Below are 72,089 nucleotides of genomic sequence, written 5' to 3' on the forward strand. Positions count from 1 at the left end.
AAGGAGTGACCCTCCAAAACGTCCTCCAGTGAGACTATTCACAAGGTTCCTAGGGTTGTTCTGAAACATGACTGGGCCGCGGGTTGTAGCAGCCATAGGGGGAGCTGTGGTCATTGGAGGAAAGGTTGGGGCATTCGTAGGTGCAGCTGCAGCTGCAGTCATACCGGAGGGATGGTACTCGCAGATGAGGGCATGTCGGTCGTTTATGGCCTGTTCCGGAACCCATTGCGGGGTGATCTCCACCTGGTTGTTAAACATCTGAGCGATTATGTCAGCATCAAAGATCATGGCTCCAAGCCCTGGCTCAGCAATGGGGGGCGTCATCCTTTCCCAGTTGGTGTAGGTGACTGGTTCTCCGCTATACCACTGCCATTGTCCCGTTGGGCCAGCGTGAAGACCGATCCAAACTGGCTCAGGCTCAATCATCATCCTGACAGCCCACTCGTACAAGAAGTTGTTTTCTTCCAGGCTGTTGACTGTGACAAGGGAGGCATTGGGGTGCATCTGGCCACAGTACATATTGGCAGCGGCCTGGAAAAGTCCATCTTGGTTGTTGACGACAACGGGACGAGAAGCGGCAACTTGTCTTAGGAAAGCACCACTGTCGAACCTGGGATTGGCATATAAAAATGACATTACATCAATCATAGGGAAATGCTGTGAAACATGGATATTAGTCGTTGAGTAATATGTTAATAAACCAAATATAAGGAAAGAAAAGCGAACGAAATATGATTTTAATAAAAATCAAAGCAACACCTACAACCCTCTTCGACTGACTAAGGCATAGCAGACTCGTGGCCTTTAACAGGATCCCCAATCTCGTACATAGAAATCTTCAAAGTTCGACATATTAGCCACTTTTCATGTTCTATGTCTCTAAGAATCTTCTCCTTGGCCTAGAACTTTATTGCCTACAGATCTACTGGTACGCAAGCTTTCGAGGCTTGGATCATTACTTAAATTTGTGGGGCTTTCCACTGCCATAGGTCTCTCACTTTTTGAACTTCACTGCCTAACATACAGGATTGAATACTTTGACGAAAGAAATAATGAATTGATAATTGATTTGTATAACATCGTCGCGCTTAAAATACCGATTTCAGACTGCCAACAGACCGAACGACAAATAACTTTAACTGTTCTGCTATAGAGTCGGTCTAAGCCAGGTAAAAGAAATATTCTGTATTAGAAAATAGGCATTATTCATGAGATGCTTACATCTCTTTAAGCTTACATCTTTCAAATCGTTGCTGTAAAAAATAAACTGTCTACGATGGGGGTCCAAAAGAGATATTGGAGAAAATATCATCACAGCGATACCCAAAGATCATGAAACTAAAAAACTCTTCAAACGGGCTAAAAGATCAACATAATCATCAAAGAAAATTAAAGTATGATATGTCTGGTTTTCAACAGCCGCTATTAATGCTGGTCATGTTATTTTAATTGAGACAGGTATATATTAAATCACGTTTCGCTGCTCTTTCGGTATGAGATTTAGCACGTCATTCCATATCACAGGAGGAAGATCACACGAAGCAAGGACAGCGAACTGAGATCATTTCGCTGTCCCGATGTTGCAGGATGTCTCAATATGATGAGGAATATTGTGTATACTGGTGCTGCGTAGCAGCGAAACAAAACTAATTAAAAACTAGAAAATTTAATTCGTCATGGGGACGAATTAGGTGGTCTGTCTTCACTTCTTATGATAGATTTGAGAATGGTAGAAGTTATATAGACATGTAAACAGTGATGATCATGATGACCATGGTGATGATCATGATAGTAAAGGTGATGATGATGATAATGATAATGTTATATGATGATAAAAACGATAGTGTTAATGATGATGATGAGCATGAGCATGATCCTGACATCAGATTGAAAAAAAAAGAGAAATGACTTAGATAACATATAGTCTCAGCTACAACATACTAACATTTGGGAGAAAACATTTGAATAACAACCGAGATACTGGTCAAAACACATTGTCATGCAGATTCATGTTTTGAAAAAAAGTGACCTCCCGTAGACATAACACGCAAATATGACAAATTATGCATTGCCGCCTTTAATCGAATATTTCTCTATGATGACGTCATCTAAATGAAAAATAAATGCAATAATCCTGGTAGAGAATTATCTCAGCTACAACATATCAAAATCTGGGAGAAAATCGATCCCCGATAAGCGAGATAAACTCAATTAAACACAGACAAAAATGACGTCATCAACAAAATACATTTGTTTGAGTTTAGATGCCAATTCGACGACTTTGTTTCACTTTGTACGAGTCAAGGTGGTATGAAATCAGATCTCCAACTCATGCTTTTTCAAACCATGATATGAAAATTTGGGGTCGATGGACTATCTGAAGAGCTATTTCGATTTTTAAAATGGCATGTTTTTGATCAAATTTGCATTATATTGCCCATAGCAGCACGCGCGGATTTTGAACTTTGACGCGCGCTCACGGCCTTATGAAAGGTTAAGAGTGACTGAAATTAATGTTAATTGTCAATTACGGTAAGAGAAATCCAAATCATGTAAACATTTTGAATTTGACCTTTTCCGCGCGCTGTGAGCGCGCACAACGCGCGCGGGGACACGTACGGACGGAAAATTTTGAAATGCTTAAAATGACCTGATTCGTACTCTCGTTTAATAAATAAGTAATTTTGAGCATTCTTAAATTTTGACGCACGCATACGCGCGCGTCATGACCTTTATGTGATCTTTGATGACATGACCTGTTGACCCTTGACCTGAAATATATGTGATATGAATATGAATGAACTTTGCGAATGCATCGTGAAGACATGATGGATAATGTGATTTCACAAAATGGTGCCTGCATGACGTCACGATGACCTCATGACCTTGAAAATATTACTGGAACGTTTTATGGCAATGACCTATAACTGTGCCAAAATTGAACGAAATTGACTGAACTGATCTTGAGTTATCTTTTTAACAAAAAGAAATAAATAAAAACTAGAAATTTAATTCGTCATGGGGACGAATTAGGTGGTCTGTCTTCACTTCTTATGATAGATTTGAATATTTACTATAAAGAGAAAGGGAAAAGTTATATAGACATGTAAACAATGATGATCATGATGATCATGATCATGATGAACGTGATGATGTTCATGATAGTAATGGTGATGATGATGATAATGATAATGATGATAATAACGATAATGTTAATAATGATGATAATGTTAGATGATGATAATAACGATAATGTTAATGATGTTGATGATAATGATGATGATGTTGATGATTGGTCGCAAAAGACTGGAATGTAGAATCCAGTTTTGAGACAAAGTCATGTCCCATAGAGAATACACGCAAAATGTGAAAATTGACATGCCTCCTTTAATCGCAGAAATACGCCATGATGCCTTTGTCTAAATGAAAAACCGTCGTGACAGTATTTGTAGAGAATTGTCTCAGCTAGAACATACCAACATTTGGAAGAAAATTGATCAATATTTACAGATATACAATCAATTTCCCCAAAATAAGCTGACGTCATAATATGCAAATTTAAATTTTGAGTTTAGAGGCCATTATGATGACGTCATGAGTTCCTTGAGGGTCAAATGAGACATGAAATCATATCTCCAATTCATATTCTATCCAAATATGAAAAGAAAATTAGGGGTCAACGGGCATTTTAAAGAGCTACAATGGATTTTGTATAGGCATGTTTTTACCCGTATATGCTATGTATTTAAAGAGCTCGTACGCACGGAAATGTATCTTAAACGGACGCTCATTCCATTATTAATGGTCAGAAAAAGGTGAACAAGGTATCAAAATGCTTGGAAAAATGTGCCAAATATGATTACAGAGAAAACTTGGCAATTCTATTTTGAAAAATGCTAGGACGCGCGAAAACGCGCGCCCAAGCCGAAGTGCGCGTTTTTTTGCAAAAAGCTTAAAATTGCCCGAAACGTATGCAAAATGAATTTGTGACGATTTTGAGCTTTTTTATTTTTTGGGGACGTACGCATACGCGCGCGTTTTTTGACCTGAAATTGACCGGACGGATATTGACCTTAATCATGATAACTATGACTAAGAAGATACGATCATGAGTTGAAAGTACAAAAAAAAAAAAAAAAAATGGCGCCTGAATGACGTCAAGAAGACTTGATGACCTTGAAAATGTTACTGTCACGTCTCATGACAATGACCTATGACTGTGCCAAAATTGAACGAAATTGACTAAACTGATCTTGAGTTATCCTAGGCACAAAAAAGTGGGGAGAAATAAATAAAAATAAATAATAAAGAAAGAAAAATCCTGACGAAAACAATAGGTGATCTGTCAATATCGACAGACCACCTAATGATTGGAATCGGGTTTCGGATGCCTGTAAAACCCACATTGGACGCTCATCTAGAGTCACAGAAAAGACTAAAAGTAGCCCCAATTGTATTAATTTTTCGAACATCTTTCGAACAAGCATATAGGCCATATTTCGTGATAAAAAAAAAAACAAATTTGTTTACAGTGTAGGAATCGTGCTATATTATATAAGCTGTAAAATGTTAAAAAAAGACAATCGTTAGAAATTTCTGGTAGAAAATGATAGTGTTTTATAATTTATCGAAACCATTAACTCCGGCTCGCAGGCGTTTCAAATTCTAGCCAACGGTTGCATAGTGTAATGGAATATATTTGTTAATGATCTTCTTTCATTCCCTTAAAATAAATAATCCTGATATCAATTGAAACTTCGAATGTTTGGGACGAATGAACGATGGAAAAATAAAACATACTACAAAAGATGAAACCCATTTAACAACGAAATTATCACTAATTGAACAGCATTATGTACATGTACATGTTATTCGCTTACACATTTGACAACACGATTATTTTGTTCATGTACAGCTGTACCATAAACATGTTCTAAAGCTAAAAAGCAAGTAAAGTTTAAAACAAGTGGTGACATTGGTATAGGTCCCCCCTCCCACTCAGTGTTATTTATGGTACGCATATGCGTGTTCCCTTCTTTTGAAAACACCCCCTATTGTGCGGTGTGTAAAGTGAAAAGTACCCCTTTACCGGACATTTTGGGAACACGCATGCGGTACTTCCGACCCCGGAGTAGGGGGGGGGGGGGCCGGGGCATAGGTAAAATGGAAAGGAATGGACTGATATGCAAGTAATGGAATGGAATTAATTTGTGAAACTTACAGGTAGCAGCTGTTTCCTTCTTGTACCCAGAACTTGGCGCATACTTCTGTCCTGGTCGGGTCTGGGTTCACTGGTCCTATGGTTGGTCCTCCACCCGGTAAAACGGGACCGCCAGCACCGGGCAACTGGGCTCGGGAGAAAGAGGCCAAAGCCAATACGCACACCAACACATAGACGAAACCCCTCATCTTCTTGGACAACGTGCGAGACTTCTAGATGAAGGAAGATTCCGTGGAGTGGTTTAACTGAAGCTTGAAGGAGAGACCTGAAGGTGGATTCTGAGCTGACCAACTCGAGTCGATGACGATGGTATTATCCTATCTGGTCAGGTGTGACAGTCCTATTTATACGATACATTTTGGATCGGACAGACTTTTGTCAATCAGTGTCCCCTACCTTGAAGCGCTATGTAGAGTTGACAACGCACACTTATTACATTAGCTTCCGGTCTCCACTGTAACGTCCTTGGGCAAACAAAAAGTGGGAGGGGCGATGGATGATGACGTTATTGAAGTGTGAATGAGAGAGAGAGAGAGAGGCGCTGGTGCTGGAGACAGTGAGGTTAGGTAACAATGGATGACTAATCCTCATTTATTTGTCACAGATCTTTAATCTTTATTTAGCTAATCGAATGATTGACAAATAACAGCCTTTCCTATCTTGTTGAAGAAATCTTATGACAGTACGCGTTGGGTACAGTAGCTACCATTCACGTCCAAAGAAATACTATTTTGATATATTCACATTTAGCTCTAAACTCTTGAATCAAACATTAAGGTGACGTCTGCTCAATATTCCTGCATATTAACAAAAAATGATTGTAGCTTATCAATTAGCATATTTATTATCCCCTCTGGGCAAGACGGAAAAATTGGATTGCTTGCACGGTTCTATTTCACTTTCACTTTCAATTTTTGTTGTTGTCCTCTTCTTCCTTTTTATATTTCGTCATTCAATTAGGGGAGGGGTATTTGTCCCCTATCTCAATATAGCTAAACCATTGCTGTACAAGATTGCTTGTTATATACCTCATGATACTAAGAGTTTACCACATCGCAGCAGGACACTAACCCCGTACAGACAGTGGCGTAATGAGCAAAAACTTTTGAGGGGTCAAAACAAAATCCTTATCACCACCAAGTAGCATAATGCAGGGACGGCGGAGCGTCTTCCAAAATAGGTAGGGGGCACCAACTAAAAAGGTCACTTTCTGGGAAAAGGGGGCACCTACAAAGGGAAACATGAAGAAAACCTACACCATTTTAAGACATTGGTATATACCCCTACATCGTCATGATTGTGATTACACAACCAGGGATGATATCAATATTTGTTTCTTTCTTTAAGGGGTTCAAGATACTGCTTACTTAAGCAACATACTTTGCAGTTAGGTGTAACGGTGATGGTCTGAATATTAATTTTCGAACGAGCGAAGCGTGCGAGAAAAACATTAAGATTTGTGAGGTCCCATTGCCAAAAATTATATCTTATTAAGAAAACCAAATCACCTCACGAGTATTAAGCCCAATCTAATGAAGAAAGACTGAGAAGTTCTTTTCATATTAGTAACATAATTATAACATCTATAAATGCGAGCGAGCTCTAGGTAAAATGAAAGAAAAAGGAGCTCTAAGTCGCCTCTGATTAGGGAGTGCATGTTATGGAGAAAGGAAAAGTAGGCAGTTATCAAAAAAGAAAAGACAGTTTTCAGAAAAGAAAAGGTGTTCGTGTCAAAGTAAAAAAGGGCAATTATCAGAGCCTTCGGAGGTAATTGAACTTCTTGCACCTGAAAAGGGACACTCAACAGAAATGAAATGAGGCATTTGTGAGAATGGAAATGTGGAATCTGTTGGAGGAGAAGGGCACCTATCAGAATTTGATAGGGGCATTTATCAGATGTTAAAAGGGGCATTTTGAAAAGGGGGAGGGGCACATATAAAAAAGGAAAAGGGGCACTTATCAGAGGTGAAAAGTGGCATTTCAGAGAAAGTGAAGGGGGTTCTTATTAAGAAGGAAAAAGTATACTTATTGAAAGTAAAAGGGGCACGAGTCAAAGTAAAAAAAAAAGGGCAAAAATATCAGAGGTGAAAAGAAGAATTTCTCGCACCTAAAAGGCATACTTACCAGAGATGAAAAGAGAGGTTAGAGAGACAGTTATTAGAAAAAAAAAGGGGCACTTGTTCGATGTAAAAATGGGCTGTTTGTGGGTACCTGGAAAAGTGAGTGGCACAGTGCCACCCACCCCACCGGTAGTGCCGCCTCTGGCATAATGGGCAAAAATTAGAGAAAAAACGGAAAATCATGTCATTTCAGCAACATTTGTAAATCACTGGTATCGAATTAGAAATAAACCACGTTTTATTTTTTATTTTTGCCTTATTACCAAATACCCTGTGCAAACATCGTTTGATTACTGGCACACTGGCTATCACCTATCAGAAACCGTCTAGTATTAGAATAGCGCTGGTGATGACATAACCAATCTTTGTGTGCAATGTGTAGTTTAAGAATAACACACTGTTTACCACATTCTTCCACCGGAACTCTCACAAACTATTTGCGCTGCACTACTCAAGAAATATCCACTTCCTAGATTATAATAAGCATTCTTGTTAACTTTATCCACTTTAAATAAATGAATAATAAGTTTCTTCTAAAGATTACATGACAGTTAGTTTACATACAGATTTATATTTGACATTGACTTTGCAGATACTGCCATTGTTAGTTTCATTTCCTTGTTTTAAAATATCAATTTTATAGCTCTTTTGAGTGTTGTAATGTGTGTAAGTTGAAATGGCTGGTTTGATACTTTTCTTTCTCTATCGTGATTTTTACAAAAACTCCGGAAGTCATCCGTTGTTATCATGCGCGAAATGAGACATGATTAATCACTTCAATAATAATCATAGTCACTACATTGTTATTATAACTATTATTATGTTCCTCAATATATTCATCTCCTGTAGTGCATTGTTATTTTTTTGGTCGTTATTATTGTCGTTGAAATTCTTATAAATAATTTTAGTATTACTAGCATTTTTATCAATATCGTTATTATCATTATCACCATCATCACCATCATCATCATCATCACAATTACCTTTATCATCATCATCATCATCATCATCATCATCATCACAATCACCTTCATAATTATGATCATCATCATCATTATCACCATCAACATTATCACCATAATCATCGTCATCAATATAATTAAAATTGATATAATCTATTCTACTCGTAAAAATGTATATTCCCTGTAATTCAATTATGATACGACCATGTCGACAATTGCTATCGATGAATTCAAGGATTTAAAGTCCAAGATTTCAGGAAAACTTGTATTGACACGTTGCGCACTAATCTGTTAGCTGTTTGGCTGGCTTGCAGCCACCAGTCCCATTTTCCCTTCAGTAGTGTTCTCGTTGCATGCATACAAGTAATACGTTATTACACTGTAACAAAAGTTGGGCAGATGTTACTGGGCAAATTTTGTCCCATAATTTGGTTATTTTAAACCAACCATGTAGTAACCGATGATATGATTGGGTAATTTTATTGGGCAAATTAAAGTTGGGCCATTTTTGTCAAACACTTGGGTTATTTTCTCCCAACCATTTACTACATGTACATTGTATTTACCCAATTGAATGTTCAAGATATGTTGGGCAGATCTAACGAGGCAAACATAAGTCGGGCAGCAATATTATGGAACAATTAGGAGTTATTCCTTATATTAAAGGTGACGTAAAGGTGTCGAGATAAATATTTTGCCCAACATTTTTTAGAGTGTACTTGGAAGTCGCTGGTGGAGGGGTGACCCCTTAATAAATTCAGTAGACGATATTGCTGGGATCCAGACGTCAGTGCAAAATGCTAACGTTCATACGTGCGCGTGGGGTGTTTTTCGAGCACTTCTACAAATTATTTGGCAAATTAGCTAGGCCGTTGTGTAACACAAAAGGAGAATACCAAAAAGTGCATGCTGCCTATTGCAAATCTTTGTAGATACACCCTTCTTTGATAGTTGAACTGTAACGTAATTTTGTCATTTGTCCACATAACTCAGGGCACTAATTATGAACTCGACTAGTGATTATACGCATGTGCCTGAAAGAAAAAAGAAAACACTGCAGTATATTCAAAATGTAAAATAAAAATCTCATTTATTCATGAACGTAATGTACAAAGAATCAATGTGTACAAGTGAATCCCGAAATGTAAATGACTAACATCGTTTCTCATGAACATGACAAAACTCACGGAATATTTTACAAAGATTCTCTTTGAAATAAACTGTACAAGAACAAATAATAAAATATTATCGATTCTATATGTAGTTACTTTTATGTCACACACATTTTGGGGCAAATGAAACTATAAGACGCTAACTCTCTAGACAGATTTTAAACACGAAATGAATGAAACGGAGCGGAATTGGAACACAAACAAGTTCTTTTAAAATTAAACACATGCATTCTTTTTATCAATGCACATTTAAAACAGACAAGTTGTTTGAAGGCTGATCGGAATGTTTTGTTTGCCTACCGGAGAAACATCAACAGAAGAATGACTTTGATACGACGCCCTCTACCGCGGAAACTGTTCAGGGGTGCTGAAGAAGAGTACCTTTGTGACTGTCCAGTGGATATTTGATAATGAATCTTTCGGATTTCATTCATCATGTCTAAGTGGGTTGTATGGGAAGTGTTTCACCCCTGTCATACCATCAAACCGACTCCCGACCGACTCCAAACCGACAGATTATTTACGATTATCAACAACATTTGAGGTAATGTACTTTTCTGTTCGGTCTGTTGTTCGTCGGGTATCGGGGTAGGTGGTGTGATTGGGGTTTTAGAATGGAGAGCTCGATTAAACCCAAACTCAAGGCTGGATGCCGAAGTAAGGATTCTTCCTGTAGTTGGAGGGCCTCATTCGTTGTCTTCGTGGTATCTCGTGAAGGAGTGACCCTCCAAAACGTCCTCCAGTGAGACTATTCACAAGGTTCCTAGGGTTGTTCTGAAACATGACTGGGCCGCGGGTGGTAGCTGCCATAGGGGGAGCTGTGGCCATTGGAGGAAAGGTTGGGGCATTCGTAGCTGCAGCTGCAGTCATACCGGAGGGATGGTACTCGCAGATGAGGGCATGTCGGTCGTTTATGGCCTGTTCCGGAACCCACTGCGGGGTGATCTCCACCTGGTTGTTGAACATCTGAGCGATGATATCAGCATCAAAGATCATGGCTCCAAGACCTGGCTCAGCCATGGGGGCCGTCATCCTTTCCCAGTTGGTGTAGGTGACTGGTTCTCCGCTATACCACTGCCATTGTCCCATTGGGCCAGCGTGTAGACCAATCCAAACTGGCTCAGGCTCAACCATCATTCTGACAGCCCACTCGTACAAGAAGTTGTTTTCTGCCAGGCTGTTGACTGTGACAAGGGAGGCATTGGGGTGCATCTGGCCACAGTACATATTGGCAGCGGCCTGGAAAAGGCCGTTCTCGTTGTTGACGACAACGGGACGAGAAGCGGCAACTTGTCTCAAGAAAGCACCACTGTCGAACCTGGGATAGGCATATAAAAATGACATTACATCAATCATAATACTGTGAAACGTGGATATTAGTCGTTGAACGAAATATGATTTTAATAAAAATCAAATTAACACCTAAAACCCTCTTCGACTGACTAAGGCATAGCAGACTCGTGGCCTTTAACAGGATTCCCAATCTCGTTTCCTAAAAAGGAATCTTCAAAGTTCGACAAATTATCCTCTTTTCATGTTCTATGCCTCTAAGAATCTTCTCCTTGGCTATTAAAGAACTTTTTTGCCTACAGGGCTACTGGTACGCAAGCTTTCGAGGCTTGGATCATTACTTAAATTTGGGGGTCTTTCCACTGACATAGGTCTCTCACTTTTTGAACTACACTGCCTAACATACAGGATTGAATACTCTGACGAAATAAATAATGAATTGATAATTGATTGTATAACATCATCGCGCTTAAAATATCGATTTCAGACTGCCAACAGACCGAACGACAAACAACGTTAACTGTTCTGCTATAGAGTCGGTCTAAGCCAGGTAAAAGAAATATTCTGTATTAGAAAATAGGCATTATTCATGAGATGCTTACATCTCTTTAAGCTTACATCTTTCAAATCGTTGCTGTAAAAAATAAACTGTCTACGATGGGGATCCAAAAGATATATTGGAGAAAATATCATCACAGCGATACCCAAAGATCATGAAACTAAAAAAACTCTTCAAACGGGCTAAAAGATCAACATAATCTCAAAGAAAATTAAAGTATGATATTTCTGGTTTTCAACAGCCGCTATTAATGCTGGTCATGTTATTTTAATTGAGACAGGTATATATTAAATCACGTTTCGCTGCTCTTTCGGTATGAGATTTAGCACGTCATTCCATATCACAGGAGGAAGATCACACGAAGCAAGGACAGCGAACTGAGATCATTTCGCTGTCCCGATGTTGCAGGATGTCTCAATATGATGAGGAATATTGTGTATACTGGTGCTGCGTAGCAGCGAAACAAAACCAATTAAAACTAGAAATTTAATTCGTCATGGGGACGAATTAGGTGGTCTGTCTTCAATTCTTATGATTATGCTCATCTTCAATTTAATTACCCCATGAAATTATGTTAATGTAAAATGATGTATTCATTGTATTAAGATATGAATTGATGAATGAAGTACTGATAAACTGATGAACTGATAAATTGAACTGATGTAAAATGAACTGAATTGATGAGCTAAACGGATGAACTGAACTAAACTGATGAGCTGAACTGATGAACGAAATATTGAGCAATTATCATGATGATGCATAATTAAGTAATATTGACTGCCTTCTGGGCAATACGACGTATATCGCCCGAACCTAAGGTGAGGATGATATATGGCAAGTCGTATTGCCCTGAATTAGGCAGTAAATATTACTATTATTAACCACATCAGATATCTAGAGCAAACAAGAAACTCTTACTATCTTATACTATCTTATCAATTATAAATTACTATCTTATAAATTATGTAGCCTACACTCCACAGGATTTCCTAGCATTAGAAGTTGCAAAAACATCGTCAAACAAGCACTGTGCATCCAGTGCTTGACGAATTTTCGATACACTGCAAACAGTGTGCCAAGGGTCTGATTGTGACATCACAATAGAGTTCGTGCATGGTTCGCATTTTGTTATACGCGTAATATACATTGTCATTGTCACCAGCAGCTGGTGCGCGATGTTATTTACAACTGGCTCGATTATTTCTCACGAGTTTGACACGCAAAAAAATGTGGGGTCAACTTGCATCCTAAAGAGCTATAATGTATTTCGTATAGGCATGTTTTTGACCATATATGCTATGTATTACAAGAGCTCGCACGCACGGACATTTACCTTAAACTTACGCTCATTTCCTTATTAATGGTCATAAAGAGATAAACATGGTATCAAATTGTTCGGAAAAAAATGGGAAATACTATGATAGACAAAAAATTATGATTTAAGGTTGCGTTTGACCATTACGAACAAATACGTGCGCGCAAATTTATGCGCGCGGAAAGGTGTGCGCACGCAAAATTCTCGAAATGCTTGAAATGGCCTAAAACGTACTCTAATTTGATCAAAAAGTGATTATGAGCATTTTTTATTTTTGCGCGCACCGACGCGCGGACGGACGCGTACGCGCGCGTTAATTGACCTTAAGTTGACCGGACGGATATTGACCATAATCGTTATAAATATGAATGAGAAATGATTTACGGTTATGAAGATATGATCATGAGTTGATTCTCAGAGCACTTCACAAAATGGCGCCTGGATGACGTCACGATATATTGATGAACTTGAAAATGTTCCTGTCACGTCTTAAGATGATGACCTATGACTGTGTTAAATTTGAAAGAAATTGGACGGTTCAATTTTGAGTAATCGTGCACACAAAAGAGTGGTCACAAATTTATTTTAATTGAATTGTGTTTTTGTACAAATTCAATTAAAATACTAGAATTTAAATCGTCACGAAGACGATTAAGGTGGTCTGTCTAAGTCTTATGGTAGATTTGAGAATGGGAGAAGTTATATAGACATGTAAACAATGATGATCATGATAAACATGATGATGATCATGATAGTAAAGGTGATGATGATGATGATAATGATCATGATCATGATGATGTTGATGATGGTGACATTGATGATGATGATGATGATGATGATATTGATGATGATGATGATGATGATGATGAGCATGAGCATGATCCTGACATCTGATTGAAAAAATAAGGAAATATTTAGATAGCAAATAGTCTCAGCTACAACATACTAAAATTTGGGAGAAAACTGTTGTATAATAACTGAGATACTGGTCAAAACACATTGTCATGCAGATTCATGTTTTGAAAAAAGTGACCTCCCATAGACATAACACGCAAATATAACAAATTATGCATTGTCGCCTTTAATCGAATATTTAACTATGATGACGTCATTAAAATGAAAAATAAATGGCATAATTCTGATAGAGAATTATCTCAGCTACAACATATCAAAATGTGGGAGAAAATCGATCACCGATAAGTGAGATAATCTCAATTAAACAAAGACAAAAATGACGTCATCAACAAAATACATTTGTTTGAGTTTAGATGCAAATATGATGACTTTGTTTCACTTTGTACGAGTCAGGGTGGTATGAAATCATATCTCCAACTCATGCTTTCTCCAACCATGATATAAAAATTGGGGGTCGATGGACTATCTGAAGAGCTATTTCGATTTTTAAAATGGCATGTTTTTGATGAAATTTGCATTATATTACCCATAGCAGCACGCGCGGATTTTGAACTTTGACGCGCGCTCACGGCCTTATGAAAAGTCAAGAGTGACTGAAATTAATGTAAATTGTCAATTACGTTAAGAGGAATCCAAATCATGTAAACATTTTGAATTTAACCTTTTCCGCGCGCTGTGAGCGCGCACACCGCGCGCGGGGACACGAACGGACGGAAAATGTTGAAATGCTTAAAATGACCTGATTCGTACTCTCGTTTAATAGTTAAGTGATTTTGAGCAATTTTAAATTTTGACGCGCACATACGCGCGCGTCATGACCTTTATGTGACCTTTGATGACATGACCTGTTGACCCTTGACCTGAAGTATATGTTATATTAATATGAATGACCTTTGATGACGCGTCTTGAAGATATGATTGATAATGTGATTTCACAAAATGGCGCCTGGATGACGTCACGATAATTTGATGACCTTGAAAATGTTCCTGTCACGTCTCATAATGATGACCTATGACTGTGTCAAAATTGAGAGAAATTGGGTGGATGGATATTGAGAAATCGGATACACAAAAAAGTGGAGAAATAAATAAAAATAAATAAATAATAAATAAAGAAAGAAAATTCTGACGAAATCAATAGGTGGTCTGTTGTTAACAGACCACCTAACTAGATTTTAATTCGTCACGAGGACGAATAAGGTGGTCTGCCTTCAAGTTATATAGACATGTAAACAATGATGATCATGATGATGATCATGATGATGATGATCTTGATAGTAATGGTGATGACGATGATGATGATCATCACGATCATGATGATGTTGATGATCATCATCAACAGACCATGATGACATCAGACTGAACAAAATGAGAGAACTTTGAGCTAGTATATAGTCTCAGCTACAACATACTCAAAAATCAACAAAAATCAAGCCGAAATAACGGCGATATTGCTCGCAAAAGACAAGAATGTAGAATCCAGATTTGAGAAAAAGTCATCTCCCATAAGGATTACACGCAAAAAGTAATGGATCAAGTGATAATAGGGTAATAATAAAGTAAATATGGTTGTTTATTACATTATTTGCGATTCTACGTGTTTTAATATTCAAAGGAGATGGTACAGTGAAAGGTCAAAAAGAAAAAAAAGTGAAGAAAACAAATTGTTGGAGACGCCCGGACTCGAACCAGGGACCTCGAGGTCGGAAGTCAAGTGCGTTACCGATATACCAAAACATTTCACATAGAGATTACACGTAAACGGAAAATGGAATTCTCTAATGCCACTTTGTAAGTGAAATATGAGCATGATCCCGGCATCTGATCGAAAAATAAAGGGCACACTTGTGATAGCTTATTGTCTCAGCTACAACATACTCAAAGCTCAGCCTTAACAAAAAAAAAACGACGGAGATATTGCTCGCGAAAGACGAGAATGTAGAATCCAGTTTTGAGAAAAAGTCATGTCCCATAGAGAATCCACGCAAAATGTGAAAAATTGACATGCCTCCTTTAATCGCAAAAATACGCCATGATGCCTTTGTCAAAATGAAATATCGTGGTGACTGCATTTGTAGAGAATATTCTAAGGTAGAACATATCAAAATTTGGAAGAAAATTGATCAACATTTACAAAGATACAATCAATTTTCCAAAAATATTCTGACGGCATAATATGCAAATTGAAATTATGAGTTTGGAGGCCATTATGATGACGTCATGAGTTAATTGAGGGTCAAATGACACATGAAATCATATCTCCAACTCATGCTTTTTCCAACCATGATATAAAAGTTGGGGTCAATTGACTTTCTGAAGAGCTATTTTGATTTTTAAAATGGGATGTTTTTGATCAAATTTGCATTATATTGCCCATAGCAGCCCGCGCGGATTTTGAACTTTGACGCGCGCTCACGGCCTTATAAAAGGTCAAGAGTGACTGAAATTAATGTAAATTGTCATTTACGGTAAGAGGAATCTAAATCATGTAAAAAAAAATGAATTTGACCTTTTCCGCGCGTTGTGAGCGCGCGCAACGCGCGCGTGGACACATACGGACGGAAAATTTTGAAATGCTTAAAATGACCTAATTCGTACTCTCCTTTAATAGTAAAGTGATTTTGAGCATTTTTAAATTTTGACGCGCACGTACGCGCGCGTCATGACCTTTATGTGACCTATGATGACATGACCTTTTGACCCTTGACCTGAAATATATGTGATATGGATATGAATGACCTTTGCTTATGCATCATGAAGATATGATGGATAACGTGATTTCACAAAATGGCGCCTGGATGACGTCACGATGACGTGATGACCTTGAAAAGGTTCCTGCCACGTCTCATGACAATGACCTATGACTGTGCCAAAATTGAATGAAATTGACGAAACCGAACTTGAGTTATCCTAGGCACAAAAAAGTGTAGGAAATAAATAAAAATAAAGAATAATAATAAAGAAAGAAAATTCTGACGAAAACAATAGGTGATCTGTCGTTGACAGACCACCTAATGAGAATTGTTGGAGTTGTAATCAGTGAAGCACAAATTGGAAACTTTGTGACATCACATGCGAGCTCATATCTCATTTGCTTTGTACACAAATTGTTAATTTTTTTTAATTTCCTCAGTCATTGATTAAATGAATACGATTATATTAGCGTTAAACCAGTGATCAGTAATAACATCTATCTGAAAGATGAACAAGGGTAATGCTTTTCACCTACTAACAGTAATACTGGTGAAGGTGATAGCAGTAGTAAAGGTAACGGAGACACTGATTATATTTAATATTAGCAGTGACAATGGAAATGTTTGATTTATATGACCTTTTTTTTTATCACCATGTGTAGGTATTGAATATCTTCAAAATTTCTACCATTTCAGAGAACTTGGTTTAGTGAAGACTGGGTCTTGGCGAGTGTCTTTGATATGTTAAGGGAATTGAGGACAAATGATGATGTAATACCGGAGTTGAAAGATGAGTATGAATATGACATAGTGCTCCGTGAGAAGTTGGTGAAGTCATGGGAGTTAGCCCAGGAAGCCTTAAAAGGTGCTGCAGGAAAATACAAGAAGTGTTAGGATATGAATGCTAGAAAAAGGAAATTTAATATCGGAGATCAGGTGTTGATCTTGCTTCCCACTGATCAGAACAAGTTGTTGCTGAAATGGAAGGGTCCATTCCCTGTGCTGGCGTAAAGTAGACTATACATTGGCAGTGGTGTTCTTAAGACATATCACATTAATCTTCTCAACAAATTTCCCAGGCAGAAGGTTAACATGTCAGTGGCTGGCTGCTTTGATTTGTGTACAGAGAGTATGAAAGTGTGTCAGGATTCTGTGGAAAATGCCGAGGATCAGTTGTTTGTATTGAAGGTAAATGTGGGTGCTGGGCTTATGCAGTAACATTCAGGAGAAGAATTCCTGATTGCTTATGCGAGTAAGAAGTCATTACCACGGGAAAAAAATTACACAACAATAGAGAAAAAGTGCTGAGCAATATTATAGTACGAGCAATCAAAAAGTTCAAATATTATTTGTATTGAAGTGCACACAGACCACAAACCTTTGGTCTATATTCAAGCGAAGAGGTTTGACAATAAGATAATCATGAGATGGAGCATGATGCTCCAAGATTACAGGTTTAGGCTTGTATCGATGAAGGTTCAGTATAATGTTACAGCAGATTATATGAGCAGAATGTAAAATGCACTATACTCATGGATTTCTTTTGTCTGTCTACCATTGTAAATTATTGGATGTGTATCACGGTTTAACATATTTTGTTAATGTCATTTGTTGAATACATATTGCATTTACCAGGATTATGTAATGTTGAGATTTATTTTATATTGATCTTGCCAGCCACAAATGTATACACATCAAACTTTCTGTGATAGCACATACAAAATTATTATCCTGAGCATATGTTTTGTAGAAATGCATGAAATCCACTACTGAAGTTTGATATGAAGAAGAAAATATTACAGCAATATATACGCATTGTAGTTTATGCAAGTGCAGGAATATTAGTCACTACATTTTGAACAGAAAAGACAGAAAGAGATGATAATTAGACAGCCACCTTATGTATCTAAATATATCAGAGAGGGCTTAATGATGCTGAACACAATGGCCCGAATTCACAAAGGAGGTTTGTCAACCTCCTTTTGTTTCGACAAACCTCCTTTTGTTATTTACAAACCAGGTTTGTAAAAAAAACGCGTCAAAACGCGTCATAGGACGTACATAAACCTCGGTTTGTCGACAAACCTCCTTTGTGAATTCGGGCCATTGGATTGTGCTCTTTAATGCCGGATAATTGTTTAATTTTGAGTCAAAGACATTGTCTTCAGGTGATGATGTGAACATTTGATAATCTCTACTTTGTATTAACAGGTTATAAAAAAATTCTATGGACATTAACGTATAGCCATGTTATAGGTTTTAAACTTTGTGCAGAATATGTCAAACATATTTATACATGGATTGTTTTTATGCTAATTATCCCACAGCATGATATTGTTGTGCTATGTTGGCATTGTTTTTAGCAAAGGTTTTATTCAAAGGTGTTTGTAGACTTATAACCATGCTTAACCTTTTCCATGATATTAACGTTCTGAGGTACGGGAGCTATATAATATCATTTAAAAAAAGAAAAATCCGATTATTGGAAACACGTTTTAGTAATTGCATGTGCAAATTTTCAACTCAAATACAAGGGAAATTTAATGTATCTAAGCCTTATGACTTGATAAAAGTAAGAATGTCATATTATTTATTGTACATTATAAAACTTGGTTGATTAAACCATAGGTTGAGAACTGAGATTTCTGGATATACAACTTTGGCAAGACATTGATCTACATTTGCCACACTACACCCAGGTGAAGTAAATGGGTACCTGGTAGGAATTTATTCTTTGAAATGCTAGAGCGCCGTATGGCAGCCGTGCTAAACCCAGGGTAATAATCGGGAGCGCCAGGAGGGTCAAATCTGACTGACATGAGCGCTATACAAGAACCCACTATTATTATTATTATTATATTGACTAGGATTGGTATTTAGTGATATGAGCTATGTAGTGTCATGATCTCCTGATATCATGTAATGGTTGATAAGATGAAGAATATTATGTTTGACTTTAAAGTTTTACCTTGATAAAGCTTAACTGATAATTTATGTGCAGTAAAAATTGAAACAGTTTGTTCCAAACATTTTCATGAGATATGTAGTAATTGTATTGATTTGTGTATGTTGTACTGTTTTATAAGTATATATCTAGGAATGTGAGAAGGAAGCTCAGTACCTAGGAATTATTTTTGAAAAGAATATTTGTGTTTATGGTAAAAGTTTTCATGATGACTTTCAATAAGATGATGACTTTAAATATTAAGAAGAAGGCTGGAAAGGGGGAGGGTAAAAGAGTAGAGAAAAGGATCGGGAGACAGAGCAAGAGAAAAAGAGGGAGGCAGAGCAAGAGAGGGAGAGGCTGAAAGAGTGGGGAGAAAAAAAGCGAGATGTGAGTAGATAGATATATAGAAAGAGAAATTTATTGACATGTAAACAATTCTTTGTCCTAGGGAGCTAGAGACGTAAACATTGCGTATACGTGGGCTGAATAACTGAAAATAACTCATCGTAGATAAAATTGTCATTTTATGTATTAATGCTTTTATAATTAGCACAGTCATGACAGGGAACATGGAAATTGTGAGTATTTTGAGAGCTGTTCTAAAGAATAAAGCTGATATTCTTTGCAACGAGAATATATTTTTGACGAGCCGAAGGCGTACAATCGCCGGGTTAGAGTTATGGTTAGGTTAGGGTTGGGTGTTTATAAAAGCATAATTAATACATCAAATGACAATTTTATCTGAGATGAGAGATATTAGATCATGAAATCATGAGGAGAAAAAAAGTTGGTCGAGCTGTCCCCCGAAGCATCCCACCCTAGACAAGTCGACCTGGTCTGGTCGAGTTGTCCACGGGCTTTGAGTCGGGTTGTTTAGAATTCCAAAATACATAGACATTACACTTTAACGAAAAATAGGATTCTCAAATCACATCTTGTAGTCAGAATATCGACATGATCCCAACATCTGATTTTAAAAAAAAAATTGTGACCTTAAGTGTAGAGAATTTTCAGCGACAAAATATTCGAAGCTGGCAGAAAATCGAGAAAAAAATAATCCAGATATTGCTCAAACAAGACTGGAATGTACAATGCAGATTTCAGAAAAAGTCACCTCCCATAGGCATATGACACGCAAATTACGAAAATTCTGACATGTCGCATTTAATCGAAATTTTCACTACGATGACGTCATCAAAATGAAAATGTTGAGATAGAAATATAGAGAAGGAGATCGAGAGGAAGACGGTTATACGAGGGATGAAAGAGAAATAAGAATGCATACCGTTGGAAGGAGAGAGGATAGTATAACGAAACATGGTAGGGGTGAAATAAGAATACAAAGGGAAAAAGAAAGAGCTAGAGGAAATTAAGGAACATCCTATAAGACATAAAAGAGGGACTGGAGCCAAAGGCGGGAAAAGTAGAGAGTGAGAGAGTAGAGAAAGAGAGAGGCACTGAGACAGAGGGAGACATGCAGAGCAGAAAGAAGAGGGAGGCAGAGCAAGAGAGGGAGAGGGTGAAATAGTGGAGAGAGAGAGAGAGAGGTATAGTAGTCGAAGAAGATGATAAAATCAAATAAGAAACGAAAGCAAATTTAAAAAAAATTGACCCACCAGGAATCGAACCTGGCTCACCGGAATGGAAGCTTGTTCTTTAACCAATAGTGGAAATAGAAATAGTGGAGAGAGAGAGAGAGAGAGGTAGTAGTCGAAGAAAATGATAAAATCAAATAAACGAAAGCAAATTTTTAAAAAATTGACCCACCAGAAATCGAACCTGGCTCACCGGAATGGAAGCTTGTTCTTTAACCAATATACCAAAATATGTCCCATAGACAATACATGCAAAGCTGACAAACGGCCTAGGCATAGTCGCTATTTCAACTTTCAATTGAAAATTTCGACATGATTTCAACATCTGATCAAAAAACGGAGGGCACACTATAGCTCATAGTATCAGCTATAACATACTTCAATTTGGGGGGAAATAGAGCAAAAATAAGCGAGATACTGCTAAAAAAAAACAATGACATGTAGATGCATGACGTGAACGAAATTCACCTTCCGTACAAGGCATAACACGCAAATTAAAAAAATTCTGACATGTCGCCATTAATCGAAATTTTCACTATGATGACTTCATCAAAATGAAAATTGTAGACAATCATCTAAGCTACAAATTTGGATGAAAATTGATCAATATTTACAGAGATACAATTAATTTTCCAGAAATATGCTGACGTCGAAATATGCAAATTCGTATTTTAGGTTCCAAGGGCATGATGACCTCAAAACATTTGTAATGGCCAAATGAGACATGAAATCATATCTCGATTCATACTCTATCAAAAAATGAGAAAAAATTGGGGTCACCTTGCATCCTAAAGAGATATACAATTGATTTTGTATAGACATGTTTTTACCACTTTTAACATTATATTACCCTTTGACAAGCGCACAAATTTTAAAGTGACGCACGCGTGTGGCATTATGGAAGGTCGAGAATGACTGAAAATAGTTGAAAATTGTCAAAAATAGTGTCAGGAATACAAACCATGCGAAAAAACGGCGTTTTTACGCTTTGAACGCGCCGCGCGCACGGACGGACATTTTTGAAATGCTTAAAATGACCTGATTCGTATTCGTACTTTAATATTTAAGTGATATTGAGCATTTTGAAATTTTGATGAGCGCGTACGCGCGCGTCATGACCTTTATACGACCTTTGATGGCATGACCTATTGACCCTTGACCTGAAGTATATGTGATATGAATATGAATGACCTTTGATGACGCATCATGAAGATATGATTGATAATGTGATTTCACAAAATGGCGCCTGGATGACGTAACGATGACCTGATGACCTTAAAAAAAAATGCCTGCACTTGACCTTGATAAGCCTGATGACTGACAACAAATTGATGAAAATTGATCAACCCAAATTTGAGCAATCACGCTCACAAGAAAGTGGTGGAAAAATAAAAATGAACAATTGAGTGCGTTACCGATATACCAAAACATTTCCCTTATTAGCGATTACACGTAAACGGAAAATGGAATTCTCAAATCCCACTTTGCAAGTGAAATATGAGCATGATCCCGGCATCTGATCGAAAAATAAAGGGCATTTTGTGAAAGCTTATTGTCTCAGCTACAACATACTCAAAGCTCAGCATAAACAAAGATAAAACGACGGAGATATTGCTCGCGAAAGACGAGAATGTAGAATCCAGTTTTGAGAAAAAGTCATGTCCTATAGAGAATACACGCAAAATGTGAAAAATTGACATGCCTCCTTTAATCGCAAAATTACGCCATGATGCCTTTGTCAAAATGAAATATCGTGATGACTACATTTGTAGAGAATATTCTCAGGTAGAACATATCAAAATTCGAAAGAAAATTGATCAATATTTACAGAGATACAATCAATTTTCCAAAAATCTGCTGACGTCATAATATGCAAATTGAAATTATGAGTTTGGAGGCCATTATGATGACGTCATGAGTTAATTGAGGGTCAAATGAGACATGAAATCATATCTCCAACTCATGCTTTTTCCAACCATGATATAAAAGTTGGGGTCAATTGACTATCTGAAGAGCTATTTTGATTTTTAAAATGGAATGTTTTTGATCAAATTTGCATTATATTGCCCATAGCAGTACGCGCGGATTTTGAACTTTGACGCGCGCTCACGGCCTTATGAAAGGTCAAGAGTGACTGAAATTAATGTAAGTTGTCATTTACGGTAAGAGGAATCTAAATCATGTAAAAAAAAAGGAATTTGACCTTTTCCGCGCGTTGTGAGCGCGCGCAACGCGCGCGTGGACACTTACGGACGGAAAATTTTGAAATGCTTAAAATGACCTGATTCGTACTCTACTTTGATAGTTAAGTGATTTTGAGCATTTTTAAATTTTGACGCGCACGTACGCGCGCGTCGTGACCTTTATGTGACCTTTGATGACATGACCTTTAGACCCTTGACCTGAAATATATGTGATATGGATATGAATGACCTTTGCCTATGCATCATGAAGATATGATGGATAATGGGATTTCACAAAATGGCGCCTGGATGACGTCACGATGACTTGATGACCTTGAAAATGTTCCTGTCACGTCTCATGACAATGACCTATGACTGTGCCAAAATTGAATGAAATTGACGAAACCGAACTTGAGTTATCCTAGGCACAAAAAAGTGTAGGAAATAAATAAAAATAAAGAATAATAATAATAATAAAGAAAATTCTGACGAAAACAATAGGTGATCTGTTTTCAACAGACCACCTAATGATTGGAATCTGGTTTCGGAGGCCTGTAAAACCTACATTGGACGCCCATCTAGAGTCAAAGAAAGGACTAAAAGTAGCCTCAATTATATATTTTTTTCGAACAGCTTTTGAACAAGCATAGGCCATATTTCGTGATAAAAAACAAATTTGTTTACAGTGTAGGAATCGTGCTATATTATATAAGCTGTAAAATGTAATAAAAAATACAATCGTTTGCAATTTTTGATAGAAAAATGATAGTGTTTTAAACTTATCGAAACAATTAACTCCAGCTCGCAGGCGTTTCGAATTCTATCCAATAGTGTAATAGAATATATTTCTTAATGATCTTCTTTCATTTCCTTAAAATAAATAATCCTAAATTAAATTGAAACTTTGAATGTTTGGGACGAATGAACAAATGGAAAAATACAACATACTACAAAAGATGAAACCCATTTAACAACGAAATTATCACTAATTGAGAGCATTATGTACATGTAATACGCTTACAATTATGACAACAAGATTATTTTGTTCATGTACAGCTGTAACATGAACATGTTCTAAAGCTAAAAAACAAGTAAAGATTAAAACAAGTGGAGACATTGGCATAGGTAAAATGGAATGGAATGGACTGATATGCAAGTGATGGAATGGAATTAATTTGTGAAACTTACAGGTAGCAGCTGTTTCCTTCTTGTACCCAGAACTTGGCACATGCTTCTGTCCTGGTCGGGTCTGGATTCACTGGTCCTATGGTTGGTCCTCCACCCGGTAAAACGGGACCGCCAGCACCGGGCAACTGGGCTCGGGAGAAAGAGGCCAAAGCCAATACGCACACCAACACATAGACGAAACCCCGCATCTTCCTGGACAACGTGCGAGACTTCTGGATGTAGGAAGATTCCGTGGAGTGGTTTAACTGAAGCTTGGAGGAGAGACCTAAAGGTGGATTCTGAGCTGACCAACTCGAGTCGATGACGATGGTATTATCCTATTTGGCCAGGTGTGACAGTCCTATTTATACGATACATTTTGGATCGGACAGACTTTTGTCAATCAGTATCCCCCCATCTCGAAGCGCTATGCAGAGTTGACAACGCACACTTATTACGTTAGCTTCCGGTCACCACTGTAATGTCCGTGGTTAAAGTAGGAGGGGCGATGGATGATGACGATATTGAAGTGTGAATGAGAGAGAGGCGCTGGTGCAGGAGACAGTGAGGTTAGGTAACAATGGATGACTAATCCTCATTTATTTGTCACAGATCTTGAATCTTTATTTAGCAATTCGAATGATTGACAAAATAATAACAGCCTTTATCTTTTTCCTTTTTATATTTCGTCATTCAATTAGGGAGGAGTATTTGTCCCCTATCTCAATCTAGCTAAGCCATTGCTGTACACGATTGCTTGATATATACCTCATGATACTAAGAGTTAACCACATCGCAGCAGGACACTAACCCCGTACAGACAGTGGCGTAATGACCAACAACTTTTGAGGCGTCAAAACAAAATCCTTATCACCACCAAGTAGCCTAATGCAGGGGCGGCGGAGCGTCTTCCAAAGTAGGTAGGGGGCACCAACCAAAAAGGGCACTTTCTCGAAAAAGGGGGCACTTACAAAGGGAAACATGAAGAAAACCTACACCATTTTAAGACATTGGTATATACCCCTACATCGTCATGATTGTGATTACACAGCCAGGGATGATATCAATATTTGTTTCTTTCTTTAAGGGGTACAAGATACTGCTTACTTAATAATAATAATAATAATAATAATAGCCTAATAGTCCACTCCAAATTTTATTAAACCGAAACGGAAATTCTTAAGCAACATACTTTGCAGTTAGGTGTAACAGTGATGGTCTGAATATTAATGTTCGAACGAGCGAAGCGTGCGAGCAAAAACATTAAGATTTGTGAGGTCCCATTGCCAAAAATTATATCTTATTAAGAAAACCAAATCCCCTGATGAGTATTAAGCCCAATCTAATGAAGAAAGACTGAGAAGTTCTTTTTATATTAGTAACATAATTTCAACATCTATAAACGCGAGCGAGGGTAGCGAGCAAGCTCTAGGAAAAATGAAAAAAAAAGGAGCTCTAAGTCGCCTTGGATTAGGGAGTGCATGTTATGGAGAAAGGAAAAGTAGGCACTTTTTCAGAAAAGAAAAGGTGTTCGTGTCAAAGTAAAAAGGGCAATTATCAGATCCTTAAGAGGTGATGGAACTTCTTGCTCCTGAAAAGGGACACTCAACAGTAATGAAATGAGGCACTTGTGAGAATGGAAGTGTGGAATCTGTTGGAGGAGAAGGGCACCTATCAGAATTTGATAGGGGCATTTATCAGATGTTAAAAGGGGTTTTTTGAAAAGGGGGAGGGGCACATATAAAAAATGACAAGGGGCACTTATCAGAGGAGAAAAGTGGCATTTCAGAGGAAGTGAAGGGGGTTGTTATTAAGTAGGAAAAAGTATACTTATTAAAAAGTAAAAGGGGCACGAGTCAAAGTAAAAACAAAAAAGGGCAAAAATATCAGAGGTGAAAAAAGGAATTTCTCGCACCTAAAAAAACGCATACTCACCAGAGATGAAAAGAGAGGAAAAGGACAGTTATTATAAAAGAAAAGGGGCAATTGTTCTATGTAGAAATGGGTTGTTTGTGGGTACCTGGAAAAGTGGGTGGCACAGTGCCACCCACCCCACCGGTAGTGCCGCCTCTGGCATAATGGGCAAAAATTAGAGAAAAAACGGAAAATCATGTCATTTCAGCAACATTTGTAAATCACTGGTATCGAATTAGAAATAAACCACGTATTATTTTTTTTATTTTTGCCTTATTACCAAATACCCTGTGCAAACATCGTTTGATTACTGGCGCACTGGCTATCACCTATCAGAAACCGTCTAGTGTTAGAATAGCGCTGGTGATGACATAACCAATCTTTGTGTGCAATGTGTAGTTTAAGAATAACACACTCTTTACCACATTCTTCCATCGAAACTCTCACAAACTATTTGCGCTACACTACTCAAGAAATATCCACTTCCTAGATTATAATAAGCATTATATACCTCACTTAAGTAATCCAGCCATCTGATTGGTCGAAATTGCATTCATAAACTTCAACTGTTCCTGTAAAATTCCCGGTAACCATGCATAAAACATTTAATATTTTTAATAACCATGGTTATTAAAAAAATAGGTCAGCCTCCATGGTTACCCCATAGGTTTACATGTTAAAAAAATGGTTTGAGCGATCGAGGATACCGTATGTGTGCGAAGGATTGGTCGGTAATTTCAATACAATTGAATCTCGATCGATCTTACCGACAATTTTATCTTGCATTGTTGACATGAAGACGAAAATAAACTTCCAAAAACAAAAAAACAACATCTGCCGATAGATCTTGATCTAAGTTCGTGCCAATATGCATTGCAAAAGTAAAAGAAGGGTCCGTTTAATGGAGCTTTTGCGAAGCATTCATCACGCCGAAGCCGGTTTCAATCCATTTTAATGTATATATTGTACAAAACTGCCTAGCACGTGAACAGCGCGCGATGGACGAGTGGTGTAAGGCGTTGGTGTAAGATTCATCACTCATTGTACGCAAGAGTTCGACTCTCACCTTCGACAAAAAAAAAAAGTATTTTTTATTTTTTATTTTTTAGTCTATTTTTTTTCGGCATATAAAAGTATTAATGACTGCTTTAATATTCGAGAAATAGTTGTTTTTATACGCTCTCGGGAAGGTTACAATTGGGCTATTCCCCTCGGCACGCCTCGGGTAATAGCACAATTCTAACCTTCCCTTGAGCGTATAAAAACAACTATTTCTCTCAAAGCAGTCATTAATACTATATTCTTGTTTATCCACTTTAAATAAATGAATAATAAGTTTCTTCTAAAGATTACATGACAGTTAGTTTACATTTAGAGTTATATTTGACATTGACTTTGCAGATACTGACATTGTTAGTTTCATTTCTTTGTTTTAAAATATCAATTTTATAGCTCTTTTGAGTGTTGTAATGTGTGTAAGTTGAAATTGCTGGTTTGATACTTTTCGTTCTCTATCGTGACTTTTACAAAAACTTCGGAAGTCATCCCTTGTTACCTTGCGCGACATGATATATACATGATTAATCACTTCAATAATGATCATAGTCCCTACATCGTTATTATAAATATTATTATGTTCCTCAATATATTCATCTCCTGTAAGTGAATTTTCTTTTTTTGGTCGTTATTATTGTCGTTGAAATTGTTATAAATATTTTAAGTATTACTAGCATTTTCATCAATATCGTTATTATCATTATCACCATCATCATCATCATAAACATCATTATCATCATCATCATCACCATCATAATCATCCTCATCATCATCATCATCGTCATCATTATCGCCATCAACATCATCACCATAATCCTCGTCATCATTACAATTAAAATTATGATACGACTATGTCGACATTTTCTATCGATGAATTCAAGGATTTAAAGTCCAAGATTTCAGGAAAACTTTTATTGACACGTTGCGCACTAATCTGTTAGCTGTTTGGCTGGCTTGCAGCCACCAGTCCCATTTCCCCTTTAGTAGTGTTCTCGTTGCATGCATACAAGTAATACGTTATTACACTGTAATTTTGTTTTACTACATGTACATTGTATTTACCCAATTGAATGTTCAAGATATGTTGGGCAGATCTAACGAGGCAAACATAAGTCGGGCAGCAATATTATGGAACAATTAGGAGTTATTCCTTATATTAAAGGTGACGTAAAGGTGTCGAGAGCAATATTTTGCCCAACATTTTTTTAGAGTGTACTTGGAAGTTGCTGGGGGTGGGGTGACCCCTTAATAAATTCAGTAGACGATATTGCTGGGATCCAGACGTCAGTGCAAAATGCTAACGTTCATACGTGCGCGTGGGGTCTTTTTCGAGCACTTCTACAAATTATTTGGCAAATTAGCTAGGCCGTTGTGTAACACAAAAGGAGAATACCAAAAAGTGCATGCTGCCTATTGCAAATCTTTGTAGATACACCCTTCTTTGATAGTTGAACTGTAACGTAATTTTGTCATTTGTCCACATAACTCAGGGCACTAATTATGAACTCGACTAGTGATTATACGCATGTGCCTGAAAGAAAAAAGAAAACACTGCAGTATATTCAAAATGTAAAATAAAAATCTCATTTATTCATGAACGTAATGTACAAAGAATCAATGTGTACAAGTGAATCCCGAAATGTAATTGACTAACATCGTTTCTCATGAACATGACAAAACTCACGGAATATTTTACAAAGATTCTCTTTGAAATAAACTGTACAAGAACAAATAATAAAATATTATCGATTCTATATGTAGTTACTTTTATGTCACACACATTTTGGGGCAAATGAAACTATAAGACGCTAACTCTCTAAACAGATTTTAAACACGAAATGAATGAAACGGAGCGGAATTGGAACACAAACAAGTTCTTTTAAAATGAAACACATGCATTCTTTTTATCAATGCACATTTAAAACAGACAAGTTGTTTGAAGGCTGATCGGAATGTTTTGTTGGCCTATCGGAGAAACATCAACAGAAGAATGACTTTGATATGACGCCCTCTGCCGCGGAAACTGTTCAGGGGTGCTGAAGAAGAGTACCTTTGTGACTGTCCAGTGGATATTTGATGATGAATCTTTCGGATTTCATTCATCATGTCTAAGTGGGTTGTATGGGAAGTGTTTCACCCCTGTCATACCATCAAACCGACTCCCGACCGACTCCAAACCGACAGATTATTTACGATTATCAACAACATTTGAGGTAATGTACTTTTCTGTTCGGTCTGTTGTTCGTCGGGTATCGGGGTAGGTGGTGTGATTGGGGTTTTAGAATGGAGAGCTCGATTAAACCCAAACTCAAGGCTGGATGCCGAAGTAAGGATTCTTTCTGTAATTGGAAGGCCTCATTCGTTGTCTTCGTGGTATCTCGTGAAGGAGTGACCCTCCAAAACGTCCTCCAGTGAGACTATTCACAAGGTTCCTAGGGTTGTTCTGAAACATGACTGGGCCGCGGGTGGTAGCTGCCATAGGGGGAGCTGTGGCCATTGGAGGAAAGGTTGGGGCATTCGTAGCTGCAGCTGCAGTCATACCGGAGGGATGGTACTCGCAGATGAGGGCATGTCGGTCGTTTATGGCCTGTTCCGGAACCCACTGCGGGGTGATCTCCACCTGGTTGTTGAACATCTGAGCGATGATATCAGCATCAAAGATCATGGCTCCAAGACCTGGCTCAGCCATGGGGGCCGTCATCCTTTCCCAGTTGGTGTAGGTGACTGGTTCTCCGCTATACCACTGCCATTGTCCCATTGGGCCAGCGTGAAGACCAATCCAAACTGGCTCAGGCTCAACCATCATTCTGACAGCCCACTCGTACAAGAAGTTGTTTTCTGCCAGGCTGTTGACTGTGACAAGGGAGGCATTGGGGTGCATCTGGCCACAGTACATATTGGCAGCGGCCTGGAAAAGGCCGTTCTCGTTGTTGACGACAACGGGACGAGAAGCGGCAACTTGTCTCAAGAAAGCACCACTGTCGAACCTGGGATAGGCATATAAAAATGACATTACATCAATCATAAAACTGTGAAACGTGGATATTAGTCGTTGAACGAAATATGATTTTAATAAAAATCAAATTAACACCTAAAACCCTCTTCGACTGACTAAGGCATAGCAGACTCGTGGCCTTTAACAGGATTCCCAATCTCGTTTCCTAAAAAGGAATCTTCAAAGTTCGACAAATTATCCTCTTTTCATGTTCTATGCCTCTAAGAATCTTCTCCTTGGCTATTCAAGAACTTTATTGCCCACAGGGCTACTGGTACGCAAGCTTTCGAGGCTTGGATCATTACTTAAATTTGGGGGTCTTTCCACTGACATAGGTCTCTCACTTTTTGAACTTCACTGCCTAACATACAGGATTGAATACTCTGACGAAATAAATAATGAATTGATAATTGATTGTATAACATCATCGCGCTTAAAATATCGATTTCAGACTGCCAACAGACCGAACGACAAACAACGTTAACCGTTCTGCTATAGAGTCGGTCTAAGGCAGGTAAAAGAAATATTCTGTATTAGAAAATAGGCATTATTCATGAGATGCTTACATCTCTTTAAGCTTACATCTTTCAAATCGTTGCTGTAAAAAATAAACTGTCTACGATGGGGGTCCAAAAGATATATTGGAGAAAATATCATCACAGCGATACCCAAAGATCATGAAACTAAAAAAACTCTTCAAACGGGCTAAAAGATCAACATAATCATCAAAGAAAATTAAAGTATGATATTTCTGGTTTTGAACAGCCGCTATTAATGCTGGTCATGTTATTTTAATTGAGACAGGTATATATTAAATCACGTTTCGCTGCTCTTTCGGTATGAGATTTAGCACGTCATTCCATATCACAGGAGGAAAATCACACAAAGCAAGGACAGCGAACTGAGATCATTTCGCTGTCGCGATTTTGCAGGATGTCTCAATATGATGAGGAATATTGTGTATATTGGTGCTGCGTAGCAGCGAAACAAAACTAATTAAAAATGATTGGAATCGGGTTTCGGAGGCCTGTAAAAAGCTACATTGGACGCCCATCTAGAGTCACAGAAAGGACTAAAAGTAGCCTCAATTATATATTTTTTTCGAACAGCTTTTGAACAAGCATAGGCCATATTTCGTGATAAAAAACAAATTTGTTTACAGTGTAGGAATCGTGCTATATTATATAAGCTGTAAAATGTAATAAAAATACAATCGTAAGCAATTTCTGATAGAAAAATGATAGTGTTTTATAACTTATCGAAACAATTAACTCCGGCTCGCAGGCGTTTCGAATTCTATCCAATAGTGTAATAGAATATATTTGTTAATGATCTTCTTTCATTTCCTTAAAATAAATAATCCTAAATTAAATTGAAACTTTGAATGTTTGGGACGAATGAACGAATGGAAAAATACAACATACTACAAAAGATGAAACCCATTTAACAACGAAATTATCATTAATTGGGAGCATTATGTACATGTAATACGCTTACAATTATGACAACAAGATTATTTTGTTCATGTACAGCTGTAACATAAACATGTTCTAAAGCTAAAAAGCAAGTAAAGATTAAAACAAGTGGAGACATTGGCACAGGTAAAATGGAATGGAATGGACTGATATGCAAGTAATGGAATGGAATTAATTTGTGAAACTTACAGGTAGCAGCTGTTTCCTTCTTGTACCCAGAACTTGGCGCATGCTTCTGTCCTGGTCGGGTCTGGATTCACTGGTCCTATGGTTGGTCCTCCACCCGGTAAAACGGGACCGCCAGCACCGGGCAACTGGGCTCGGGAGAAAGAGGCCAAAGCCAATACGCACACCAACACATAGACGAAACCCCGCATCTTCCTGGACAACGTGCGAGACTTCTGGATGTAGGAAGATTCCGTGGAGTGGTTTAACTGAAGCTTGGAGGAGAGACCTAAAGGTGGATTCTGAGCTGACCAACTCGAGTCGATGACGATGGTATTATCCTATTTGGCCAGGTGTGACAGTCCTATTTATACGATACATTTTGGATCGGACAGACTTTTGTCAATCAGTATCCCCCATCTCGAAGCGCTATGCATAGTTGACAACGCACACTTATTACGTTAGCTTCCGGTCACCACTGTAATGTCCGTGGTCAAACAAAAAGTAGGAGGGGCGATGGATGATGACGATATTGAAGTGTGAATGAGAGAGAGGCGCTGGTGCAGGAGACAGTGAGGTTAGGTAACAATGGATGACTAATCCTCATTTATTTGTCACAGATCTTGAATCTTTATTTAGCAATTCGAATGATTGACAAAATAATAACAGCCTTTATCTTCTTCCTTTTTATATTTCGTCATTCAATTAGGGAGGGGTATTTGTCCCCTATCTCAATCTAGCTAAGCCATTGCTGTACACGATTGCTTGCTACATACCTCATGATACTAAGAGTTAACCACATCGCAGCAGGACACTAACCCCGTACAGACAGTGGCGTAATGACCAACAACTTTTGAGGGGTCAAAACAAAATCCTTATCACCACCAAGTAGCATAATGCAGGGGCGGCGGAGCGTCTTCCAAAGTAGGTAGGGGGCACCAACCAAAAAGGGCACTTTCTCGAAAAAGGGGGCACTTACAAAGGGAAACATGAAGAAAACCTACACCATTTTAACACATTGGTATATACCCCTACATCGTCATGATTGTGATTACACAGCCAGGGATGATATCAATATTTGTTTCTTTCTTTAAGGGGTATAAGATACTGCTTACTTAAGCAACATACTTTGCAGTTAGGTGTAACGGTGATGGTCTGAATATTAATGTTCGAACGAGCGAAGCGTGCGAGCAAAAACATTAAGATTTGTGAGGTCCCATTGCCCAAAATTATATCTTATTAAGAAAACCAAATCACCTGATGAGTATTAAGCCCAATCTAATGAAGAAAGACTGAGAAGTTCTTTTCATATTAGTAACATAATTTTAACATCTATAAATGCGAGCGAGCGTAGCGAGCAAGCTCTAGGAAAAATGAAAGAAAAAGGAGCTCTAAGTCGCCTTGGATTAGGGAGTGCATGTTATGGAGAAAGGAAAAGTAGGCACTTATCAAAAGAGAAAAGACAGTTTTCAGAAAAGAAAAGGTGTTCGTGTCAAAGTAAAAAGGGCAATTATCAGATCTTTAAGAGGTGATGGAACTTCTTGCTCCTGAAAAGGGACACTCAACAGTAATGAAATGAGACACTTGTGAGAATGGAAGTGTGGAATCTATTGGAGGAGAAGGGCACCTATCAGAATTTGATAGGGGCATTTATCAGATGTTAAAAGGGGTTTTTTGAAAAGGGGGAGGGGCACATATAAAAAAGGAAAAGGGGCACTTATCAGAGGTGAAAAGTGGCATTTCAGAGAAAGTGAAGGGGGTTCTTATTAAAAAGTAAAAGGGGCACGAGTCAAAGTAAAAAAAAGGGCAAAAATATCAGAGGTGAAAAAAAGAATTTCTCGCACCTGAAAAGGCCTACTCACCAGAGATGAAAAGAGAGGAAAAGGACAGTTATTATAAAAAAAGGGGCACTTGTTCTATGTAGAAATGGGTTGTTTGTGGGTACCTGGAAAAGTGGGTGGCACAGTGCCACCCACCCCACCGGTAGTGCCGCCTCTGGCATAATGGGCAAAAATTAGAGAAAAAACGGAAAATCATGTCATTTCAGCAACATTTGTAAATCACTGGTATCGAATTAGAAATAAACCACGTTTTATTTTTTTAAATTTTGCCTTATTACCAAATACCCTGTGCAAACATCGTTTGATTACTGGCGCACTGGCTATCACCTATCAGAAACCGTCTAGTGTTAGAATAGCGCTGGTGATGACATAACCAATCTTTGTGTGCAATGTTTAGTTTAAGAATAACACACTCTTTACCACATTCTTCCACCGAAACTCTCACAAACTATTTGCGCTGCACTACTTAAGAAAATATCGACTTCCTAGATTATAATAAGCATTCTTGTTAACTTTATCCACTTTAAATAAATGAATAATAAGTATCTTCTAAAGATTACATGACAGTTAGTTTACATTCAGAGTTATATTTGACATTGACTTTGCAGATACTGACATTGTTAATTTCATTTCTTTGTTTTAAAATATCAATTTTATAGCTTTTTTGAGTGTTGTAATGTGTAAGTTGAAATTGCTGGTTTGATACTTTTCGTTCTCTATCGTGACTTTTACAAAAACTTCGGAAGTCATCCCTTGTTACCTTGCGCGAAATGATATATACATGATTAATCACTTCCATAATGATCATAGTCCCTACATCGTTATTATAAATATTATTATGTTCCTCAATATATTCATCTCCTGTAGTGCATTTTCTTTTTTTTTGGTCGTTATTATTGTCGTTGAAATCGTTATAAATATTTTAAGTATTACTAGTATTTTCATCAATATCGTTATTATCATTATCATCATCATCATTATCATCATCATCATCATCATCATCACCATCATAATCATCATCATCATCATCATCATCATCATCATCATCATTATCGCCATCAACATCATCACCATAATCATCGTCATCATTACAATTAAAATTATGATACGACTATGTCGACATTTTCTATCGATGAATTCAAGAATTCAAAGTCCAAGATGCGAGGAAAACTTTTATTGACACGTTGCGCACTAATCTGTTAGTTGTTTGACTGGCTCGCAACCACCAGTCAAATTTTCCCTATGGTAGTGTTCTCGTTGCATGCATACAAGTAATACGTTATTACACTGTAAAAAAAGTTGGGCAGATGTTACTGGGCAAATTTTGTCCCATAATTTGGTTATTTTAAACCAACCATGTAGTAACCGATGGTATGATTGGGTAATTTTATTGGGCAAATTAAAGTTGGGCCATTTTTGTCGAACATTTGGTTTTTTTTCTCCCAACCATTTACTACTTGTACATTGTATTTAACCTGCCAATTGAATGTTCAAGATATGTTTGGCAAATGTTTCTAGGCAAACGTAAGTCGGGCAACAATATTATGGAACAATTAGGAGTTATTCCTTATATTAAAGGTGACGTAGAGGTGTCGAGAGCAATATTTTGCCCAACATTTTTTTAGAGTGTACTTGGAAGTTGCTGGTGGAGGGGTGACCCCTTAATAAATTCAGTAGACAATATTGCTGGGACCCAGACGTCAGTGCAAAATGCTAACGTTCATACGTGCGCGTGGGGTCTTTTTCGAGCACTTTTACAAATTATTTGGCAAATTAGCTAGGCCGTTGTGTAACACAAAAGGAGAATACCAAAAAGTGCATGCTGCCTATTGCAAAATTTTGTAGATAAACCCTTCTTTGATAGTTGAACTGTAACATAATTTTGTCATTCGACCACATAATTCAGGGTACTAATTATGAATAGTGATTTTAAGGATACGCCCTCAAGGAGAATAAAACGCTACAGTACATTCAAGATGTAAAATAAAAATCTCATTTATTCATGAACGTAATGTACAAAGAATCAATGTGTACAAGTGAATCCCCGAAATGTAAATGACTAACATCGTTTCTCATGAACATGACAAAACTCACGGAATATTTTACAAAGATTCTCTTTGAAATAAACTGTACAAGAACAAATAATAAAATATTATCGATTCTATATGTAGTTACTTTTATGTCACACACATTTTGGGGCAAATGAAACTATAAGATGCTAACTCTCTAAACAGATTTTAAACACGAAATGAATGAAACGGAGCGGAATTGGAACACAAACAAGTTCTTTTAAAATGGATCACATGCATTCTTTTATCAATGCACATTTAAAACAGACAAGTTGTTTGAAGGCTGATCGGAATGTTTTGTTTGCCTACCGGAGAAACATCAACAGAAGAATGACTTTGATACGACGCCCTCTGCCGCGGAAACTGTTCAGGGGTGCAGAAGAAGAGTACCTTTGTGACTGTCCAGTGGATATTTGATGATGAATCTTTCGGATTTCATTCATCATGTTTAAGTGGGTTGTATGGGAAGTGTTTCACCCCTGTCATACCATCAAATCGACTCCCGACCGACTCCAAACCGACAGATTATTTACGATTATCAACAACATTTGAGGAAATGTACTTTTCTGTTCGGTCTGTTGTTCGTCGGGTATCGGGGTAGGTGGTGTGATTGGGGTTTTAGAATGGAGAGCTCGATTAAACCCAAACTCAAGGCTGGATGCCGAAGTAAGGATTCTTTCTGTAATTGGAAGGCCTCATTCGTTGTCTTCGTGGTATCTCGTGAAGGAGTGACCCTCCAAAACGTCCTCCAGTGAGAGTATCCACAAGGTTCCTAGGGTTGTTCTGAAACATCACTGGGCCGCGGGTGGTAGCTGCCATAGGGGGAGCTGTGGCCATTGGAGGAAAGGTTGGGGCATTCGTAGCTGCAGCTGCAGTCATACCGGAGGGATGGTACTCGCAGATGAGGGCATGTCGGTCGTTTATGGCCTGTTCCGGAACCCACTGCGGGGTGATCTCCACCTGGTTGTTGAACATCTGAGCGATTATGTCAGCATCAAAGATCATGGCTCCAAGACCTGGCTCAGCCATGGGGGCCGTCATCCTTTCCCAGTTGGTGTAGGTGACTGGTTCTCCGCTATACCACTGCCATTGTCCCATTGGGCCAGCGTGAAGACCAATCCAAACTGGCTCAGGCTCAACCATCATTCTGACAGCCCACTCGTACAAGAAGTTGTTTTCTGCCAGGCTGTTGACTGTGACAAGGGAGGCATTGGGGTGCATCTGGCCACAGTACATATTGGCAGCGGCCTGGAAAAGGCCGTTCTCGTTGTTGACGACAACGGGACGAGAAGCGGCAACTTGTCTCAAGAAAGCACCACTGTCGAACCTGGGATTGGCATATAAAAATGACATTACATCAATCATAATACTGTGAAACGTGGATATTAGTCGTTGAACGAAATATGACTTTAATAAAAATCAAATTAACACCTAAAACCCTCTTCGACTGACTAAGGCATAGCAGACTCGTGGCCTTTAACATGATTCCCAATCTCGTTTCCTTACAAGGAATCTTCAAAGTTTGACAAATTATCCTCTTTTCATGTTCTATGCCTCTAAGAATCGTCTCCTTGGCTATTAAAGAACTTTATTGCCCACAGGGCTACTGGTACGCAAGCTTTCGAGGCTTGGATCATTACTTAAATTTGGGGGTCTTTCCACTGACATAGGTCTCTCACTTTTTGAACTTCACTGCCTAACATACAGGATTGAATACGCTGACGAAAGAAATAATGAATTGATAATTGATTGTATAACATCATCGCGCTTAAAATATCGATTTCAGACTGCCAACAGACCGAACGACAAACAACGTTAACTGTTCTGCTATAGAGTCGGTCTAAGCCAGGTAAAAGAAATATTCTGTATTAGAAAATAGGCATTATTCATGAGATGCTTACATCTCTTTAAGCTTACATCTTTCAAATCGTTGCTGTAAAAAATAAACTGTCTACGATGGGGGTCCAAAAGATATATTGGAGAAAATATCATCACAGCGATACTCAAAGATCATGAAACTAAAAAAACTCTTCAAACGGGCTAAAAGATCCACATAATCATCAAAGAAAATTAAAGTATGATATTTCTGGTTTTCAAAAGCCGCTATTAATGCTGGTCATGTTATTTTAATTGAGACAGGTATATATTAAATCACGTTTCGCTGCTCTTTCGGTATGAGATTTAGCACGTCATTCCATATCACAGGAGGAAGATCACACAAAGCAAGGACAGCGAACTGAGATCATTTCGCTGTCTCGATGTTGCAGGATGTCTCAATATGATGAGGAATATTGTGTATACTGGTGCTGCGTAGCAGCGAAACAAAACTAATTAAAAATGATTGGAATCGGGTTTCGGAGGCCTGTAAAAAGCTACATTGGACGCCCATCTAGAGTCACAGAAAGGACTAAAAGTAGCCTCAATTATATACTTTTTTCGAACAGCTTTTGAACAAGCATAGGCCATATTTCGTGATAAAAAACAAATTTGTGCTATATTATATAAGCTGTAAAATGTAATAAAAATACAATCGTAAGCAATTTCTGATAGAAAAATGATAGTGTTTTATAACTTATCGAAACAATTAACTCCGGCTCGCAGGCGTTTCGAATTCTATCCAACGGTTGCATAGTGTAATGGAATATATTTGTTAATGATCTTCTTTCATTCCCTTAAAATAAATAATCCTGATATCAATTGAAACTTCGAATGTTTGGGACGAATGAACGATGGAAAAATAAAACATACTACAAAAGATGAAACCCATTTAACAACGAAATTATCACTAATTGAGAGCATTATGTACATGTAATACGCTTAAAATTATGACAACAAGATTATTTTGTTCATGTACAGCTGTAACATGAACATGTTCTAAAGCTAAAAAAACAAGTAAAGATTAAAACAAGTGGAGACATTGGCATAGGTAAAATGGAATGGAATGGACTGATATGCAAGTGATGGAATGGAATTAATTTGTGAAACTTACAGGTAGCAGCTGTTTCCTTCTTGTACCCAGAACTTGGCACATGCTTCTGTCCTGGTCGGGTCTGGATTCACTGGTCCTATGGTTGGTCCTCCACCCGGTAAAACGGGACCGCCAGCACCGGGCAACTGGGCTCGGGAGAAAGAGGCCAAAGCCAATACGCACACCAACACATAGACGAAACCCCGCATCTTCCTGGACAACGTGCGAGACTTCTGGATGTAGGAAGATTCCGTGGAGTGGTTTAACTGAAGCTTGGAGGAGAGACCTAAAGGTTGATTCTGAGCTGACCAACTCGAGTCGATGACGATGGTATTATCCTATTTGGCCAGGTGTGACAGTCCTATTTATACGATACATTTTGGATCGGACAGACTTTTGTCAATCAGTATCCCCCCATCTCGAAGCGCTATGCAGAGTTGACAACGCACACTTATTACGTTAGCTTCCGGTCACCACTGTAATGTCCGTGGTTAAAGTAGGAGGGGCGATGGATGATGACGATATTGAAGTGTGAATGAGAGAGAGGCGCTGGTGCAGGAGACAGTGAGGTTAGGTAACAATGGATGACTAATCCTCATTTATTTGTCACAGATCTTGAATCTTTATTTAGCAATTCGAATGATTGACAAAATAATAACAGCCTTTATCTTTTTCCTTTTTATATTTCGTCATTCAATTAGGGAGGGGTATTTGTCCCCTATCTCAATCTAGCTAAGCCATTGCTGTACACGATTGCTTGATATATACCTCATGATACTAAGAGTTAACCACATCGCAGCAGGACACTAACCCCGTACAGACAGTGGCGTAATGACCAACAACTTTTGAGGGGTCAAAACAAAATCCTTATCACCACCAAGTAGCCTAATGCAGGGGCGGCGGAGCGTCTTCCAAAGTAGGTAGGGGGCACCAACCAAAAAGGGCACTTTCTCGAAAAAGGGGGCACTTACAAAGGGAAACATGAAGAAAACCTACACCATTTTAAGACATTGGTATATACCCCTACATCGTCATGATTGTGATTACACAGCCAGGGATGATATCAATATTTGTTTCTTTCTTTAAGGGGTACAAGATACTGCTTACTTAAGCAACATACTTTGCAGTTAGGTGTAACAGTGATGGTCTGAATATTAATGTTCGAACGAGCGAAGCGTGCGAGCAAAAACATTAAGATTTGTGAGGTCCCATTGCCAAAAATTATATCTTATTAAGAAAACCAAATCCCCTGATGAGTATTAAGCCCAATCTAATGAAGAAAGACTGAGAAGTTCTTTTTATATTAGTAACATAATTTCAACATCTATAAACGCGAGCGAGGGTAGCGAGCAAGCTCTAGGAAAAATGAAAGAAAAAGGAGCTCTAAGTCGCCTTGGATTAGGGAGTGCATGTTATGGAGAAAGGAAAAGTAGGCACTTTTTCAGAAAAGAAAAGGTGTTCGTGTCAAAGTAAAAAGGGCAATTATCAGATCCTTAAGAGGTGATGGAACTTCTTGCTCCTGAAAAGGGACACTCAACAGTAATGAAATGAGGCACTTGTGAGAATGGAAGTGTGGAATCTGTTGGAGGAGAAGGGCACCTATCAGAATTTGATAGGGGCATTTATCAGATGTTAAAAGGGGTTTTTTGAAAAGGGGGAGGGGCACATATAAAAAATGACAAGGGGCACTTATCAGAGGAGAAAAGTGGCATTTCAGAGGAAGTGAAGGGGGTTGTTATTAAGTAGGAAAAAGTATACTTATTAAAAAGTAAAAGGGGCACGAGTCAAAGTAAAAACAAAAAAGGGCAAAAATATCAGAGGTGAAAAAAGGAATTTCTCGCACCTAAAAAAACGCATACTCACCAGAGATGAAAAGAGAGGAAAAGGACAGTTATTATAAAAGAAAAGGGGCACTTGTTCGATGTAAAAATGGGTTGTTTGTGGGTACCTGGAATAGTGGGTGGCACAGTGCCACCCACCCCACCGGTAGTGCCGCCTCTGGCATAATGGGCAAAAATTAGAGAAAAAAACGGAAAATCATGTCATTTCAGCAACATTTGTAAATCACTGGTATCGAATTAGAAATAAACCACGTTTTATTTTTTTAAATTTTGCCTTATTACCAAATACCCTGTGCAAACATCGTTTGATTACTGGCGCACTGGCTATCACCTATCAGAAACCGTCTAGTGTTAGAATAGCGCTGGTGATGACATAATCAATTGACTCTTTGTGTGCAATGTGTAGTTTAAGAATAACACACTGTTTACCACATTCTTCCACCGAAACTCTCACATGCTATTTGCGCTGCACTACTCAAGAAATATCCACTTCCTAGATTATAATTACCATTCCTGTTAACTATATCCACTTTAGATAAATGAATAATAAGTATCTTCTAAGAATTACATGACAGTTAGTTTACATTCACATTTATATTTGACATTGACTTTGCAGATACTGACATTGTTAGTTTCATTTCTTTGTTTAAAAAAAAAATAAAAAATTTAAAGCTGTTTTGAGAGTTGAAATGTGTGTAAGTTTAAATTACTGCTTTTATATTTTTCTTCCTCTATCGTGACTTTTACAAAAACTCCGGAATTCATCCGTTGTTATCATGCGCGACATGAAACATGATTAATCACTTCAATAATGATCATAGTCATTATATTGTTATTATAAATATTATTATGTTCCTCAATATATTCATCTCCAGTAATGCATATTTTTTTTTTGGTCGTTATTATTGTCGTTGAAATTGTTATAAATATTTTAAGTATTACTAGCATTTCCATCAATATCGTTGTTATCATTATCATCATCATCATTATCATCATCATCATCATCATCACCATCATAATCATCATCATCATCATCATCATCGTCATCATCATCACAATCACCTTCATAATTATCATCATCCTCATCATTATCACCATCAACATTATCACCATAATCATCGTCATCAATATAATTATAATTGATATAATCTATTCTACTCGTAAAAATGTGTATTCCCTGTAATGCCCTGTAATTCCCTGTAATTCAATTATGATAAGACCATGTCGCTATCGATGAATTCAAGGATTTAAGGTCCAAGATTTCAGGAAAACTTTTATTGACACGCTGCGCACTAATCTGTTAGCTGTTTGGCTGGCTTGCAGCCACCAGTCCCATTTTCCCTTCAGAAGTGTTCTCCTTTCATGCATACAAGTAATACGTTATTACACTGTAAAACAAGTTGGGCAGATATTACTGGGCAAATTTTGTCCCATAATTTGGTTATTTTAAACCAACCACACTCTAAAAAAAAGATACCCAATATTGGGTAAAATGTTACACTTTACGAGGGTAAAAAGGGAACATGCATGTTTGTTGGGTAAAATTTGACACAGGGGTGGTTGCGTAAATATTTTCCCAGCAAATGTTTAATGTTTTACCCAACTGATGTGTAATATATTTTACCCAATGTAAAAGGTAAAATGTTACCCAACGACAACCATGTTCCCTTTTTGACACAACATTGGGTAATTTTTACCCAACTCATCCTGGGTACTCGTTTACTTTGTTCTTGTGTAATTTTGTACCCAAAGTTGGGTAAAATTTTAACCCAACCTTATTGTATGATTTTTTATTTTACACAGATTTGGGTAAAAAAGACAATTTGTCCGAGGAGTTGGCTGGAAAAGTACATGCTTTATGTAGTGTAGTGTATAAGTAGCAGACCTCTCTATCTCTCTCTTGGCTAGACAGTCTTTCGCTTGGCGTGCTCGCAGTAGGTGACTGCATCGCGGATGACATTCTCCATACGAATAATGTGTTGTCCAGAATTATGAGGAATTTCATGTTCATATTGAGAAGATTTACACGCATTCATGCAAATAAATGCTGCGGAAAGACACAAGTGCATGATCGTAGTCTATTTCGAACAAAGTCGTCCACCCTCTGTCGATCTTGAACACGATTGATTCGATGAACAGCTAATTCGGAACGACCGACCACGCTAGGTCGCTAGCGCTTCAATCATAGTTTTTAACATCAGTTGTGTCATAATACCAACGTTTAGCTGTTAAAACTTGTGTTTACCCAACGCGTGGTTCAAATATTAATCTGCATCGTTACTTTCTTACCCCGGAAATGCGCACGGTCAAATTTTGATATGACACTATGGCAAGTGTAATAAAATTTCGAAGGGACTTGGTGTTTGGCACAGGGTTGGGTAATACTTTACCCAACTTTTTTAAACAGCGATTTTGCAAAGCAAAATTTTGCACTCTGTTTTTAGAGTGCATGTAGTAACCGATGATATGATTGGGTAATTTTATTGGGCAAATTAAAGTTGGGCCATTTTTGTCAAACACTTGGGTTATTTTCTCCCAAACATTTACTACATGTACATTGTATTTACCCACTTGAATGTTCAAGATATGTTGGGCAGATCTAACGAGGCAAACATAAGTCGGGCAGCAATATTATGGAACAATTAGGAGTTATTCCTTATATTAAAGGTGACGTAAAGGTGTCGAGATAAATATTTTGCCCAACATTTTTTTAGAGTGTACTTGGAAGTCGCTGGTGGAGGGGTGACCCCTTAATAAATTCAGTAGACGATATTGCTGGGATCCAGACGTCAGTGCAAAATGCTAACGTTCATACGTGCGCGTGGGGTGTTTTTCGAGCACTTCTACAAATTATTTGGCAAATTAGCTAGGCCGTTGTGTAACACAAAAGGAGAATACCAAAAAGTGCATCCTGCCTTTAATATGCAAATCTTTGTAGATAAACCCTTCTTTGATAGATGAACTGTAACGTAATTTTGTCATTTGTCCACATAACTCAGGGCACTAATTATGAACTCGACTAGTGATTATACGCATGTGCCTGAAAGAAAAAGAAAACACTGCAGTACATTCAAGATGTAAAATAACAAATCTCATTTATTCATGAACAAAGAATCAATGTGTACAAGTGAATCACCGACATGAACATAGGCTACATCGTTTCTCATGAATATGACAAAACTCAAGGAATATTTTACAAAGAATCTCTTGAAAAATAAACTGTACAAGAACAAATAATAAAATGTTATCGTATATAATGTAGATACTTTTAGGTCACACACATGTGAGGGAAAAGGAACTGTAAGACGATAACTCTCTAGATAGATTTTAAACACGAAATAAATGAGACGGAGCGGAATTGGAACACAAACAAGTTCTTTTAAAATGGATCACATGCATTCTTTTATCAATGCACATTTAAAACAGACAAGTTGTTTGAAGGCTGATCGGAATGATTTGTTTGCCGATCGGAGAAACGTCAACAGAAGAGTGACTTTGTTACGACGCCCTCTGCTGCGGAACATGTTCAGGAGTGCAGCAGAAGAGTACCTTTGTGACTGTCCAGGGGATATTTGACGATGAGCCATTCGGTTTTCATTCATCATGTTTAAGTGGGTTGTAACTAAGGAAAGTGTTTCACCCCTGTCATACCATCAAACCGACACCCGACCGACTCCAGACTGACCGGTTCTTTTTTTATTCTCAACATTAGAGGTGATTTTTTTTTCTGTCTGGTCTGTTGTCGGTCGGGTATCGGGGTGCGTGGTGTGATTGGGGTTTTAGAATGGAGAGCTCGATTAAACCCAAGCTCAAGGCTGGACGCCGTAAATTGGATTGATCTTGTAGTTGGAGGGCCTCATTTGTTGTCTTTGTGGTACCTCGTGAAGGAGTGACCCCCCAAAACGTCCTCCAGTGAGACGATTGACAATGTTCATAGGGTTGTTCTGAAACTGGACTGGGCTGCGGGTGGTAGCAGCCGTAGGGGGCGCTGTGGTCATTGGAGGAGTGGTTGGAGGATCCGTAGCTGGAGTATCCGTAGTTGGAGCATTCGTAGCTGCAGTAATACCAGATGGATGGTACTCGCAGATGATGGAATGTCGGTCGTTTATGGCTTCTTCCGGAACCCACTGCGGGGCGATCTCCACCTGGTTGTTGAACACCTGATTGGCGATTTCAGCATCAAAGATCATGGCCCCAAGACCTGGCTCAGCCTGTGGGACCCTCATCCCTTCCCAGTTGGTGTAGGTGACTGGTTCTCCGCTATACCACTGCCATAGTCCCGTTGGGCCAACGTGAAGACCAATCCAAACTGGTACAGGCTCAACCATCATCCTGACAGCCCACTCGTACAAGAAGTTGTTCTCTGTCAGGCTGTTGACTGTGACAAGGTTGGCACCTGGGTGCATCTGGCCACAGTACATATTGGCGGCAGCCTGGAAAAGCCCGTTCTCGTTGTTGACGATAAGGGGACCGGAAGCAGTAACTTGTCTCAAGAAAGCACCACTGTCGAACCTGTAGTAAAGATAGTTGGGATCGGCAAATAAAAATGATATTACATCAATCATACGAAAATGCTGTAAAACATGGATATTAGTCGTTGAGAAATATGTTGATCCCCCCCCCCAAAAAAAAAGAAAGAAAAGGGATATGGTTTCAATGAAAATCAAAGCAACACCTACAACCCTCTGAGACTGAAAGCACAGCAGACTAAAATCGCATAGCATTAAACAGGATTCCAAAGCTCGCTTCCTAAATAGGAGTCTTCAAGGTTCGAAATATCATCCTCTTTGATGTCTCTGAGAAACTTAGTCTTGTCCCTAGCTTAGAACTTTACTGCTTACAGAGCTCTACTGGTACGCGTCACGATGACCAAAATATCGACCATCAAGCTTTAGAGGCCTGGAACATTACTTAAATTTGGACGTTTTTCCACTGCCATATACATGTAGGTTTCTCACTTCTTGAACTACACTTTTTAATATACAGGATTAAATACTTTGACGAAAGAAACAATGAATTAATAATTGATTTTTATAACATCATCGCGCGTAAAATACGCACACCAGACTACCAACAGACCGAGCCGGCTGAAAAACCCGTTACCTATATTGCTAAAGAGTCGGTCTTAACCACGGACCAGAAATACTCTATATTACAAATAAGGCATTATTCATGAGATGCTAATATTTATTTATTAGAGCTTACATCTTTCAAATTGCTGCTGTAAGAAACAAACTCTCTGCGATGGGGTCCAACATAGATATTGGACAAAATATCATCGCTGCGATACCAAAAGAACATACAACTAAAACAATTTTTTTATCATAAAATTGCTCTCTTCAAACGGGCAAAACATCAACAGAACCTTCAAAGTAATCAAATTATAATATTTCTGGTTTTCAACAGCCCCTATTCATGGTTGTCATGTTATTCCAATTGAGACAGGCATATATTAAATCACGTTTCGCTGCGCTTTCGGTATGAGATCTAACGCAGCATTCTATATCACAGGAGGAAGATCATACAAAGCAAGGACAGCGAACTGAGATGATTTCGCTGTCCCGATGTTGCGATATGTCTTAATATGATAGGGAATATCGCGTATGCTGTTGGTGCGTAGCAGCGAACCGGAAATTAGTAAAAGTGATTTGAACCGGTTCTTGAGGACTGTAATGGAATAAAAGTGTGCAACTTACAGGTAGCAACTGTTTCCTTCGTGTACCCAGAACTTGGCGCATGTTTCTGTCCTTTTCGGGTCTGGGTTCACTGGTCCTAGGACTGGTCCTCCAGCACCCGGCTGGTGATGCCATTCATGGCCATGACCTGGTTCTCCATGACCAGGGTAAAAGGGATCACCACCACCGGGCAACTGGGCTCGGGAGTGGGCAGCCAAAGCCGCTGCGCACACCAACACATAGATGAAACCCCGCATCTTTAATTTGTGGACAACGCGCAAGACTTCTAGATGAAGGAAGATTCCGTAAAGTAGTTCAACTGAAGTTTGGAGGAGAGAACTGGAGGTGAGTTCTGAGCTGACCAACTTGAGTCGATGACGATGGTATTATTCTATCTGATCAGGTGTTACAGTCCTATTTATACGATTGATCTTGGAATAAACTTCCGGTGGCATGGGCAAAGTTCCTTAGGCAAGGTTCTTGGGCAAACATAAGCGGGAGGGGTGATTGACCACTATCGAAGCGTGTATGAAAGACAGGTGTGGTATACATTGAGGCTACTAAGGGTCGGTCAGTTGTCACAGATCTTTTAATTAATCTTTATTTAGCCATTCGAATGATTGGCAATTAAGAGCCTTTCCTATCTTATATAAATAATCTCCTGACAGTTCCGTTGTGTGTAGCTACCATTTAAAACCATATGAACAATATTTTGACATTTTGACAATTTGCTCTACGGAATGATATAAAAATGTGACTTATGCTCAATATTCCTGCAAATTAAAAAATAATGATTTTAGCTTAGTCATTCTCGTTATCTTTGGATAATCCATCATTATTTTTCCGCTTTTGCAAAGACGGACAAATGGGTTGTGCGCACTGTTCTATATGAATTAGCTTAAGAGTATGGCTAGTTTGAAAACTAAAATACAATTTCATTGTCTTCTTACCAAGTACAAAAATTCTCTTAAATCATTTTCACAGATAATCGTTTGCTTAATGTCCCTTTCTTTCAGGTTCAAGGGAAGTTTTTAAAACATTTTCTTGATTACCAAAGCATGTTTCAATTTGCATGAAAACAATAATGAAGACAATTATCTTGTTCATTTATTCTAAAAGTAGTCTATTTCCACCGATTACCGAAGCATGTTGAAATGTTTTCCAAGAAAACCACGAAAACTTGTTCACGTTTTGACGAATAACGGAGAATCGTTAACTTCGTCTAGAAGAATTGAGGTTAACATTTGCTTTTTGACCAGGTATTCGTCATGATATCTGTCATTGGCTACAAATGGCTAGCAATTTTTGGACGTTGTATGATCAAATTTTAAAGATAGGGTATAATTCATTCCAAAAAGTTTGGTTCCCTTCCACATCTCCGTCTGTCCGTCTCTGTGTCTCTCTATATCTACCTCTGTTTTCTCCTCCCCTCTCACACACACACACACACACACACACACACTCTTTCTCTCTCTCTCAATATATAAATATATATACATATATGTATAATCTAAGAGGGATTCTTTCATATTATATATACATTTCTCTCACTTCTTTATGACTTTTTAGACATTTTTTTTTTGTCTTTCGCTCTCTCTGTTTCTCCCCTCTATATTTTTCTCCAATCTATCTATATCTCTGTTTCCGCTATCTTTCTATCTCTCTATTTCTTAACCCAGCTCCATGCTTTACTACCCTCTCTCTCTCTCTCTCTCTCTCCTATCTCTCAATTCCTTTCTCTCTTTCTCTCTTTGTCTATATACTCATCTCACTTCCTGTTTGGCTGACCAGCTCTATCATGACGCCGATGGAGAAAAAGTGTTAACTCGGGGCGTGCCACGTTGCTGGTCCATGTGACCGAACACAACGCCTCTCATGATCTTGCCCTTCGAGGGTGGCGTCAACATAATACCAGCCTAACCCACAAACAAGTCGTATAGTTCCACTATTATACAGAAGAAATACAATTTTTATCGATGGGTATGCTTATGATAAATGCCAAAGAAATACGTGTAATGTCATGACATTTTACACGTGTAAACTGTGTTTTAAACGTAAAGTTTGTTTTTAAGAGAAGTGTTTTATTAAAAACGTGGCATTTTTAGTGACTTTAAACATTTCTCTCCCCAAAGAGTAGCCCTGAATTCCTTGCAACTTCGTTGCATGTTTTTTCAAAGGCATTCTTAGAAAGAATCATGCACGTATTTGCCCTTTATCCCCTTTTTGTCTCGATGAGGATTGTGACTGGCTTTTTGGTTGGTCCAGCTCCATAACTAAAGACATCCACACATCCAGCTCCTTAAAAGAATTAAGATCTTGATGGAAATGTCCCGTTAAAAATGTGCTCTTCAGGAACCAGCATTTACGAGAAATTATGAGAAGTATCCGACAAGTTTAGACCAAACAATCATGTTACTGTGCGTGTAGTCCCATACATCCATTTTCGTGTGCGACGCATACGATTTTCAGCAAGATTGGGTCCATTTCATTTCTTTTCGTTCATTCCTAAACCTAACATGCATGAGTAATTATGAACTATAGCGATACACCTTTTCAAATTACTACCAGACATTTTGTTTAAACAATGTAATTGCAAGACTAGTACATATTTCATTTCGTTTGGCATACATCATGGCAGTTGTCATGAGGCATGTCGACTGCCAATCGGGGGGCACCATATTAATCCAATTAATGCATTACGGAAACTTCATTAAGGAATACTTCCTATTATTAACATAGTGTGAACTCTGTCTACTATCTACATGACAGAATCGTGTCTCGATTACATGCTTATGGGCTCTTCTTAGCTTCACCGGACTATATATCGCATGGTTCGCGGTTCAAGTTTCGCTGCAGCGGCACTAATGTCCTCTGGCAAGACATTTATCTACAGTTGCCACGCTTGACCCGGGTGAGGTAAATGGGTACCTGGCCGGAATTAATTCCTTGAAATGCTAGAGCGCCATAATGGCAGCCATGGTAAAGCCGGGGTATTGATTGTTGAGCGATAAGAGTGTCAAGTACTTTACAAGACATCCCTTTTTTTATTATCATTATCATTATTATTAATATTAACAATAACGATGGTGGCTCTTTATATAGCGCGCATGTCCGTCATGTCGTGACGGTCCTGGCGCTTCAACATTATTACCCCGGTCATAGCTGGCAGGCGATTATGTAGCGCTCTGGCTTGTCAGGTACTGATGTAAACCTGGGTAGAGAGTTGCAAAAGTGGATTAATAGGGACTTTTAGATTGAGTGGACGAGAACACGACGAACGCCGACTGATCATGCGTGTCAACGTACTCAACTGCCCATGTTGACTACAATTCTCGCTACCCCAAATAGCGATTCTGCCGAGATCCGGGGAAAATCCTGAAAACGCGCATTGCATTATGGGATAGCTTTTCGACATTACAGCTTCCTGTGCAGGTGCGCGATAGCGCAAACGTAAAACGCCGTCGCCACACAACGTGTATGCACCGAATATGTCGTCTGCTCGGTCTTGTTTTTTTTTCGCAAATATTTCAACGTTTATTTGAACATTTCATTCGTTGTTTTTTGCGTCTTTTGACATCAGTGACGATGGTTTTCTTTTGTGAGGCTGCACAGTGCTGGGCTCATGATTCCAAGCGTAAGAACCCTGAAAAATGGGGGTGGATGAAGGCCGTGACTTGGGATGGGACTCTATACCGGAAGTTGTAGTGACGACCCGAGAGAGTGAAAATTACCTCGTCTCGCGAATTTCGAGATTTTCGTACCTATTTAGGGTAGCGAGAATTAGGAATCTTTTAGATTGCATTCGACGATATACATGCATGCAGGAAGTAACACTATGAACATGAAAGACCAAGAAAGAGGACAAACTATACAGTTCCTCATTCTACCCTCAACGATTGCTGTGAATCTGCATGTGACACATGTTCTACACATGTTTACATAATAGTAGGGCTCAAGGGCGGGGGGGGGGGGGAGAGAGGGGGGGGGAGGGGGTGCTAACAATTTCAAATAGATTTCAAATTTGGGCCCCACCCCTAAAAAAATCCTGGATCCGCGCCTGTGGGGGGGGGGGGGGTAAACTGAATTTAAACGAGGAATAAAAGTCGAGAACGGTACAACAAATCGGTTACTTTCTCTAATGATTTAATGAAACGTAAAAGCTTCGGCGCTTCGCGCGGGAGGGGGGTGGGGGGGGGGGGAGGTAAACTGAATTCAGACAAGGATTATTTTCGAGAATCGTCTTCTTTGTCGAATAATTTAATGAAACGCCAAAGCTTCGTCGCTTTGCGGAGGAGGGAGGGGAAAATCGCCCCTCCCTGCACCCCCCCCCCCCCACTACGTCAATGCATGTCACCATTACGTACCGATATTTGGGTCGCAGAATTTTAAATTTGGGCCCCCCTAAGAAATCCTGGTTCCGCGCCTGGTGTAGAGCCTCTTAAGCGTTGGGAGCCCCAAAAGTTTGATGGTTAGTAAAATTTGACTCAAATGTTATCATAATGTGAAAGAGGATCTAATAATATCAGGGTGGACTTTCCCTCCCTGTATTTAATAATGAGCAGAAAAGTGTAATCTTTTCCTTTTTTCATTAGACCATTTTTCTTCAACATGTCTCAGCAACATTTTGTTTATATTCTCTCATTCTTTTGTTTGTTAATAAAACTTTAAAAAGTTACGCAAAGCGTTGTTTGAATATAAAGCTAAAATCTGACCGAACGTTGCCTGCCCCAGATATCGATTGCACAATCATGGATTGTATGTACTAATTCCAATCATGTTTTCACTCCGATGGATTGCTTATACTCCTTAGCATATAAAACAAGCTACAATAAACACACCGTTTGGAATAGTAGAATTTTAAACAGGTTACGTTGGGTTCTTGATTATGTGCATGACAATCAAACCTTTCTGATTATCATAATAATTAAAACACCATATGGAATGGATTTGTAAGCAGGTAACCTTAGGTTCCTGATTAGTGCACGACAATCAAACCTTTTTGATTATCATAATAATTAAAACATCATATGGAATAGAATCGTAAACAGGTAACCTTAGGTTCTTGATTATAAAATTGTGCATGACAATCAAACCTTTCTGATTATCATAATAATTAAAACACCATATGGAATGGATTTTTAAACAGGTAACCTTAGGTTCCTGATTAGTGCACGACAATCAAGCCTTTTTGATTATCATAATAATTAAAACACTATATGGAATAGAATCGAAAACAGGTGACCTTTTTTTCTTGATTATGTGCATAACGATAAAAACTTCATGATTATAATATTACTTAAAACACCTTTGTTTTACAATCTTTTTAGGTGCTCTTCAAAAAAAAAGATTAGAGATAAATGAGGTAAAAGTAATTATAGCTGTACAGGTTAATGCACAGATATATTCAAGTCCATTGAATTGAAAGAGTGTATAAGCAGGCTAAGGTAATGAGAGTATTATGGAAAGCATATTATCTAGGTACTCTAAAATACAAAGACTCTCCGGAGTCATACATTTTGCACAATAGAAATTTTAGTTATTTTGTGAAAAATTGTTGGACACCAGTGGTGCATCCAGGAGGGGGGGGGGGGGGCGAGCTGAGCGAATTATCGGCTGGCACGATTTTCAAATTTTCGGGAGCAAAAAAATAAATTAATTAAAAAAATGCTCACTACCCCCCCCCCCCGCCCTCTCCCCCACTATGCGAATTATTGGGCCCCCTCTCCTGCCGCCGGCTGGATCCGCCCCTGGTACACACTAATACTTATATGCTAGATGATCAACCTTTTCTGAACGATTCCACGACGTTTCTTTCACAATGCAATCGCATGACCATTACTGGTCTTTATCTTTAGATCTTATTGAAGCAATGTCGTTTAGGGTTAGGGTTGCCGGTATAGAAATTTCATCCAGGAGCTAAGTATGTGTAACCTCGGAGGAATGGCCGCTGGAGTATACCGTGTGAGTAAATAAAGTTATCACCTAGAAAATGTCTAATTATCTTAAAAATCATCTATGAACAGTAAAATATTATACATCTTATGAAAGAGTATTATAACCCAAATCACTTGGTATCATTTGTGTGTGGTATGTGTTCACGCTTGGATGAATAGGAGGCATTGTTTGCTAGAGTGCAAAAATTTTGTAAAAAAATCTCACACTGTATACCGCATTTTCTACCACATCTGAAGGCTAAGTAGTTGCATGCAACAATATGAGAAGATTGCCAAAAGTGATGTACACTTAAAATAAAGAATGAAGGTTAACAAATATTCTATTTCGGTAGTCACCTTGTATTGAGGGAACATATGCATATAGGTCAACATTGAAGGGCACAGCAAGCTTTTGAAGAAATTTTTGGATTAAAGCCACATGTTACCATTGTTCGTTTCTTCATTAATAGTAAACAAACCTTCGGTGTGTATAAAACGAATGTGCAACGGCCGTTCTTGAACTATTTTGAGACGTAAATGGGATGAACATTGTCTTTGACTGGCGACCAAATCGTTGAGTTAAAAGAAAGAAGAAGCCACGCCCTCATTATCTGAACAAGCAAGATAATAGCTGGGTGTTAGATTTAAAAAAAATAGAATTGCAGTTTATGAATGATGAAATGATGTTTACGAAAGTAGTTTATAAAGTTAATTTAAAAAAATGCCTAAATGTAGTACTTGCAATGGTTCCACCATTGCCTACCACCACCACTACTGCTTCTAATACCGATAATGCTATTACACTATACTACTACTACTACTACTACTACTACTACTACTACTACTACTTCTCAGAGGCGGCGGAGCAACTTCCAAAGTGTGGGGGGAGGGGCACCAACAAAAAAGGGCACTTTCTGGAAAAAAAAGGCTTCTTCAAAGGGAAATCTTAAAGCGAAAATATGCAATTTGTTAGACATTGGTATACCCCTATATTGTAATTACATTATCAGGGATGATTTCAAATTTTGTTTCTCTTTATACATCATATATATATTGCTTAAGCATCATACTTTGCAGTTTAGTGTGATGGTCTGAAAATTCAATTGCGAGCGAGCAAAGCAAGCGAGAATTTTTTTTAAAGATTTGTGAGGTAGCAGTGCGAAAAATTACATCTCATAAAGAGGAAAAACCCAATGGGGTTATATAAGCACATTCTCATAACGGAAGACTGAAAAGACTTATAACGTATAACATCCATAACTACAAGCGAGCTTTGGGGGAAATTGCTCTTATTCGCTTGAAATTAGGGGCATGTTAAATGATGAGAGGAAAAGGGGTCACTTATCGAATAGGTTAAGACACCTATTAGGAAAGAAAAAGGAGCACGTGTCAAAGTACAAAGGCTAATTATCAGAGGTGAAAATGGGGCACTTCTTACACCTAAAAAAAGAGGCACGCTCCAGGGATGAAAAAGGATTAAATGAGAATGGGAAATTGGCATTTGTCAACGGAATTTGATAACTTAAAAGAAGTGAAAAGGGGGGATTTATGAAACAGGAATAGGTTCCTTATTACAAAAAGAAAAGGGGCACATGTCATTGTTAAAAGGGTAATTATCAGAGTTGAAGAGGGGCACTTATCGCATCTTAATAGGGGCACTGAACATACATGAAAACAGGTACTTATGACAATGAAAAAGGGGCACTAATGATAAAGGGAAATGTGCATTTTTTGAAAGAAAAGGGGCACCGATCAGATTTTAATAAGGGCATTTATCGGATGTGAAAGGGGGCTTTTATTAGAGGGGGGAAAGTTGCTCTTATTACTTCTACCAGTACTATTATAACCACTAATTTTTCGACTGCTACTACTACTTCCATTACTACTACTACTACTACTACTAGTACTAGTACTAGTACTACTACTACTATTACTACTACTACTACTACTACTATTACTACTAATACTACTTCTACTACTACTACTACTACTACTACTACTATTACTACTACTACTACAACTACTACTACTACTACTACTACCATCACCACCACTACTACTACTACTACTACTGCTATTACTACTACTACTACTACCAGTACTATTATAACCACTACTTTTTCGACTGCTACTACTTCTACTACTACACCTACTACTACTACTACGTCTACTACCATTACTACTGCTATTACTACTACTACTACCAGTACTATTATAACCACTACTTTTTCGACTGCTACTACTTCTACTACTACACCTACTACTACTACTACTACTACCACTACTACTATTACTATTACTACTACTACTACAACTACTACTACTACAACTACGATTTCTGTTACTGCCAATAATCCTAAGCTATTTTTTTCTCCCCCTGTTGATGTCTATTTCATTTCCTCCCGAGCCTTTCATAAACATGTACGGAGCCCACGACATAATGTCATCACTACCTTCTTGTAGCATTACTCACCTCATTTAAATAACCCTCAAGGCCTCTCTCCATTTGTGATCTCGAAACAAATGTCGAAGAAATGTAATTTTAGCCAATTCCTCGTTTCAACCTTGTCAAAATACATTACCATCAAATATCAGAGCAAGTTTTCCTTTTTTTCTTTGGTCTAAAACTCCCCCCCCCCCTATTTTCAGTGAACAACTGTTTTTCTCAAAACTCATGTCTCGAAACATTTTCATCCGTTAAAAAAAAGAAATGTCTTCGCTTTAATCGAACTTCCTGATTCTTCAGAGATTTCCAGTTACAACTTTTCTTTCCATTTTACAAGTGTAAATAGCACTGTGTCGCCTCCTTTTCGATGATCATGGTTTAAATGATATTTCTATTCTTTCTTTGTTGTAAGTATTGTTAGTAAATGTTCTTTGCCTCCTGGTCACCGAACACGAGTTTCTAAAGCATAAGGTGTTGAAGCTTTTCAAAATGCATTTTTAAAATAATTTCTATTGTTCTAAAAATTTTTCGGAATTGTTCAGTTGATCCTTTTTCAGTATAAAAAAGGTGTTTTCAACATTGCTGCTTGAATGAATAATCTCTGTGCTTTCATTATTCTAGATCTTTAAAAAACAAAATCTTGCCTCCCACATTCACCCCTTATCTTTCATCAAACACGATTTCGCAAGCACCATGTGTCGAAACCTTGTCAAAATCGTTTTTGATGAATTAAGTTTTTAGCAAAAATACGTATCCTATGCCACCTCTTCTTTATATATATCAACACAGCTATTTCAACGGCCTTGAACGTCAGTGTGCGATCAAGATAATGACATACTTTGTAATTCGAAAATTAAGGAACACATATCATATTGAAATTGTCCTAAAGTTGATTTCTCGAAAGTCTTTGTGATCGTGGATTACGTAAAACATTTCCCTTATCGTTTATTTGTTATCAACACACTAAGATAACATTTAGTTTAATCGTTTCCAAATTCACAATCTGATGGCTTTTGATATTGTCCTCAAAAATGCAATTTCAATCATTTCGAAAGAGGCGAAGCCGCAGAAACAAGCGCAAGCATAGTCCCCTTCCTAGACGAACAGAAGAAAGAAAGAAAAAAATGGTTGGCTAGAACATGAAAAGACTTTGACAAACTAATTCAATTGTTATTACCTTGTCAATCATCTTTCAAACTTGTGCGAACGTTACAACGACGTATTAAGCAATTAAATTACGTTTTCTATTGATGCACAATATAGGGTATTACAAATCCCCTCGATCAAATTTATCGAAGTTCTTTGCAACTGTGTTCGGGATACATACGGCCTAGCTAAGTTACCCCCCGTCTTTGGGGGTCCAGAGGAACTCGCCTTTAACCTCCTAAAATTCCCCTGCCGTATAATTCCGTCAAACATTTCCTTGCAAAATCATGAGAAATTTGAAGGAATGCAAGAAGATAGGGATAGTTTGGTAGTTTCAAGATATTACATCTTACTTTTTGGTGTAAAAGAACAACATATTTTACACTTCGATCAATATCATATTAATTCTTGCCCAGTAGACCACAGCGTGTACTTGGTATTCCTTTGCCTTTAATACTTTAATACGTCATTACACCGCAAAATGTTACAGAAGCTAGGCCTCTTATATTTAAGTGCACCCCTTAAAAGTCATCGCCCACAACTGTTTATCTTATTACGATGACTGACGTCCGCGTGCCTCTTTAGTTCTTGGCAACAAACCTTTCTTTCTACCTGCCAATCTCTTTTTGCTCTGATCAGATTTTCTTCTATCTTGATGAAATACGAAAGATAAAATTGTGCGTGGGATTCAATCATGGAGGCTCCCTCTGACCAAATTATCTGTCTTTCTTAACGAAGTAGGACAACTGTTCACAAACGAGGGGTACACATATTTGATGCACTTGTTAAATGCCATCGAATGCGACTTCTTGCGTCATTCGTTGGTTTTTTTTTTTTAATCATTTTTTCTTTTCTTGTTTTCCCCTTTCTTCTTCTAGATTTTAGTTCAGAAATAAAGTATGAACTACTAAGTTGTTTCTACATAGTCTTGAGTAAAAACGTGTTTTCAGAAGTCTTTGACAAATGCCGTCACAAAATAGGCCAGTAAATGAAATTTCCGTCATACACAATGAGCATATAATGTGAACTTTCGCCTAGGATATATCTGACGAATGAACATTGATAAATTAATAAATGATCGTTGATTTCCCCATATGCATAAATTTGTTTAAATTATTTCATAAACTTTCATTTTCTTAGTTATTGATGTCTGAATAGATTTGTGTCACACATGTGTTGTATTAAAACATATATTCAAGAACTATACCTAGGGTAAAATGCATGATTGAATATTTTCTAAAGGGAAAATATTTTTTATAAATATCTTTAGTACAGGCTAAATAGGGAGGGGACATTGCAATATACGTCATAGAGTTGCCAATTTGTGTTTGACTGATCGTTTCCCCCTTATACAGATTATAAGCCCCTTTTTAACCATGTATATGAATGTGAATTAACCTGAAGATGGTCAAGGAATATATGGAGGGCCTAATTTCAATCTTTCCTTTCCGGACATACTTTTGTGATAATTACCTTAAATCAGAACACGAAAATCAAATCACCCAGTTATGAAATGGAAATGAAAAGCCAAAGTCTCAAGATGACGTGCAATATTACGTTGATCTATTACATGCATATAATGATACTTTTTAACTGATAATGTGCTTACCACTTCGCGGTTTATTACTCAATAAAATAATTACATCCATCAATTCGGGGAGTTAAGGTTGGACATAATTAAATACGCAGTCATATACACCGGTAATAGTTATTAAATACACTGTCAACGTTAATATCAACATTAGACCATGGACTGACCTAAAAGCCACGTTTCCTTATTCCGGCTTTAGTCAGACTGGTCAATTGGTCAAGCAAACATTCACATTATATCTGATGATTGATGTTTAATGTCCGTCATTAAGTCACAAGGGTAACCAAAAAGTTGGTGATTTCATTACCTTATATGGGCAAGGAAATTACTCATGTATTCTGAAAAAAATGTGCAACTTTAATTTGTCAACCGCATAAACATGTTAATACTTTAATCATTCATTCACTAAGCAATGCTAATTCTAAAGTCTTTTTGCAAACGGAGTCGCACGTTCATAGATTAACAAAACAAAAACATACTCCCCAATAGGAAAGTGACCTACCAAATTGACAGTAGTCCCATAAGTAGTAGTAATGGTAATACAAATAGGTCTAGGTATATTTATTTATTTATTTATTTATTACACATCTTTAAAAAGAAGGGTGGCCCAATCAGCAAATAAATACTGATTTTCGTTGGGGCCCTTCATGACCCGAACAAATACATACATTTCAACACATCAAAATATAAATAAATATAGAAAATTACAAAATACGACTTTAACAAACATAAAAAGGCAAAGCAGGTTATAAATAAGGATTTGAACATAGAGAATAACGAAATTATTAGGCCTATATGAATATATTGTACCGCACTTTTTACAAAGTATAATATTATTAACCCAGCTGTAGCTGAGCTATTTCAATGAATTATTTCCTACCGAGCACCCATTCACTTCACCTGGGTGGATAGTGGCTAATGTAGATTAGTGTATTGCTAAAGGACATTAGTGCCGCGGGACTCGAACCGCGGACCATGCGATCCACAGTCCGGTGACATATCCACTAGACCACGACACCTCTACAAATTCAGACCAAACCTAAAACAATCAAGGAGAAGAAGAAGAAGAAAAAGAAGAATAATAAGAAGAAGAAGAAGAATAAGAAGAAGAAGAAAGAGAAGAAAAAGAGAAGAAGAAGAAGAAGAAGAAGAAGAAGAAGAAGAAGAAGAAGAAAGAGAAGAAAAAGAGAAGAAGAAAGAGAAGAACAAGAACTAGAACAAGAACAAGAGTGAACAGAAGACGTCTAGAATTAAACATTTGCCTCAAACAGGTATATCCATCAACAATCAGAAAGCAATAATTACATTTTGTATATTGTATATGTGTTTGATAATATATCAATAAATTCAATTCTGTATTTATATTCCATTTCAGCGTATTCCACTGAAAAACAAATACTACTAATAATAAAGATTTAATTAGGGTTAGGGTTAGGGTTTATAGGGGAAGTTTTTATATGCGCTTTACAAAGAAAAACATTTGCATGCATATATTGAACTTTCAAGAACGACATACTAAAATCTTAAACTAAAGACATGTAGCTAAAAGCATTAATTCATTAATAGGAAAGTTAATACCAATAGCAAATATTTGTGGAAAACCAACTAAAGTAACATAATTAATTACAATACATTAATTAATTGCAATGTCAAAAATTACTAACGAAACAGGTATGTTTTGAGAAGGGTTTTGAAAGTCTGTCGTGTGGAAGCCTGACGGACATGCAGTGAATTCCAGAGGGCTGGAGCACCCACTCCAAAGGCCTTGTTGCCGTAGAGATTGTCTAGCACCTAGTACAGTATTCCAAATTGTTCACACTTCTCCATGAAGATGTGATCTAATCACATTATAATTCCTGCTCCGGGTGCCTAATTAATCAACTTAGCGCTTTTGGTATTGACTTTACCAGTCATTTCCTTCGTTAACACGTGCACCTGAATGGGTGACTCCGAGAATAATTAATCATTCTCTTAAAGGGATCCGGTTACTTTGTCTCAGATGATCAGGTCCTTAAACAAAATCCCTGATTTAGCTCATACTACAATCATAATTATAAACCTTCAGGTCATTCAGGAATCCCATGACTTTTACAAGCCGATGGCCTGTCTGATTATCAAGATATTTATGATCGAAAATCGAAATTTCATTTTGCGTCTTCCTAATGGTTTTCATAACACTAGAGTCTATCGGGGGAAATTAGTATGGTAAAACCGGTCACTCAAAGATTTTTTATTTTTTTAAGGCACTTCATGATCATTTTGAAGCGCAATATTTTTAGGGCTTCAACATTACACCATATCACTGACACTGATAACATGTAGGGCTATGCATCTCATATTTAACACAGTTAAACGATGCCTTTAATCATTCTCCTTGAAGATTTTTGGTTTTCTATGTCTAGGATTAAGTAGTTCAAGGTCTTCTGTTTGAAGTGATAATACAGTCGAACCTGTTTCTAAAAACCGCTCCAGCGAAAAGTAATCATGGTCATTATTGTACAGAGTTCGTTTACGCGATTGCAAGGGCTTTTGCTTTCAACTTGAGGGTTATCTTCACACTCTATTTGTTATATTGTAGGGCTCATCGTATTTATAAATAATAACTGAAAGTACAATTTCAACTTGTTTGAACCCAGTGATTGTTGACTAGATGTAATAAAAAAAAAAATTAAAAAAAGTATGCTCGATATTTAACATCGTATTCTAAACATCATACCCTACTTACTTAATCTTGTTAGTACAATATACCGAATGTCCCATTTTTACTAATTTTGTTTGTTTGTTTTAATCAGTTCATTTGTGCTTGAGAAGAAAACATTTATTAAAAGATCGATTTTTTCTTCTAATCACCAAAATATTAAACTTTTTAATCAAATATAAGGAGCGTCAAGCTGAACTGTCACTTTAGATTTACTGTCTTGTTTAAACTACAGAACATCAAACAGAAAAAAAGTTTTGTTGATTTCTTTGTTACCTGACAGCTAGGAAATCATGTGTATGCTTGTAGATAAACAACCAGGGGACCGACGCATCGGCTTTAAGTCCTCTGCGATGGATTTGGTTATGAGGACTAATGGCTTAGTTTAGATTTAGAATGGTAACCGGGACCTCCCGAATACGAGACTACTGCTTTATTTACTATGCCATCGCACTTTCTCCAAACGCAATACAGTGCGTCCAAGAAAAAACGAAACCGAGAATTATCGATGTTTCATCAAAACTTAATCACCATTAAAATGTATAAATGAAACATATTTGGAAAGCTTAGATCCTTCTCTTTCATTTGATGCAACTCAAATAGTGCATATTTCACGCATGAGTGATTAAAATCAATTTGAAGAGAGGAAACCAAAAAGTCATTTGGCGGGCGGTATCAGAATTTCAAAGAGAAAATCACATTTCTAGAAGGTTGAGTTTCTGCCCTTTCATATGACACCTCAATCAGGAGAAATGAGCAAGAAATGACCAGGTTCTGTTTGTTTAAAGTAGTGCTTGCATTTCCATAATTTTATCAAACGAATTCGTTTTCACTTGTTGCCTTTCCTTAGCAACTAGCAGAATTGACAAAAGACTTAATAACTCCGTTTCGTTGGCAATCAGCCATGCATGAAGTCTTTCATCTACGGCTGATTGTCAACGAAACGGATTTAAGTCTTTTGTCAAATCTGTTTAGAAATGTGATTTTCTCTTTGAAATTCAGATACCGCCCGCCAAGTGACTTTTGGGTTTCCTCCCCTAAAATTGATTTTAATCATTCATGCGTGTAAAATATGCACTATATAAGTTGCATCAAATGAAATAGGAGGATCTAAGCTTTCCAAATATGTGTCATTTATCAATTATAATTGTGATTAAGTTATGATGAAACATCGATAATTCTCGGTTTCGTTTTTTCTGGGACGCAATGTATATAACGCATTATGTATTTTTTGAAAAACATGTTATGACGTGTACAGCATTAATCGTTCTATGGTTTACTTTGAACATTCCTTCATCATAGGTAACCTTTTTAAAAACATTTAATAACCTCACTCACAATCCCAAAGCATTGCTTCGAAAATCGCTAAAGTGACCACATCCTTAATCGTGCAAGCCTGTACACAGGAATAGTTCATCTTCCACGAGCTCGCTATCCAACTGTTCTAGTGATTCAAATCACTTGAGATTCTTGGTTAATTAACCCTTAAGGTACCGACGAATTGCAACTGTGAACGCTTCCTATGTTTACTACGCCATCTTCCTTTAAACAAATTAAAGTTAAGTTCTGGTAATGCGATTGCAATGCGACAGAAACCACTAGGAATGTGCATTCTGTAATTATATTAGAATAATGATGTGTTTAGGGATTTTAGATCATCATAATGAAGACAAATCATTCAAGAGAACGAGAGATTTCAACATAGGAATTGGTATGTGGGACTACACACACAAGGTTGCTCCAAAGTTTGAAGATATTTCTCTTTACTATAATCATTTCGAGTAAACAAGAATTCGAAGAGGAATTTTTTTCATGAAGAATCTTTGAAAATATCATAAGAAAGCTCAAAATGATCTTTTAATTAATTATCAGAACTTAATCTACTCTTTAAGTATTACTGCCACGCCATTTGGTAACCTGTAATCTTAAACTGCTTAATCCTTTGTTTCCTTTTGCAACATAAGGTGAATGACGCGGGGGATTTTTTCTCTGATCCAAATTAGAAACGTCATTTAATCCTGGGTCAGAGCGGTCAAGATCGGATATATAGCCTTTGGCGTCTTGACCGCTTACACTAATTCTGTTATCTAGTAACGAGGGCATCGTGTTTTATCACAAATATTTTCACTAAAAGTTAGAGGTTAGTTTGGAAGCTATGACTTCCCATTGACGGCCCTTAACATAATTTTGGTTCCATAGGGTTAGCAGTACAAAACAGGAAGTAGGATTAATATTATCTATTGATACTTTAAAGAGAAGGTTGAATTCTGGGAAGAGGTGAAAATAATTTGTGAGCGTTTTCATTGTTATAATGCAAATGTGGAAGAACGTCAGATAAAAAAAATGTTCCCTTAAAAGCATGGCTCTTCAAATGCCTTAATATTCTAAACATGGCATGTAACAGCATAAAAATCGGGACGGATTTTTACGCCACGTGTTCGTGTAGTCCCATATACATCTCTCTGTGTACAGTGTTTGTAATTTTACAAAGACTGGGCCAAATTTATTATCATTTTGATGATTCCAGAACCTTGCAGTACACAACAATACTACAGCCTAGATGATCAACCTTTTCTCGATTCCATACTGTTTCTTTAACAATGCAATCGCATGACCAGAACTCCCCTTTACCTTTAAACATACGATGGAGTTCTGGTAATGCCATAACATTGTGAAAGATATCATCTGGATTTATTATTTAACGAACTATTGTGGGAAAAAATAGGGATTAATCTATACCGGTTGTATAGTGCGGAATAATCGGAATGACAGAACATGACGCAGTCTTGCCGAAAGACACATGCACTGTACACAGAAATATGTACATGGGACTGCACACACCGATACACACACATGAGGCACTAATGTTCGGTCCAAACTGTTCTGCTAAATCTAGTTATATTTTTGATATGAGGGAAATCGAAGAGCTATCCTTTGCAGGGGACATTAACAAAATATTTTCTTCTACACTAACCAGCGAAAAATGATAAACCTTACATTTCCACCATTGCAAGAACCCAACCAACTGACACTTTATAACACCATTCTTTTTAACCCGTTGGTTACTGAATTATCTAATTCCCATAAGCTTAACACAGGGACTACCAGGTTCCAGTAAGCAATGGGTTAATTTAGAAGAAGCAAAGAGCAGGAAGCGTGATAAAAAAACTATTAAATGATATGATATTTAACACCCCAGATAATCTACGTAATTCGAGGAAAGAGACTTCTTTTATTAGCTAAGAATTAATTCGGATAACCCGCTATCAGTGTTTTATCGACATATTATTAGATGTATCACTTCTACATTACCGAATTTCATTGCCTTTACATATCCATTATAAAAAAGAACCATGGTATCCATTTTTTTCCCTCCAAATTACCACCCACCATGTATCAAACAATGATAAAGATAGGGTTATCATGGTTACCATGGTGGATGGTAATTTGGACAAGAACAAAAAAAAACAACCATTGTTACCCTGGTTCTTTTTTATACAGTTCTTGAGACCGACAGTCCACGGTACAGACGGCCCACGAGACGGCCAAATTACTAGACTGCAATATCATTCGCTGTCGGTGAATTCGGATCTCCAGATTTTATACGGGATGTTTTTTCGCTGGGTTTTTTGTGTTAGAGATTTGTTCCTTATCGATGCCATTATGCAAGGATGAATAAATAGAAATTAGTTCGACCAATTTATAGTTTCGTTTACTCAGAACCATATCATGTTGGAGGGTTAGATTGGTAACTTGTATTCATATTCCGGGCATAATACATTTTACAAAACATCAACACTTCTTTAACTAATATGGGAGTAAATAGTCTTGAATCATAGTTATTAATGACATAAAAGACTGTTATGTAAATCATAGAATATGGAAATAAAAAGTAAACCTTCTTGAAAACTGGGATGTTACGTGTAGGTTCAATGAATTAAACTACTGGGATAACATACTTCTGGTTTTAAGTATTAGGTTTGTTCTAAGTGCGTTTGAAATTCTTGATCCAATTTACAAGTCAGTCACTGTGAAATCAAAGTTACTACACATGTTAAAAAAATTCCCCCGAAAAAAACAACAACATGGAACTAAGTATGATACATAGCAAAGTCAAGCTCGGAAAACAGCTGCGAGTCTTACTGGTCTCTGTCATGTTTGTGTCTCCGTAACCGTATACACACTCTGACAATGAATCATCTTAATTAAAACCGTTTAATTCGATGAGTTATAAGAATTGTAATTAGGACTATTGTTGTCCAAATCTCTATTTTCGCAATTCTCCTAATTCCGACCATCTCTGTCTGTGTTATTGATCCTCTTTGATATCAATAAGTAATTAAATGTCGAGACAAATATTACTGTCATAAGTTCATAAGGCTTATAAATGAAAGCAGGACAGGGCTCAAATAAGGGTCCTATATCAACTCTATTAATGGCGTAAGCCTTGTAATACTACTACTGAGAAATTACATAGGCTATACTAGTTTTCTGTCCTCATAACGTAATTGAGTGAAATATGTCTAGCTTTTTGACCGTAATTTCCATAATTTAATGGAACAAAATCGTATACTGTTATTCCATCCACAATTATTACGTCTGTCTATACATATTAAATGGTAGGATGAGTGGTGGTAAAGATGAAACAAATTGTTTGAGAACATACTCATTTTTGATTTATGTGTGAAAGAACATATTTCATAAAATAAATTGCTCTTGAAATGTCGTCATATTCCGAGCATGAAAGTAAGAACAAGTTAAAACCTTCAGAATATATTTTGATGCCACACATGTGTATACAAAATATCAATTTTCACCCATATTTATCATGTAGTCAATTTGTAATCATTCTATGACTCATATTCTTAACAATTTCTCAATTATTCCAATGCTCTCCGAAACCAAATGTTCCTTTTAACTTCAAACCGATTATCTTTTAATTATAACAACTCTATTGTCCACTTTAACTTTAAATAACAAAAGAGAAATGTTGTATGCATATTAACAACGCCGTCACGTTGGAAGACTACCCAGAGGCTAGTATTTTGTTGGTGTTACTCCGTGGATATAATTAGTATTGCATCTTTGGCCCCATAATTTGCTTATTAATTTTACCATGATCCATTGCATGTGTTATTGACTTGAACAGGGAGTGGTTCAAATCATGCCGAGAAGTCATGTGACCCCCTTGTCTTGTTGCGTAACATTTCCCGATACCACTTAAAACCGGAATCGTCTAATTATGAGGCTCAACGGAGTTATACCAGATGTGCCAACGTGAGAGGGAGGTACTGTCACTGTGTTCTATTAATATGACGGAGGTAATAAGATGTCCTGTGTTGATTACCTTTCATCTATGTGTAATTCATCTTCTTTTCAAATGATTGAAACTTAGATTGAAGACCGATACATGTCATTGGTTGCTTATGAGATCAATTTAAATATGTGCTAATGTTTTTTGCTTGTTTAGAGATTCTACGATTTTTCAACGCTTAACAAAATATGTCTTACATATCCGGAAATCCGCGGCCTTCATCAGACACATATAATTTTTGTTTAATATAAGCCGTTTTTAATGAAACTAAAATATTGTAATAAATACAAAAAAATCCTTTGAGCTATTTGTGACATGAAAATAATTTACCTGTAATGTGTTACGTTCCGATTATCATTTGTTTATTGATGTTTTATATAATTCTAAGAAAAAAAAGTGTGTTCAAAATGTCAAATTTTCATTTTTTTTTTCTTCGTATAGGGCTTCTTAAAAAATGTTTTTCGCTTTAATAATCATGTGCATCATTCTAGATGTGAAAGAAATACCACTCCTGTGGAGATATAGGCATTGAACAATAGTTCATCGTCCGAGAGTTCGACAAAGTAAGAGTTTACTAATAACAATACAATTTTTTTCCAGCTCATACTCATTATAATCTAATTCTTTATGCGCTTTATATTTGAATAAAAAAAAAATGGTTAACATGAACATTATAAAAGAAGTGATAGGTCTTCAGGTTTTTTAAGAGTGTCGAAAAGACAAACATTTTCAAAAGCTAACGGTTAAGAATTTTACAGAGCAGGAGTAGATTCCATGAAAGATATTGCTTAATATAAACAATGTATTTGTTAACGTGTGGGAGTAAGGGTTCGGTTGGTGCGGGCTTAGGAGGGTGTGTGAGCACACTCAGAAAGGTCATCATTATACCAAGCGGTTGATAATGTGGTTAATGTTGCTATGTCGGGCATATACATACTATTAAAAGCGTTTGCTGCGTATTGTTACCTCACTGGAACCGATTGAACATTTCTCGGCTGAGGGTGTGCCGTGTGGGTTGGAGACTTTCTGTGTGCGTGCGCATCAGAGAGTGTTTGACTTTGATTTTTATTTTCATACCAACAAAAACATGAAGTATTTATAAGGCATCATCTCTGCATTACACAATGCACTCAAAATGAAATGAGGACAATAAAATACGCAACATGAAACAAAGTACAACTTAAAGGTCAATCTTCCGTTTCTGGGTGTCAAGACTAATGTTTTAATCACAATGAAAGTAAGGTGCTTTTGTTTGCTAAGAGCTGGCATGCGATATTAAATCTTATTAACAGAACATTGCAATACTTTTTGAAATTACAAGTTATTGTTTATAATGTATTAACAATTTCTCTCACATACTGTCAATTTGTCAAACGCAAGTTAAAAACCAGATAACATGGACAAATTGTGATTCATGAGGTCCCGTAATCCATGATTATCTCCAACATATCCCCTCCAAATATACCGCTCTCAGTAGCTTCTTATGTTTCTCATTTTTGAGCCTGGTGCTTTATCGCAGGCCTAACTAAACTTTTCTATTTCTTAACCCACTATCTGCTTAGGATAGGCGAGTGAATGGGTGAGCAGTGTGCTCTTAATTTAAATGGGGTTCAGAGGGTTAGTGTTGACTTACCGGAGTTATTGATGGATAAAATCATCCATATTTTGTCGGGGCTGCGATATGACAGTTCAGGCAATCTGGAATCTGGTCAATCTCTAAACTGGTTGCAGCTGAGTTTAGAATGATAAAGAATGTAAATAAATACGTAATTCCGAAACCGATTAATTTTCCACATATGTTCTCAATTTAATCCAGTAAGCATTTTTTTTTGGAGGATCCGAAATAACATGTAACCCAAATGTGGGTATCTGCTACGATAGAACGTCTACGGATGTCGAGGATTGAAGAGTTATTATTTTGGTATCGAATTTGTTTTAATGTTTCACATGAATGTTAAAGATATTTAACATTAATATCTAATTGCCCTTTTCCTGCCATCTTGACGACAACTTGCTAGAAGTGGAATATACTTGATGTATGTTTGTATGTTGGATGCTGGACAGCAATACATAATTTTCAAATCTGAGAAGATGAACGGACATGTTCTCTGTTTCTCAGTGTTTGTTGCCATGGTAATATGTGGAAGCTGCAATGTCACAGGATGCCCTCGGTTTGCCACGGAGGAGAATGGAAGTTGTTATTGGTAAGTTGAACTCAACCAGATTTGCTCCTATGGGCGCTTCGAGAGAATGAGAAAATTAGGTAGAGAAGAGAGTAATTCAAATGGCAATACAAATCGCTGTAACTAGGGCATACTAATTTGTGCATTATTTTGACCACATGTTGATTTCAAATATTATTCGAGAAAAAAAATCCGTCAGTTCGTCACAATCCGAAGACAAAATTGCAGACTTGACATTCGCATAACTGTAGTAATCTCATATTCGAAATGTTCGTAACTTTCTTATTATACGTCTAATTTATTTTAAAATAATTGCCATTCTGTTTCTCCCATGTTCCTGCTTTCATTCAAATGAACTTTTTTCAAGGGTTGGATTGTCCTTTAAATTCCACCTAGGCATGAACATGGGCTGGCCTATTAATGTGCCGATAACTCTCCCCCCCCCCCCGCCGCCCCCACCCCCAATTAGAAAAGAAAAGAAAAAAAAAAAGAGAGAGAGAGAGAGAGAGAGAGGGGGGGGGGGGGGAGAGAGAGAGAGAAAGGAAACAAAACATACATCATATACACGGTATAGAAATGTGCCACCCCTTCCAAGATATATACGTGTGGTCTTTTTTCTTCCAGATCAGGGTGGAGGAGGGGGGGGGGGGGGGGGGGGGGGGGCGAGTGTGGAGGGTCGGGAGGGGGTCTGGGATCATGATTTAGGGATGACAGAAAGAACATGCAGGCGGTTTAAAATAATTTCGGCCCCTGATTTTATCACAGCCCTACAGCCTCCCTTGAAAAGAGCTCCATGTCCAATTATAAAGTTTATATTTGAACTTGAGCCGAAGGGTAAGCAGTTATCCTTTATATATTAATCGCTATGACAACCATAATGACGTGATAATTGGACGAAAATGAAGTACTTCCGAAATATAACAGATGGAGGAAATGAGAGCTGGATAAACCACCAAATATTTATCAAAAGGAAAGGCTGGGTTGGAAACACAAGGGGAGTTAATAAAATATTGAATCATATTAATCTATTACATCCAAAGCTTTTGAGCATACACCATGCAGTCGTCGCGTAAAATATTTGGAATCAGGGACATTTTGTTAATGGACCCGTTGTCAGCACGAAAAATCAACTTAGGGAAAATGTCAATACCGTATTGTAAGTTCCTTAGAAATCATCTTCGATGTACGTACTACGTCATTTTCATGTTCGCACGTTCCAATAGAATAATATTTACATGATGCTTTACTTTTCTAAAATGTGAAAAAGCTGTTATGTTCTGTTTATTAGTTCTTTTATATATGACATACTGCATATTTGATTACTATCGATAAATTCCATGTTTACCGTGTACATTTTGACATAATTTTGTATCGGTTTTGGAATATTTATGTAACATGCGAATGAATTTTCGAAATTAATTAACTAATTTCCGTGATTAAGTTATCCTATCTTTGCTTCGCAAATAAACGATTAACACCAAGATCTCAGGATTATATTTCTCATCTCACATTTAGTGCTTAGAACTAGAATGAAAAAGATATCACAGAAAAAGATGGAAGCTAAATTTTGAAATAGAACTGACTATTAATGCATATTCATGCAACATAATTCTCGTCATTCACATAACACTCGACTCATTTATACCTACAAAATGGAAGCATAATTTAATGGCTTGGGTAAAAATACCAGTAAAGATGATCCTATAATTCCATGGTAATTAGTTTATACAAACATCATATTTTGTTACTCGATATACATGACTCTTCTTACTTATAAAGCTTACTTCTTTAAGCTGCCTAATGCTTTGTCATTAATGGCTTTTAGACATTACTCACATGTATTTTTTGTTTGTTTAAATGTGTAATTTGCTTAAAGGGGTATATGTATAACAATGTTTAAAAATAAACAATTAATAATTAATATTAAGAGAAATGGCGAAATGCAGAGGGGTAGGAAAAAAGAGATGAAGGGTAAAACTTGAAATAATCCATCATAATTTTAATAAACTTATTAAAACAGGTTTTTTTTCTCAAGTTTAACAACCGTGAAACACAGTGGGCGGGAAAGAGTAATAATTGGAAGATCTCCGTATTTTAGAGGGTGCCATTATAACTTTGTTCGTTCTCTTGTTCTTCATTTCACCAGGATAATACCCTTTAAATACAACAGATCACCTTACGTAGGTGGTTTCCAGGCCGCTGCCCACAACGATTGCGGTCTTGACCAGCCTGGCTCCGGTCTGGTTACCATCAACACCATCGAGGAAAACAACTTCATATTCGAGTGGATCGGCCGCTTTGCAGCAGAGCCCACACCGGTTTGGACCGGTTTATACCAGCCAAGAGTAGCTTGGCAAGGACCAATCTGGTTCAGCGGTGAAAGGGGTATCCTTGATCTGGTCGAGCCGTTGGACTACGGAGAGGGCGCTGTTCTATTCTTGAATGACCTGGGAAGGTATGGTCCAAGGTGGGAAAGTGAGGATCCATTTGAATGGGGTAGTAAGCCATCTGCTCTGTGCGAGTACAAGCTTAGTCAGACACCACCGACCGCATCACCAAGTGCACCTACAACTAAACAAAGAACAATTCCTCTCCCAGGCGCAAGTCAACAAACGCCCACAAGACCAAGGAAGAATGTTCCACGAAGACCATACCTACCAAGCTATCATCCGTTCGGTCCTGGACCTCTGTCTCTTCATAAACCTGTAGGTAAAGACGGTTTTATTTACGAAGTGATCCGACAAAGGCCTATCAAGAATAGAAATCATAAAAGCCAATACAAATCTGGAAAATATGCCATTGCACACCCATGATCAAACTAGAACTACTCAGCCAGTATTTAAAAAACCTTGAACATTTTATCATTATAATATAACTGAAATATCATCTACTTTGTATAGATAAGTGTGCCAAAATGCTGACTTTTTATCAATTATAAGTTTTTTATTCCATTATTAAAATAGCCATGTACAAAAGTCACATTTCGTCCTTGTTTTCACGAAGTGACGGTAGTGAGGAAAATCGTAACGCAAAGTGAATGCAATTTTTTTTCACTACCGTCACTTCGTGAAAACAGCGACGATTTGTGCCATAAACAAAATAGTTGCATGACATGACTTTTATCTATCAGGTCAAATAAAATATAAACTTACAAATTGTGAAATACCGAAGTTCTTTTCCTATGTTAGGGAGTGAATGTTTGTTGTAAATATTACTAGATAGTTCGATAAGCAGCTGTTGTTTGGTGGAATGAAATAGTAAGTAGAAGACGGGAAAGATCCAACTATTAAAGCCCAATACGAAAAGGAAAGACTCTGGTATTATGTGAGTGTAAGTGGAATTGCAGTAGACCTGGAATTTCGGATTGAGTGCAGCCTCGATGGCTTAGTTAACGTGAGACAGTAAAAGACGGTTCTTTAGAAGTAAGGTCACTGCTGCGTTGCCTACAAGTCCTTTAATCTTTGGTGCTTACTCCAAGATCACTGGTCTTAGTTTTATCAGACATACATGTATATTAGACAAATATCTCGGGAGCATGTAGGTTATGTTTTTTCATAATACTATTATTGTGAAATATTGTATTTATTTTTTAGACGAAGTTGCAAGTGTAAACAGCTTGTGTGAGATTTATGTCCTACATCCCCCCTCACTCCTCCTCCCGATTAGGCCTAAAATAAAAACTTGTTGTATTGCCCTTTGGGTGCCAAAACATGGGTTGGTCGGTCGGAATTTTTTTTTTTTTCAAACTTTTTTTTTGTCGCCCTCTTTGGACCGATATTTTTCAGTTTTGAACTTTTTTTTTCCCTCTTTTTTTTCCCGCCCTCTTTTGACTGATATTTCTCAGTTATTAATGCTTTAATATATGTGTTTCTTTTCACCTCATAATAATCCATGGTTTGCAATGTTGTGTTGATCGAGATGTTTACGCTAGTAGGATTTTGAAACTAGGGCGAAGACGAGTGAGAATTTGGGAATTATTTGATTGTATGCATTTATATCCCATTTATCCCAACAAACAAAATACTTTTTTTTGTATTCATTAGTAATAAACAAAACTAAAACACGTTTTTTTTTTTTTTTTTTTTTTTTTTTTTAAATAAAAAGTAGGTTTTCAGATTTCAGATTTGTGGGTCGGTCGCAAAGGGCAATACAACAACTTATTTTAGGCCTTATCACTATTCATACTTCGTAGTATCATGCGATTATTCTTAACGTGCTAAAGAGTTAAGTTAATAAATGCTGCCAGAATGTTGGAATCGGAGATTGAAATATAGATTTCGCCGAGTAACATGTCAAGACGATTATCGATTGAGATAATTATACAAGATCATACGTATCAACGATTCTACTGACAAATACGTTAAAGTGGAACATTTTTCAAGATTTGTATCAGAATTCAAAATATGGCTCAGGTAATGATCCAAGGATAATGCTGTTGTGAGTACACATGGTAAGATTTAAATATTTTACTTACGATGATATTTGTTTGTTTGTTTGTTTTTGTTTGATTTTTTTTTTCACGCTTCTGAGGTTTTATATTTTATGTTTCCCCTAGACAGATTTGACTGTATTTCTTTTGAACCTATGATACAGTCTATTTATTCATTGTGATAGCCCAATGCCTTCATCATGTTGATAAT

The 72,089-nt window shown here is 37.5% G+C and overlaps 5 protein-coding genes across 5 annotated transcripts in view; all 5 read right to left on the reverse strand.

Annotated features, from left to right (window-relative positions):
* Positions 1-5,516, reverse strand: part of SM30A (SM30-alpha protein) — a 6,327-nt gene extending 811 nt beyond the window's left edge. Inside the window, 2 exon segments of the mRNA NM_214601.1 lie at positions 1-610; positions 5,222-5,516. The exon segment at positions 1-610 is cut by the window's left edge and continues 811 nt beyond it. Coding sequence (NP_999766.1) covers positions 1-610; positions 5,222-5,409 — 798 coding nt within the window. The 5' untranslated portion in view covers positions 5,410-5,516.
* Positions 5,517-9,367: 3,851 nt separating this feature from the next.
* Positions 9,368-24,520, reverse strand: LOC115925165 (30 kDa spicule matrix protein alpha). The gene is made up of 2 exons (XM_030988523.1): positions 24,161-24,520; positions 9,368-10,793 (listed from the first exon to the last, which is right to left on the reverse strand). The coding sequence occupies exons 1-2, from the start codon at positions 24,346-24,348 to the stop codon at positions 10,115-10,117; spliced, it is 867 nt and encodes a 288-aa protein (XP_030844383.1). The 5' UTR covers positions 24,349-24,520; the 3' UTR covers positions 9,368-10,114.
* A 4,150-nt stretch (positions 24,521-28,670) lies between these two features.
* On the reverse strand, positions 28,671-32,188 carry LOC115918134 (30 kDa spicule matrix protein alpha). Its single transcript, XM_790870.5, has 2 exons — positions 31,769-32,188; positions 28,671-30,096 (listed from the first exon to the last, which is right to left on the reverse strand). Exons 1-2 carry the CDS (start codon positions 31,954-31,956, stop codon positions 29,418-29,420), a joined length of 867 nt encoding a protein of 288 aa, XP_795963.1. The 5' UTR covers positions 31,957-32,188; the 3' UTR covers positions 28,671-29,417.
* Positions 32,189-35,562: 3,374 nt separating this feature from the next.
* Positions 35,563-38,935, reverse strand: LOC115918256 (30 kDa spicule matrix protein alpha-like). The gene is made up of 2 exons (XM_030988525.1): positions 38,644-38,935; positions 35,563-36,981 (listed from the first exon to the last, which is right to left on the reverse strand). Exons 1-2 carry the CDS (start codon positions 38,829-38,831, stop codon positions 36,303-36,305), a joined length of 867 nt encoding a protein of 288 aa, XP_030844385.1. The 5' UTR covers positions 38,832-38,935; the 3' UTR covers positions 35,563-36,302.
* A 4,606-nt stretch (positions 38,936-43,541) lies between these two features.
* LOC115917938 (30 kDa spicule matrix protein alpha-like) lies at positions 43,542-46,537 on the reverse strand. Its single transcript, XM_790890.5, has 2 exons — positions 46,160-46,537; positions 43,542-44,975 (listed from the first exon to the last, which is right to left on the reverse strand). The coding sequence occupies exons 1-2, from the start codon at positions 46,393-46,395 to the stop codon at positions 44,273-44,275; spliced, it is 939 nt and encodes a 312-aa protein (XP_795983.3). The 5' UTR covers positions 46,396-46,537; the 3' UTR covers positions 43,542-44,272.
* Positions 46,538-72,089: the final 25,552 nt, after the last annotated feature.

Source organism: Strongylocentrotus purpuratus, unplaced genomic scaffold, assembly GCF_000002235.5.
Source record: "Strongylocentrotus purpuratus isolate Spur 01 unplaced genomic scaffold, Spur_5.0 spur5_scaffold_17, whole genome shotgun sequence".
NCBI lineage: Eukaryota > Metazoa > Echinodermata > Echinoidea > Camarodonta > Strongylocentrotidae > Strongylocentrotus > Strongylocentrotus purpuratus.

Coding starts and splice junctions, on each gene's coding strand:
- LOC115918134 (XM_790870.5), bottom strand. CDS start 31,956: ATGCGGGGTTTCGTCTATGTGTTGGTGTGCGTATTGGCTTTGGCCTCT. Junction 30,097..31,768: donor GAAGGAAACAGCTGCTACCT/GTAAGTTTCACA, acceptor TGCCTATCCCAG/GTTCGACAGTGGTGCTTTCT.
- LOC115918256 (XM_030988525.1), bottom strand. CDS start 38,831: ATGCGGGGTTTCGTCTATGTGTTGGTGTGCGTATTGGCTTTGGCCTCT. Junction 36,982..38,643: donor GAAGGAAACAGCTGCTACCT/GTAAGTTTCACA, acceptor TGCCAATCCCAG/GTTCGACAGTGGTGCTTTCT.
- LOC115917938 (XM_790890.5), bottom strand. CDS start 46,395: ATGCGGGGTTTCATCTATGTGTTGGTGTGCGCAGCGGCTTTGGCTGCC. Junction 44,976..46,159: donor GAAGGAAACAGTTGCTACCT/GTAAGTTGCACA, acceptor TCTTTACTACAG/GTTCGACAGTGGTGCTTTCT.
- LOC115925165 (XM_030988523.1), bottom strand. CDS start 24,348: ATGCGGGGTTTCGTCTATGTGTTGGTGTGCGTATTGGCTTTGGCCTCT. Junction 10,794..24,160: donor GAAGGAAACAGCTGCTACCT/GTAAGTTTCACA, acceptor TGCCTATCCCAG/GTTCGACAGTGGTGCTTTCT.